At 42.4% G+C, this 58,002-nt stretch overlaps 3 protein-coding genes and 1 long non-coding RNA gene across 7 annotated transcripts; 2 read left to right on the top strand and 2 right to left on the bottom strand.

The window, feature by feature from the left end:
- Positions 1 to 1,970: 1,970 nt before the first annotated feature.
- TMEM37 (transmembrane protein 37) lies at positions 1,971 to 11,675 on the bottom strand. Of its 2 annotated transcripts, none has more exons than XM_072984656.2 (2): positions 11,391 to 11,675; positions 1,971 to 6,242 (listed from the first exon to the last, which is right to left on the bottom strand). In XM_072984656.2, exons 1-2 carry the CDS (start codon positions 11,409 to 11,411, stop codon positions 5,664 to 5,666), a joined length of 600 nt encoding a protein of 199 aa, XP_072840757.1. In that variant the 5' UTR covers positions 11,412 to 11,675; the 3' UTR covers positions 1,971 to 5,663. The 2 variants fall into 2 exon arrangements, with proteins under 2 accessions (XP_072840757.1, XP_072840751.1); XM_072984650.2 differs by lacking the exon at positions 11,391 to 11,675 and adding an exon at positions 10,947 to 11,118.
- An 11,594-nt stretch (positions 11,676 to 23,269) lies between these two features.
- Positions 23,270 to 32,468, bottom strand: DBI (diazepam binding inhibitor, acyl-CoA binding protein). The gene is made up of 4 exons (XM_072984663.2): positions 31,970 to 32,468; positions 29,996 to 30,113; positions 24,989 to 25,051; positions 23,270 to 23,513 (listed from the first exon to the last, which is right to left on the bottom strand). Exons 1-4 carry the CDS (start codon positions 31,976 to 31,978, stop codon positions 23,437 to 23,439), a joined length of 267 nt encoding a protein of 88 aa, XP_072840764.1. The 5' UTR covers positions 31,979 to 32,468; the 3' UTR covers positions 23,270 to 23,436.
- Positions 32,469 to 33,123: 655 nt separating this feature from the next.
- C1H2orf76 (chromosome 1 C2orf76 homolog) lies at positions 33,124 to 50,829 on the top strand. 3 transcript variants are annotated; one of them, XM_072984616.2, is made up of 7 exons: positions 33,124 to 33,260; positions 40,565 to 40,715; positions 41,626 to 41,676; positions 45,389 to 45,426; positions 45,581 to 45,662; positions 49,802 to 49,909; positions 50,496 to 50,829. In XM_072984616.2, the coding sequence occupies exons 2-6, from the start codon at positions 40,583 to 40,585 to the stop codon at positions 49,867 to 49,869; spliced, it is 372 nt and encodes a 123-aa protein (XP_072840717.2). In that variant the 5' UTR covers positions 33,124 to 33,260; positions 40,565 to 40,582; the 3' UTR covers positions 49,870 to 49,909; positions 50,496 to 50,829. The 3 variants fall into 3 exon arrangements, with proteins under 3 accessions (XP_072840717.2, XP_020635261.1, XP_078248810.1); XM_020779602.3 differs by lacking the exon at positions 49,802 to 49,909; XM_078392684.1 differs by lacking the exon at positions 49,802 to 49,909 and having other exon boundaries at positions 33,234 to 33,402.
- Positions 50,830 to 52,275: 1,446 nt separating this feature from the next.
- LOC144589013 (uncharacterized) lies at positions 52,276 to 53,630 on the top strand. Its single transcript, XR_013544852.1, has 2 exons — positions 52,276 to 52,406; positions 53,452 to 53,630. It is a non-coding gene; the product is annotated as an uncharacterized LOC144589013 (long non-coding RNA).
- Positions 53,631 to 58,002: the final 4,372 nt, after the last annotated feature.

Below are 58,002 nucleotides of genomic sequence, written 5' to 3'. Positions count from 1 at the left end.
AATCCAATAGGAAGCCAGCCAGTCCACCGGAATCTTATAGATATCTACGATATTCTCCTACAACAGCTAAATCCACACCTTGTCCATTCATATAGTAGAAACCTTCAGGAACCATATAACCTTGGTTCAATCAAAGCTGTAAGGTAGCAAAACAATTAATAAACCAGACATACCAGGAATACCTGAGAGCAGAAGACCATGTCAAAAAAGATGCCCTCCTAAAACTATTGATACATTAAAAAGAATACAAACGGTGGATACACCACATTAAAAAAAGAGCACACAGAACTATGGAGGATAGAAGCAGCAAAAGTCAAAAATCCACCCCTTTTCTGGAAACTAATTTCAGGCAGACTATCAGCGCCCAAACACCCACTATCCTCCTGTATCCCACCAGATAAATGGGTATCCCACTTTACAAGTATGTATGAGGATGTCATTGTACCCCCCCCATTCCACTAACAATTGGAAGCACTCCCAAATGGCCCCCGGTGACCCCAGGTGAAATAATAGCTCATATAGTTCAGCTAAAAATGGAAAAGCCCCAGGCCTTGACGGCATCCCACCAGAACTTCTAAAACAAAATAAGATATGGTGGGGTTCCTTCCTAGCACTTCTCTTTACACGTATCAGTGACACAGGCCATATCCTGGTATCATGGAAAACGGCCATAGTGGTCCCATTCTACAAGAAGGGCAGAAGGGAAGACTCAGCCAACTACAGGCCAATAAGCTTGCTGAACATTATAAGCAAACTATATGCAAGGCACCTCCTAGATAAACTCCTGGATTGGCTCGAAGTAGAAAATATCTTTGGGGCAGAACAAGCAGGCTTTTGGCCAGGGAGATCCACAATAGATCAATGCCTAATTATACAACATCTTATTGAGAAACACTCGGCCAAAGGAGTAACTTCAGTCGATGCCGCTTTTGTGGATTTTAAATCAGCATTTGACTCTATATCTAGAATACACCTCTGGAACAAATTAACAAATGTTTGTCTGTAGACAAAAGATGTTTAATATATTTAATATAAAAGATGTTTATAGTTAATCAGGGCCCTGAAGAAACATACCTGAGAGTCAGGTGCAGCAGACAAGGGCACCTCACGAAATCTGTGCAAACGCACAGAGGTGTTAGGCAAGGCTGCCTACCGGCACCAGCATTATTTATCTTTTATATAAATCATCTATCAAGCTGGCTTAACACTGCTGATCTCCATTCTCCTAAACTTGTAGATAGAACAGTGCCAGCTTTACTCTATGCTGATGATACAGTAATTCTATCTAGACCCCCCTGTAGGGTTGAGGGCACTTAAGAAGCTCGCCTCATACTGTGAAAACAAATACCTGACTATTAACTATCACAAGACCAAGATAGTTGCCTTTGAATGTACCGTAGACCCAAGATCCAGTCATGGCAAGTATCTGGGGGTAGTTCTACAGGCCTCAGGATCTAGGCTTCCGCATAGTAAATATGAGGCAGATCAGGGAGAAAGATCGGCAAATATTATACAGTAAAATTCCATCTCTCCCAAGAAGGGTCCTTTATACCAGCAGCCCTCAAACTCTACAAAGCAAAGGCTTTAGCTCAGCTGTTGTATGGCTCATTCATGGGGCCACCCGGCTCTCACTTTGCATCACAAGAAACAGTTCAATCTAAATTTCTAAGAACTATACTCCAGGTCCCGAGATGACGAGATGCGTGTCAAATGCAAGGATAAGGCTAGAAACAGGATGCCTCAAAGTAGGAGCCTGGATTAGGATCCAATCTATATATGTGTGGCTAAAGGGACAGTTAAACCCAAAAGGCCTATTTTCTTTGATATTTAACGATAATTATCAATCTAAGTGGGTCAAATCTGTCCAGGGTTACTTGGGAAAAATTGGCCTCTCGCCCCAGGCACTTATATCTTCTGGAATAGAGCGGGCAAAACAAATAGTCAAACAAAGAATAGAGGACAATGGAAAGTGAGAAATTATAAGGTTTTATACATATGTGACTGCTCTAAGTACTGTAAAGAAACTATTCTAATACAATACAGGTCCAATGGAAAATTAACTGTAAACGTATTTCAGTCTTGATTTACAATCAGTTTTACTTGTAGTGGATAAAAAAGCTTTAGGAGTGCCATCTTCAAAAGTGATAATGGATTCTTCAGAAATGTAGCAAAGTTGTTATTTTCTTCAGACTTAGATGGGGGCAACCAAACAATACTGATGATGACAGTCACCCTCTTTCCCCCTTTGACAGCTTGCCCCATGTGGGCAACTATTCAGCATTTCTGCAAAGCAACAACAAGCAACCGTTTGCCACCAAATCATAGCTTTGACAAATGGCTTTTAAAAAAATTAGGTCTGGATTTTTTGTTGTTGTTGTTTTTGGATGTGGGGAATGTTGTGTGAATTCCTATGACCTGAAATCATCTTTCTTGATGCTCCCTTTGGTGCCAGGCAAGAAACGGTGGCTTGCTTGTGATATATTTACTTGTTTGCTACATTTGCATTCTGCCTTTCCTGCTATCAGTTTCCTTCCAATGAGTCAATAAAAAAGGTCAAGATGGCAACAAGCCTCTCCTGTGCCCCATGTTATCATTTCTACAACCTTCCCAGATTGTTGCTGTACCAAGAAATGGTTATGAACTCATACAAAGTTACATGCACCTCTAGATTGGAGTGAGAAATGTGGTCAGCCCTGGTGGCCAAATTTTCACTCCCAGTGCCTCCCCGCAGGTGGCCAAGAAATGGCTGAAAAGTGCCCCAAATACGGATAAATAAAAAGTGCCCAGATGGTCATTGCCAGTGGGGGGAAAAACAATCCCCAGCTCCCAATTATTTTGCACCGGAGATGTATTAGCAAGTTCTGAAGTGTGCCTAATGACCTTGGGGGCCCTATGGGCTGCGCTTCGCTCACCCCAGTCAAGATACATTTACAAAACAATCCTAACGACTGATGTGTAAAGGCCAGTCCTGAAAATCCAAACAACAATTTCTCCAAGGATTCGTGAGTCTTTAATTCCAAACAGCAGCCTAAGAGCATACTGAGGGAATTTGAATCGATATTCCTAGTTTGGTTGGAAAGGATTTAATTTTCTGTGATTTTGATAAAGGGAAATAAAACTGGCAGTTGTTCTGAGCACAGCATTCACAATCTACATCTTGTCCTCTCTGGACTGCATAAATAAGCCAATCCCACTTTGGAAGATCATCTTAAGCCCAGCAGGAGGGCTGTTTTCCACCACTCTCATTAAACAGCGAAGGGCTGCTTAAAAATGTCATATTGGACAAATAGCTGGCTTCCCAGCAATGGTCTGCTGTGCTATTCAGTTTAGCCTTTCAACTTCCACTTGATGCAGTTTGATGGATTTAATCATTCCAATTGTCTTGCCATACAAGGACTGAACTCCTGTTCCTTAACATGTCGTTGTTTAGTCGTGTCCGACTCTCCGTGACCCTATGGACCAGAGCACGCCAGGCCCTCCTATCTTCCACTGCCTCCCAGAGTTCTGTCAATTTCATGTTGGTTGCTTCGCAGACACTGTCCAGCCATCTCATCCTCTGTCGTCCCCTTCTCCTCTTGCCTTCACACTTTCCTAACATCAAGGTCTTTTCCACGGAGTCTTCTCTTCTCATGAGATAGCCAAAGTACTGGAGCCTCAGCTTCAGGATCTGTCCTTCCAGTGAGCACTCAGGGTTGATTTCCTTTAGAATTGATAGGTTTGTTCTCCTTGCTGTTCAGGGGACTCTCAAGAGTCTCCTCCATCACCACAGTTCAAAGGCATCAATTCTTTGGCGGTCTGCTTTCTTTATGGTCCAGCTCTCACTTCCATACATCACGACAGGAAAAACCATAGCTTTGACTATTCGGACTTTTGTTGGCAAGGTGATGTCTCTGCTTTTTAAGATGCTGTCAAGGTTTGTCATTGCTTAGCACAGTGGGTCACAAATAGAGTAGACTCACTAAATCAGTGCAGAATCACCACACTGTAAGGTGTGGTGATTCAAACAGATCTACTGTACCGGTGACTTACTTTGGAGTGGTAAGTTGAAACTAATCAATGGTACTTGCAGACTAATTTAATAGGCCTACTCTAGTTGCAACTTACTACACTAAGCAACAGAATTTCAGCCATGGAATGAAGTTTTGGGGAAAAAATTAATAACAAAATTAATGATAACAATCCTAGTGACTATTATCTAGGGCAGAAATTACTGTGATTTGTATTTCCTTTTTGCAAGAAAATTAGGTACAGCATTAAATCCTGTTCTCTGTTAACAAGGGTGTTGGAGTGTTATAAACACAAAGACAGAGGTTCCAATGAAGTTCCTTTTAAACTCTTATGCACACCATCAAAGAGCAATTACACACTTGAATACTGCAGGTGTCATTTTTAGTGCAAAGATATCCGTGAAATGTTACGAGTGAACACTTAACATTAATTTAAGACTGTCACTCTGCATCTCACTGCAGTTAAAATCAGTCCAGCGGGTTTGTCACTCACCTTTGTTCATTTCCAGCATATGCTAGGGTTCCCATTTTTTCCTCACACTCCTCACATTTCAACTAGAAAACTCAGAGCGTGGAGAAGTTATTTTTCTCAAACTAGAACTCTCAGCCAACACTGGACGTGTTCACCAGAGAATTCTGGGAAATATAGTTTTTTTAAAACTACCTTTTTAAAGCACTGAGAAAAACCAAAGTATTATGATACAGGAAGAGACTTTAGGTGGAGTAGGAAAAGAGACCGGAAGCACATGGGAAGAAAATGTAATGTACGGGTGGGAAACTTGGGCTGTTCAGATTTTTAGACTACATCTCCCATAATCCTTTACCCACTGGCTATGCTGGATGGGGTTGATGGAAGTTGAGGGCCAGAACATCTTGAAAACAAGATGTAAGAAGTGGTCACACTAGTGGATGATCACAGAGACATGGGAAGCAGTGGAATGTAGGAGTCAATTTCCTTCTCAACTGGAACTAAACCACCACCACTATAAAAAGTTGGATTGCAAGCACACTTCAGAAAAGAGCTAGACATTCCATGGTGTATTACTGGTCTAACAAAATGTTTCCATGGCATATAAACATATACTGTCATGAAAGAAAATAAGGAGCAAAGTCCTACTAAGCATTTTAAGTAGGCCGTGGCAAAAGTAACTTTTTACTTGAAGGGAAAACTAGTTAGCACTGCCCAACCCCCTACATAGTGCAAATGCTTCTTCTGATCTTAACCACTGATGTGCAAAATTTTTTAAAGACGTTAAGATTTCAGGAAGCAAAAACACGTGCTGGACTCCCAGGCAGCTACAATTACAGGTACCTACACTCGATTGAAAGCAGTAGCATTTTTAGCATGGAGGCAACTTTAACTTGCCTCAATGAAACTGGAATCACAACTTTTACTGTCAATAGACTTGAGACCCTTAGGTCCATTAACTGAGCTTTCAGTTATGCTATTCCATGACTAGGCACAGCTGGATAATTTCAAAACCTAGTGAGTCAGTCTCCCACTCTCCAGCCTGTAGTGTCAAATCATTTTGACGGTATCCTCCAGAAGTGGCATGCAAATCTTTTATTTTAAAAAAAAGGGGGGGGGAGTCCTCTTCAAACACTGTTCGGGAGTGAGATACTCTTCAGTGTATTTGGCACAGGTGATATTCACCATCATGGTTCATTTTTTCTCATTCTGTTCCATGGATGTGTCAGGTGGTTGAGGTGAAGTCCACTAATCCCATTAAGAAAGAAAAGGAAGGCTGAAATGAACTCACACCAGTAGGTTAAGGTGAAGCCTGTGAAGGAGATGTAGTCCCTTAGAAGGATTAAGAAGCTTAACACTCCAGCAGATGAGAACAGAAAGGAGAGAAGAATAAGGATGGAGCCCATGGACCACTTCTTTCTTGAGTTGATGTCTTCGCAGACTTGCGAGACCATGAGGAGTTCCAGGCCAAAGATGGCGACCACAACAGCAAAAGACACCATGCTCCTTACAAAAGTCATTCCTACGTTGATCCCTGCGATGTTGGCCAAAGTGAGGTTGGTGGCGCATTTCAAGGCGCTGTTGTTGCCGATGGTGCAGAAGTGCCACAGTCCAAAGAGTTTTCCTTTGGCAAAAAGCCAGTGGCCGTCACACACGGCGATGGAGGACAGGACAACGGCGATGGCGACGCAGAGGATAATGAGGCTCCGAATAAACGTCTCGAAGAACGATCTCTTTGGTCTCCTCTGGGCAAGTAGCCACTGGGCCTTAAAGAGGAAATCACAAAAGGGACAAGGGTGGGGGGTGAGGAGAAGAGAGAGAAAGTTAAAACATGCGTTCTTTATTTCCAGGCAAGGGGGTCATTTGTTTTAAATCACAGTGAACAAACAGGGTTATCAATGATGTGGGTGACTTGAAAAGACTCTCATTTATAGCAAAAACCACTGAAGTCAATTAAATACACCCGGCAGGCAGTTTACTTACAGTTCAGTTCAAAAGTGCCTTGAGAAAGGGCAGTCAGTCAGTATTTATGTATCCCCTGAATGCTACTGAAGACATGAGACATCTTACCCAGAACAGTCTCCCTCCAATAATCCATTTTTGTGAACTTTCTTTATCTATTTGATGGATGTGCAAGATTGAGAAATAGAGCAAATCATCTGTAATAGTTCATGTCCAACCCAAAGAAATTTGAGTTTTTCTACTCCTAAATGTGATTGTCCTCTTTGTGTTTTAAAGGCAGGGTCTTGGCTGATAGCTCTTTGGTGGAGCACTGACATCCTATTTTCAGTTTTACTAAATTGTAGCTTCAGTTCTGCTAGAGAAGACCAGCTCTTGTCTGCCACTACAACCTCCCTCCTACTATCTGAAGCAATTTTAAGGGCATATGTATCTGTCTGAGAAGGAAGAAAGAGATGGGCACTTACTGTAACTCAGCAGTTCGGTGCAGTTCAGTGATCAGGACCTACAGGTGTTGCATGGCTGCTCCGGATTCCATGCCCCACCTCAGGAGATGGGGCAGGGAAGCCTGCAGTGCTACTTCTGATGGGGCGCCCCAGGAGGAGGCAGAGCAATGGAATCTGGGGGCCCTGCCCAACACCTGGGGGCCCAATTGCCGAACCACCTTACATAGTAAGTGCCCATCTCTAAAAAAAACCTCTGTTGCATGTGGGGCTTGCTGATTATTACAACTGCTACCACAGATGGCTAACCAATTGCCACTGCAACATGGTCTATTGATCCCAAAGCTGTACTTGGAAAAGCAAGTTTCACTATTACATTCAATTCATCACAACTCCCCTCAATTTTATGAATGTGGGATATTGTGATTCTGTACCCATGATTCAAAAAGCCAGGAGATGGCCCAAATTGGTGCACAATATTGTGCCCTCACTGCGGACGGGGAAAAAGGATGCTAAGCTTTACATAGCAAAGGGCAGTCTGAGTGTTGACAACACTAATGGCATCTGTGAAGATGGTCTCCAGGATATTCTCTTCTGCTTACTACTATTCACAAAGAGACACCAAGCAGGGGAAAATCCAAGAACCTGACTCCTTTTTCCATCAGTTAGCCACTTCTCACCCAAATACAAAGCCGTTTTAAAGCTGCTTTTCAACAAGAGTAAATGTGGGTACTTAATCAAGTCAAGCCTGAACTCTCATTAAAGCAAAAATGAGTAAACTGAGGCTGTCCTATCATGCACATATAACGAAAATACAGAACTAACCAGAACAGACAACATTGCTTGGAAAAGTGGTGTGTACGAGAGGCTGTAGAAAAGGGGGAAGATTTAACATGAAATGGGTTAACTCAACAAAGGAACTACAGCTCTTAGTTTGCAAAACATGAGCAGAACTTACTGAAAAAGATCACATTGCTAGGAAGAGGGTAGGGCAATAGGAAGAGAGAACAATGTTAACATGAGACATGTTTGGTTTGCAAAATGTGCGCAGAGCTGTCAATAATATGACATTTTGGAGGTCATTAACTCATATAGTCACCATACATGAGGTGACTTGATGGTACATAACATCTTTGGAATTTTTTCCTTAATTACCAGAGAATTGTATATTGTATATTGACCAGATGGGTGGAAGGATTGAAACACTGACAGCATATAAGTACCAAAGCTCTGATAAGATCAATTAAGAGCATCCCCAGCCACAAAGCAAAACAACAACAAACCCACCAGTAATTTCACAGCTTGACCTTCTTAATATTTGTTCTCTATTCTTTTTAAAAATATATGTAAAAAATATTTTTACAACCAGACACAGAATCCCTTTGTCAGTCACAAAGGCCTGTTTGGCCAGGAAGGCATTAAAAAGTTCTCCTTCTGAGAGTCAGCTAACTGGATTCTGAATGACAGGGTCAAAAGTTCAGATTGCCACAGAACTGGAGCTGATTTCCTCCTTGAAGACTGGTCTCAAAAATCCTGAGACAGCATTTGCTGAGAGCAATCAGGGCTGGGAGAAACATAACTGCTTTATGCTTTTTGTAATGCAGAAATACTCTGAATATGCCTAACAAAATTGTATGCAAATCCCCTGGAGATACATGGCAAAATGTCTCCCTTTCTGGAGGACTGTAACTCCATTACTTAAAGTTTTTTTTTAAACTCCTCAAAGAAACACTTTATTTTGACTGTTTCTGTGACCTTTCATTGGCTTCCAAATATCTCCTTTCCATGTTCACAAAGCTGCAACCATGGATTTACTCTGGAAGCTTTGTGCTGGCTAAGCCTGTCCCATACAGTTCATAACAAAGTCACTGCTCTACCATTTTGAAAGGCCTTTTTTGAAGATCAATATTTCAGCCCCCACAGCCTGGATTCCTTTTGATTTTTTAAGGTGGTGCCAAGAGGGTCACTGATGTCTGTGGGTATATGAATGTATCCTTATATATATATTTAAAAATAGTAACTTAAATCCTATTTAACAAAAAAATCACCAAATCTGGCACAGAGCAACATTGTACTTCTGTGCCAAATTTGGTGCTGATCTGAAGCCTGCTTTCAAAGTTATAATGTTTTGTTTGGGTTGCCCTTGTTTTTAGAATTGCCTTATAGAATATTGATTTGCTCTGACATTGTATTACAAGAGTGCAGTGATAATGATTAAAGATGAAGATGGTTGGGGAATGAGAAAGAGTACTGGGAATGGTAAAGGTGAGACAAAGGGAGGCTAGAGAGAAAGACTTCAGGAGTCAAAACAAGCTCCTGATATGGGTCAGTGTTTTGCTAGGGTGACAGATAAGAAGGCCAAAGGTAGAAGTGGTGTGATTTATCAACAGATAGATTTGAAGCTTTCTGGATCTGCTCTGCTTTTTAACTAGAATGCAGAACAGATCTAGTAAACAGATCCATCAAGACTCAAATGGAGAATAGTTAAATGTGGAGGCAAACCTGATACAAAATGGTGATTTGGAGGTGAAGCCAATTACTGGCTAACCCCCTTCCCTGAAAGCTCGCATAAATAAATACAGATCTATATCAGAGTAACAACTGATGTGCCTTCCAACACAAAACACCTGATATAGGACAGCAGAACTGCACAAAGGCTTGGTTAAAGGTAACCATATTTTTATAGGCAAGGAACACTGAAGAAACACACTTGATACGTTTGTGATTAATAAAGCAAAAGCAAAGTGTGTTGTTTATAGTACTTAAAGCTCTATCAGGGTGGTTTATAATTTAATTATGGAGGCTATACATCCCCCCCCGCTTAATATTCAGTTTATCAACCTCGGAAGGATGGGAGATTGAGTCAACCTCAAGCCAGCTCTCAGAAGCTGGGGTCAAACTCAAGTTGTTAGCAGAGTCTTGACTGCAGCACTGCAGTTTAACTAATGCACCACAAGGCCCCTTTAGTATTGAAAAGGTCAGCTATAGCAGATATTATTTAAAAAACAACATGCAGCTTTATCGCACTTTTTCAACAACTGCAAGTCCAAAATCCTTGGAGAGCCAAGAAATCAGAAGAAGACTGAAACTCAGAAGAGCAGCAGTTAAGGAATTAGAAAAGATAATCGAGTGTAAGGATGTGTCACTGGAGACCAGAACCAAGATCATCCACACTTTGGTATTTCCAGTCCCCATGTATGGCGGTGAAGGCTGGACAGTAAAGAAAGCTAAGACGAAAAGAACTCATTTATTTGAAATAGGGTGCCAGAGAGAGTTTTGCAAACACACTGGACCACCAAAAAGACGAACGAGTGGTTCGTAAAGCAAATCAAGCCTAAACTTTTCCCTGGAAGGCAAAAATATTGAAACTGAGGCAGTCCTACTTGGGCACAAACTGAAAAGACAAGAATCTTTCAAAAAGGTGGAAGGTAGCAGGAAAAGAGGAAGACCGAGTACAAGATGGATTAACTAAAGGATGCCACAAGCTTGAGCTTGAAAAAGTTGAGTAGGGCTGTTGAGGACAGGATTACCATAAATCAGAGGTGACTTGATGGCCCCTAAACCCACAACATCTGTCTGCAAGCCTTTGAAACACTGCCATGCTTCTCCCCTTCTTCAGGGTGCACAGTTCCGCAACCTCAAAGCATCCACTGGGAGCTTCCTCCCTCTACCTTTCCCTCTCCTCAACTGACCCCCCCCCTTGCACACACCCGTGGCTTATTTTGTTGTTCCATAGCTCTTGCACAAAAGCCTCACAAGAGCCACCCGGCGAGAGTCCATTTTGCTGAAACATCAGCAATAACATGCCAGCGAGGGCTGGAGTTGCTGCTCTTTGTAAACAAGCCCTTGCCTTCCAGGCGGAAAGAGAGGAACTGGAGCAGTTTCAGGAAAGGATCCGAAGCTCCGAAGTCAACAACAACAACAACAACCCCCCCACCCAGTTCAGCTTTCGGAGCACAAGCTCTCGGCCGATGTTGGGCTTAGAAAGGCAGTCCTCGGTACCCTGAAACCCTCCCTCCTCCAACACCAGACGGCACTTCGCGAAGGAAAGGGCGGGTGTTTTGTCACCGGTCTTTGGAGCCAAGGCAGACCCCGGCACTCGAAGGGGAAACCGGCTTCTGCCGGCATGGCCCGAGGGCCTCCTTGCCCTCCGCGGAGTCCCAGGCGAGCATCTTATTATTAACTGGAAACTCTTTGGGATCCAAAAAGAGCGCAGCCCCCTCGGCGCTGATCCTCTGCAGGCGGAAGCGCTCGCGTCTGCCCCTGTTTTAACAGGAGGAGGAGGCGCAGAGAGCGCAACAGGTGCCCGGGGAAAGTCGGCGAGGCGCGGCTCCGCCGGTAGGGCGACGGGCGGTCAACATGGCCAGGCGGCGCCCGGGAGCAGGGAGAACAAAGGACCCCCGGAGCTCGCCCACGCTCCCGCCGGCCGGCTCCAGCCCGAAAGGGGGCAGCCCGGCCACCCCTGCGCCTCCGGGACCAACACCGCCTCCCCCCCCCCCCCAAGGTTAGTACCTGCACTGCGATGGCCGTCATGCTCTGACTTGGGCGCCTGGCCGGGGAGGAGAAGCGCCGAGAGGAACTTGGGGCCGCTTTGTCTCCGGGCGGACCGGAAAGTCTCCTTATGGCCTTCCCCACGGGCCCGCGTCCGATCCCGAAGGGCGCCGGCAGGAGTGCTGGGGCGGCCGCAGGAGGAGCGCGCCTTCCGCCACCATCCTCGAAGGGCTGGGGAAGAGGAGGCTGGGCGAAGCCGGGCGGCTGATGCTGGCGGCGGCGGTTGCCCTTTGAGTTTTCCCTCTGGCTGAGTCAGCAGCCGCCGCCGCCGCCGCCGCACAGCTGGGGGGGCGGGGGGGGAGGAGGAGGAGGAGAGAGAGAGAGGCAGGCAGGCAGGCAGGCAGGCAGGCGAGAGCGGCTGGAGGGAGAGGGAGAGGGAGCAGGAGAGTGCCGCTGTGAGGTCCACAGCACTTATAGAGGCAGAGCACTGAGGCAGTTCCTTTGGGGGACTACAACGCCCAGAATCCCCTAGCCGGGAGCCAATGGCGGCTGGGAATTCTGGTAGCCTCCAATCAGTGACGTTTCCGAGTTCTGGCTCAACCGTTCAACTTGGAAAAAAAGTTGGGAGATTCGTGAAACAAGAAAGTGAGGGCGCTCCGGCTGGTGCAAACGAGAAAGTTCCGGTGGTGAGAATCATGCGGTTCTTTCCGGTCCTTAAAACGGAGCCGCAAGGAGGGGCTGGTGTTGTTTCCAGGCTATGAGCGTGAGGGCGTCTGACTTTTGCCGCTATAGCCCTCGTTATACGGTCCACCCCTCCCCTCCAGCTGCTTTTATCTGCGGGGCCGGAAACCTATGGATGTGTTTTTGAGTCACGGTTTAAGGCACGGAATCAGGTATTTGGGCAGAGGTTGAACATCTGTGCCTCCTCGGTCTGACCCCCGAGCATCCAAACTGAAGAAGATGACAATAACTCTTGTGCAAAGCGGCAGCCACAACGACCACCTCTCATGCAAAGTGGTTTGAGCCAGTGATTTAGAATCTTTTCTCAATAGTCCCTGATGTTGGTGTTTCTTGATGTGCTGACTTGTGAGTCAGAGTTGTACAGCTGGAAGGGAGGGACCCCAAGGGTTGTCAAGGTGAAACCCCCCCCCCCGCCACCACCACCACAGCAGGAAACCCACAGCTAACGCCATCCCTGGCAGATGGCCATCTAACCTCTCTGCAGACACCTCCACTGAAGGAGAGGTCACCACCTGCTCGTGTTGTCCTTCCATGGTTAAGAAAGCTCTTATCACCACCCTGTCCTTGCTAATGTTTAAGCAAAATCTCAATTCATGTAACTTGAAATGGTCCTGCTAGCAAATGAATGAGGCTGATCCACAGGCAGAATTTCCAGCGGTGATAATTTGCTTGCAAACCACAACAGAGGAGAGTTTTGAGCATTTGCAATGGCCCTTGTGAAATCTATTCAGCCAGTGTCCAGCACCAAGTTTCAGCATGTGTCGTAAGAGTCCGTTATAATTTATTTATTGTTTGATTGCTTACTATCCAAGAACTGTAAGCACCTCTACGAAAGACAAAACTGACAAACCCACCACAGCAGGTGCAAGTCTGACATCTGAAACAGTTAAGCTCTAAGGGAGTAAGATCCAGAGGTTACTGACTGGGATGTCAATGCCTGTGAAAAAAAGACATGTTCGTTTAAATGTGGACTGTTAAAATTTTGAAGCACAGGCACTCCTCATGACAGTCCAAGGTCAAGAATGCAGGGCAGGGCTTTTGTAAAGCTAATAGGTTATAACTGCCCACTCAGGGCGAAGGCACTCTGGAATCCTTGGTATCCATGCAAAAGGGCAGGAGGGGAAGGGGTTAAATAACTCAATCTGCCCTGCAAAATAGAACAATCTGTCTCGCCTTTTACCATTGGTGTCAAAAGCATAGGGCTCTTGATGCCTCTTGCATAATACAAGGGGAGTGTTTCAAAAGAGTGGTGCCCCCTAAAAGAGGCTCCATTTCCACGTTGCTAATAGGTGGCAGCTGGCAGGTTGTGAAACAACCATTTCGGATCCACTCTGAAGATATTGGTGGCCTGCTTGTGGATCTGCACAGGGGAAGGTGGCCTTTCAGGTAACTTAGTCCCAATTATTTTAGGGTGTCATTCATTTATAATAAAACCTGCAAGATGAGTCACTGCTAGAGTTAATAAGGCAGTTACTGCAGTTTTTCCAGACTCAACACTATGGCCTGGCCTCTGGGAGATGAGCAAAGCGATCCAGCTTTCTCCTCTGTGATTCCTATTCCCGCCACACAGCTTTTTATAGGGGGAAAAAAAACTGCCATGAGGACAGGACCAATTTAATGCCAAATACATACACCAGAAGAGCAGCAGGAATCTGTGGGACGGAGATGTGGGTAACTGATAGGGTGTGGTTTTTTTTTTCTATGCTGTCAAGTCATCTCCGACTCATGGCGACCCTATGAATGAGTGCTTTCCGAAAGGTCCTGTCCTCAGCCCTGCTCAGCTCTTGCAGACTTAAACCCATGGGCTCTTTTAGGGAGTCCATTAATCTCATATTTGGTCTTCCACTTTTCTCAGCATTGTTCTCTTTTCCAGGGAATCCTCATGATGTGTTCACGGTTGGATAGCCTTAGTTTCACCTCTCTGGGTTTGTTTTGCCTCCAGAGATGGTTCAGGCTTGATTTGATCTAGGATCCACTTGTTTGTCTTTCTGCCAGTCCTGGGTATCTGCAAAGCTCTCCTCCAGCACCGTATTTCAAGCTAATATTTTCCCCCCATCAGCTTTCTTTACTGTCCAGCTTTCACACCCATGCATGGTGGTTGGGAATACAAGAGTGTGGATAGCCTTGGTCTCCAGCAACAGATCCTTACCCTTGCTAATTGTTTCTAATTCCTTCATTACCCTTCCTCGTCCCAGTCTTCTTCTGATTTCTTTGCTGCAATTTTCACTTGGATCGATGCTTGAACTCAGGTATACAAAATTCCTAACCATTTCAAGTTGTTCATTGTTAATATTAAAGTTATGTAGTTCTTCCATAGTCATTATTTTTGTCTTCTTCTTGTTCAATTGAAATCTTGCTTTGGCACTTTCTTCTTTCACTTTCCCTCACAGTCATTTCAAGTCATTGCTGCTTTCTGCCAGTAAAATGGTGTAATCTGCATATCTGAAACTATTGTTTCTTCCACTCATTTTCTGAATCCAGTCAGGCTTTCTATATGATATCTTCTGTGCACAGGCTGAACAAATAAGGGGATAAAATGCACCCTTTGTCTATAGGAAATGGATGTTTACGTAGCCAAAAATCCAGAGAAGAGTTTTTGGCTGGGTACTTGATCTTCGCCTAACAGAAAGCTGAACTTTGCAAACTCTTATCCTCAGACTGATTCCAGCAGTGCTGATTTGTATTCTTTGGACTTTTGTTAGATATAGGGACGGAAATAGATAGGACAGGATGGGAGATACCCCATCCTCTGACCAAAGTGACTGGTCAAAAGTCAATGACTTCAGGTTTGTCTGATCTGCCGTTTAGTTAAAAAAATGTACAGGAGCTTTTGGGATAGAATTCAAGCTAAAACCCAGAAAAGAGTCTCTGCCATTGTGAACCCAGAGTCAACAACTACTCCTGTTTTGACATTGAAATTAGCTAGACATGCATCCAATAAGTCTTTAATGGATCAGATTCCTAAAAATAACAGTGAAAAAGTGATGTTTAAATATATGCGGAGCAGACCTTAAGAAGCCTTAATTTCTGGACAACAACTCCTAAAGGCACATCTTTTGACCCAAAGTGACTGGTCAAAATCTGATGATTCATACCTGTTGGGGAAATTCTTTGAGTTGTAGTAAAAAGAAGAAATAATATTTCAAAGCTCTGCTTCATAGTTACCGGATACTCAGGGCTAACCCAAGGTATGAGGCAGAACAGCAAAGGACCACCAATACCCAAAGCTAACAAACATACAGTACTTGGCATCTGGGACAGAAAATCCCACAGGTGCCTCTTCTCATCCTTGGTAGAAAGCATAAAAGAGCAACATCTTAAGCCAAGTTAAGAATTTGCTACCCTTTCATGACACCTCAGATCTGCTGCACAAGGCAGCTGCCTCATTCTGGCTGAAATCCATAATAGGTCACAACTAGAGTAGGCCTACTGAATCAACAGAATTTAAATAGGTGTTGACTCATCTAAGCTCCACTGATTCAATGGACTGACTCTAGCTGCATCTTACTCCTGGATTTCAGCCTCCGCCTTATGGTAGGCCTGGCCGTGCTGACATGTATTTTGTTAACTCAGGAGCCACTATTGACAGAAATGGCTTTTTGCAGGGAAGCAAAAGCAACATGGCTTGCCTGCTCTAATTTTGTTGGAAAATCTGAGAGTCCTTTGGGACCAACAAGCCAACAGAAAGCCAGCAGTGTGTAGTCGTTGCAACTGATGTGGGAAGACCCAGGGAGATGGGTATTGAATCCCGCTTGGCTACAGAGCTTCTTGAGTGACCTTGAGCTGCCTTGCTCTCTCTGCTCTCCTCCCTGATAAGACTGCTGAAGGAGAACATGAGTAGATGACACACCATGGGAGTTAACCGTGGTGAGATAATGTTTTATTAACTTCAGCCTAAGCTGCTTTTTTAAAAAAGATACCTGATTACAAAGGTAAGCTTTCCTAAAGTGAAAGCATTACAGCAGAGAAAACATCAAGAAGTAACTCTGGGTGACAATTTCTTTTATTCCTAGGCCCTCCTGTTGGAGCCCAGCAGGGAGAGACCACGGCATATAGACATCCCACTTCAGATTTTGTTTTCCTGCAACGTAGGTTCTGCTCATAAATCTGGAAACAATAACAATCTAGCTCTGCTTTAGAGATCAGAAACTGGATGTTTGGCACAAGCTTCCATTATCTATTGTCTACCTCAGTGGTCCCCAACCTTGGGCCTCCAGATGTTCTTGGACTTCAACTCCCAGAAATCCTGGCCAGAAGAGGTGGTGGTGTAGGCTTCTGGGAGTTGTAGTCCAAGAACAGCTGGAGGCCCAAGGTTGGGGACCACTGGTCTACCTCATTGGAAGAGAGGTAGGAGGTAGAGGTAGAAGGAGTGGCCCTCCTTCTACAGTCTTTCTTTCCCTGTTTACAGTGGGAGGATTGTTATTATTAGTTTGTGTGTTTTAATGTGTCTTTACTGTTTAGTTTTCTAGTGTTGTAATTGCGGTTTTGGTTAATTTTTTATTTGTTTTTTAAAATAACTTGTGAGCTTCCTTGGGTCCCTTAACTGGGAGAATGGCGGCATAAAAATGTACATCAGATCCAAGGTAAATCCAGTGGCATATTAGAAGGATGGGCATTTACATTCTTGCTCACTGATCATGTCCAAGCAAAGTAGGTAAGGCTACACAAAGCGCACTACTTTATGTGAACTGCTTGTAACTAACACGTGTTTTGAAATTAAATCCATCATGGGCAATGTGAAGGCTCCTAGTAGCCTCCTGTTTTCCAGCAACTGAGAAGCTGTGTGCCTGGACATGAGGGACGCAGCTTTGAGTTTATGAAAGGACACTTCTTCAGGGTCTAAGATGGACCAGTTACATTTTGTAAACTTTCCAGTTCTCAGTGATTCTGTAGGGTACATCCAAGTGAAATCTAATACCACTGTATCATCTGATGACTAATTTCTTTGTCTGCTGTATTCCTTCCTCATTATATCCTGAAACTACATGCAGACAACAAGGGCTTCAGATCAGTCTTTCCCCAGCGCCAGCCTCCTCTCATTACCTTTAAAAACTTGTCTGATGAGCAGAGTATACTCTTGACAGTGTGTGTAGATTTTTGTGTACACCTCTTTCTACATTTGTGGTTGGCCTATAAAGGTGTCACCTCAATATGGAACGTGTTTTGTGTCAACTTGGCTATCACTTGTGTTACAGTGGACCCTCGACTTACAGACGGCTCAACTTACAGACTTTTTGAATTACAGACTTCTCTGGCTGCAAAATTTAGATTCGACTTGCAGCCAGAGAATCGACTTACAGACCAGAAAAAAACCAAAATGGAATAAAAATAGAATAAAAACCACTGGTTATGGGATTAATCGGTTTTCAGTGCATTGTAGGTCAATGGAGATTCGACTTACAGACTTTTTGACTTGCAGCCACCATTCCAATACGGATTAATTCCTTAAGTAGAGGGTCCACTGTATTTCTCACATTTTTTCGATACTTTTAAAAATAGTATTGAGAAGGGAGTGGTATGCAACTTTAAAAATCCTTGCCAAAATGTCTTAAAATTATTTGAAACAGTTATTTGAGAATTAAAGAAGCCAATTACACTAACCAAGTACTAATGTTACCCCGACTCATTATATTACTTTTGAGATACAACTTTGAAACACTCTCAATACAAAAAAAAAGTATCTCACGCCTAGTAATTATGTAACATGTAATATTTTACTCAAAACTTTGGAATGCTGGGTTCCCATATGCAGATAACCTTTTGGTTTCCTTCAATGCTCCCAGAACTATGCTGCACTGGGGCATTGTGGGAAACTGAAAGGGTAGATAGATACAGCAACTGCACTACATGAAATGCTAGGCCAAAGGGAGTAAAAGATAAGCAACAGCTAGAACTCAACAGCTGCCCATGTTTGTTCTGTAGCTAGCCCCTGCCGAACTTGCCAGCAAAAGACCCAAAGCTATCAATATGCTGATACATGGCTTCCATCTTATACATAAAAGCACCACCTTTCCTGACAAAACAATTATGCAGTACAAACAGTTCTGCTTCACTCATTTGTGAATTTAAAAAAAATAAACATTCTCACCTCATAAACCACTGACATCTTTGTGTGCCTATTACCAGCTGTCTCCAAGGAATACCTGTAGTCAGAAAACATTTGTTTTCAGAATGGTTTGCCCATTTTTCAGTAAACTGAAATGACAGCTCAATTGCAGGCCTGCTTACTCAAATGAAAAGAGCACGGCTTTTTAATGGACCTTTTTTCCTAGTAAGTGCTTTCAGAACAGCACCCATATTTTCCTTTTGTAGTACAGTACTTACAATTATTTTTGTTTATCTTTTCTCCCGACACTGCCACCCAGAGATAATTTTATTAGGTTTGATTATACTATAAGTGTGCGTGTGTGTGTGTTTGGGTACACATTTAACACACATGAACTTCCTAAACTGTGACACATGTCAAACTCTACTAACCCAGCTTACATTTTGATGAAACGTTTTCTTGATCATAGCTGTAGACTTTAGGAAAAACAAGTTGAGGTTAATCCCAGTTAAGGAACCTATCTACTTTTATTTATGGTTGGGTATGTGTCAAGAAAATACATTAAGCCACAGCATGAATCACTTGTGCTTTCCTTTCTTTATCCCTGAAGTTTTTATTTAAATAGCAACTCTGTGCACACTTATGTGGCAATAAATCTCATGGAAAACAATAGGGCTTTGTTTCAAGTTGCCATGCATAGGACTGCAGTTTGGGCCACACCATGTCCTTGCGTTAGTTCCTTCTGATTTGTTTTACGTTTTCATTGGCCTTTAGCATGATACCCTCTCTGTTTATTTTGTGAAATCTGTGGCAGATCTTTTGTTTTATTATTGTGGTAGATTGATTTTTCTTATCCTATTACCTATTCTGTGAATTGTTCTTCCTTGTAAACGATGGCTGATGTACTTTCTCCAGGGAGCTTGTGGCTCACGTTGCATTTCCACATTTGAAAACTGAAATGGTTGTGGACCTAATAACCTTGCTTTAATTTATTTTGCTTCTACACAACCCTGATTTAATCCAAGCTGGAATGAATTTTGGCTACTTTACTATACTGGCAACACAGATTGTCTATTTCCTATTTCCTATTTCCTATTTTTTTGCTCATGTTGCGATGAGGAAAACTCCCATTTCAAACCTCCACTGCCTTGTGGCTATATCCGCTCATGGAAAAGGCTTCAGGAGTTAACCTTGAGGCAAAATCCAGAGCTGGAGTCCCGAAGGCAGTTCATGTTGTTCTGCCAACTCCTGCGAAGTTGCTGGAATCAGTTGTATTAGCTCTTGCCTTTCCATTGGACTATTTCAGCAATGTGGAGAGGGGGGATCTGCTGCTTGGGTAACAGCCTATCCTCCATATTACTTTACCCAGGCTTCATGCTCTGGAGACACTCCTCGATTCAGAGCATGTTACCATAGTGTCTCGAGACTGAAGGATGCCTATGAGTATATTAAAGGTCTTAGATAATAAAGTTTGATCTTGCACCCTGTGGTTTTATTGTTGCTAGATGGACTACGAGAAAAGTTTATCCCCAAACTAATAAAAAGGGCTTCTCTTGTGCATGCACATCTTAATTGGTCAAGTGGTTACTGCTTTGAGTTGTAGCGTGTGAAGCTGAATTAAAAAACACCCTTTATCAGTCTCGGCAGCATTGTTGCTGTCAAAGTCCAAACTCTGCCCTGCAAACACAGCAATCAAGGTCTTTATGAGTATGATTAAGGAAGGAGAACTCCCTAATCACAGATCCCTAGAAAAGTACTCTGAACAGCTTGTTCATACAGATTGACATCAGATCCAGCAAAAGACATAAAATCCTATGCCTTGCACAAATAGCATCCCAGGTTCCATCCCCATCACGCCTGTGAGGTAGGGAATATTTGACCCATCAAATCCTTTACTCCCAGAAATCCAAATCAACACTGCTGACAGGAATGGATTAAGGGAGATATGGTCCAAAATGTCTTGAGGGACTCAGGTGCTGCAGCCCTAGTGTCCTGGGAAAGGCATGGCAGAGAGTTCCTTCAACCAGAGTGGAAAATACTAGCCTCGGTGGACCACTCCAGGCAACAAAGCCCAAAGAATAATGTCAGTGAAAAAGCTCCATCATTTTCTTCCACATAGCTTTGTGCTTAGCAGATCCCACGTATTCAGTACAATTTACATCTGTAACTTTCCCATCATTACAGCTCTTCTGTGAGGTAGGCCAGTGCTGTTGCCCTCCTATATCAATGCTGGGGAAAGAGAAAGGGTTGCCATCTAGCTATGGGACTGAGATAATACTTGCAGCTATGCTGTAGAATAGGTTTTGAACTTTGCTCATCACAACATGAGCAAATAAGATTAAGGCACAGTTAAGGTTTCACATTTTATCCGTGCAGAGTACAGCTTCGATTTGGCACAGATAAAACATGGGTTTTCAGGATCTAAAGGGGCAAAGATTAAGTAACTCGATCTTAAAGCCATACAAGGAATCTGCTGAAGAGCTGGACTGAAAGCAGCTCATTTCATTTTGGTTCGCTTCAAACCACTGAAGCGCTTGCCTGCTTTGGATGAAGCAGTAAGTCAAAACAGGATGTCGAGTAGAAGCTTCTCTGTGCAAAACAAGGCAAGTCAGCCAACACATTGTGAAACAATATGACAATCAAACTCAAGAGATTGCGTGGGAAGGAGGTGGGGGGAACACAAATGTTTACTGGGTTTAGTTACATTCCAGGGCAAGTTTGTTTTCAGGGCAGTGCATCTTATCCATCCAGCTTTCAGAACTGGCCCTGTCTCCTCACATGGAGCATTCGTACAGTATATTGTTGTGGGTACTATAAAAAATATGACTAGGCAGCAATAAACCTTGAGATGTGATCAGTCATCCTTTTGGGGCTATAGTTCACAAAGTACTCCAGGCCCCTGGCTGGCTAGGGTATTCTGGGAGTTGCAGTTCTGGAAATAATGTTTACACTCATCTCTGGATAAAACTATTCCAACGGTGAGAGGAAAGGCAGTGGAAGACCCTTTCAAAAAGAATAATTTCAGACACAGAATCTCCCCACCCTCTGGTCTGAGTAGATAGGTCAAATTTCCAAAAAATGACCAATGTTCAAGCATTCAGCCTAGAACTCTTCTACAGGAGTCACCTAGATTTATCCTTTCTGAAGCTCTTGGTAACCCCCTCTGGGAGAAAGGCCACAGAGGCCGTTGCTGGACAGATGAATACAAGGGGCTTTGCGAAGACAGGCAGGCACAGAGAATGAGCATCAAGCGTGGCCCTGTCAGGAATACTCTTGGTAGTGGCAAGTTTGACAAGAAAACTTATTTGGCTTTTTCAAAATACTGTGAAGAGAGTTAGTGCTATCTAAAATAAAAGAAGGGCTTAATTTCCACTTTGTGGCAATAGGCTACAGTGGGCAATGGGAAGATCCCCGTTTCCCATATTTTCAGAGGAGATTTTCTCTTCCCAAGCTAGCAATCTGTCAAAGCAAATGAAATATTTGGGTGTGTGGAGTGGTTTTTCTTTTATTTTAATGTTAAAAATGACTTCATCTGAAATGGAAAAATGTGTACTAGCTTTCCATCTACAGTATAGGGAGGCAGAAAAACTGGGAAATTTTCAGCAGAAAAAAAGAGCAAAATTTCTACCCATGTCTTCTGAGGCAGGTCGTCTTTGTAGCTATATTCTGGTTCATTTAAATTATGATTTGTTGCACAAATAAGGCTAAAATAATGCACACCAGCCATTTATTCACACAGCTGTAAAAGGCAGGACCAGGACCAAGCATTTTTGAATGGTCAACCCATGATAAGTCTCAACTACAACAAATGAGAACAGTCCCATACGCAGCTTTAATCTCACAGCAATGCTACCCAGAATCCACACTCATTCATCTTCAACATTTAGTATAGTAAGATCGTGGAAGCCTACATTTATATTGGTATATTGAGACCAGGGGATGACAGCCTTCCAAGAAAATGAAAGTGGCCTTGGTTATACTGAAGGTCTCTCAATCCCAGTACTTTAAACTTCTTATGTAAGGTGTCCAACTACCTTACTTGCTCTCTAGACTTCTGAGCTTCAAAATCCCTCTGGTTTCCTCGAAACAGTGAGTGAAACAGATCTATTGGACTGAACCAATAACTTTGGGTTTCAGAAAAATGAATGCTCATTTTAGAAAGCAGAGATCCTCCTTATTTTTCTCTTTGATGCAATACTAAAAAAAGACATGTGGACAGCCCTTTGTAAAGCTTAGTAGCTGCAGTTAAGATGTTCAAGGTCCACTGAGCTTTCATTTCTGCATTGAAAGCTAGCTGGCTCCCTCTGGTGATGAAGAGGACTTTTGCAACATAGTACACAACATGACCCAATTCTCCAGAAACAGGTGTCCACAGAAGGGTTGTAAAGCAACTTACCCATCAATCCTCAACCGTTGGCTTTGTTTGCTGGGACTTATGCGAGAGGCAATACAAAACATCTGGAGCAGTTTGGATTGCCTACTCTACCTTAGGAACCCACACAAGACAACACAAAGCGAGGACCAAGTGACAAGCTCTGATTTTAAGGAAACAGCTGTGACTGAACAGAGCATGTTTCATCACTTGTACACAGGCAGTTGCTGTTGCTTCCCTGAAGCCTGCTAAATCTCACACCTTTAAGGCTGCCTAAGGAACACTGCATTTAGTCCAAGAGGCTACTGGCAAGTAGATAAAATTCCTTCACTAGGAGCTAAGTGCACAAAACTACCTAATTACTGGGTTTGTATAATGATCAAACAGGCACCTTGCAATCTTGCATCACATTTTTTTGCATATGGTTCAGACCGATCTCCCTTGATATTTCTGTCAATCAAGAGGCAGCAACAAACCTCAATAAATGTCTCTGGTTGGGCTGTGGTTAATGAGGCTACCTCCACCGGGCTCTACGCACAACCCACATTCAACCTCCATTTGTTCAAAGGATTGCAGTGCAATCCCCTCAGTCTCTACAGCTGAGTCAGACAGAAGACAGTTGGCCAGAGTGGCTTCCTAGCAGGCAAAAGAGACTCTCTGTAAGGGAAGACCCACAGTAACTGAGATGGCAAGTGGATGGGAGGAATTTGTTAAAACTCGCTTAAAGGAATACAGGCCAAATTTATGAACTTGATTGTTTTATTTTATAAACCATTAGAAGTAGATTTACACAGCTCTTCATTCCAAAGTGGCACCAACTGCTTGGCGCGGCCATGCTGTGCAATACATAATTTCACTATACACAGTATTAGTAAGGCGTGTTTCCATTAAGGCATGCGGGTGGGGCTTTACTGCATCCCATATTTCTCCTTCAGTTCTTGTACTTTTGCTATATATGCTTTCATTGCATCTTCTTTACCCATTCCTAAAACAGAGAGAGAGAGATTAACCAGATGAACAAAAATACAATAAAGGGGATGCATTACATTTCTATGCCTCCATCTTAACATACAGCATGTAAGGTGCATAGGCCTCATGAAGGCAAGCTATCACATCACCTACACAAGGGCTCCTTGGTGATCGTGTTCTGCATAAATGTGGGTGAGTTTATCTTTTAGCAGTGGCATGCCACAGAAATGATAATTCAGGCTGAAAGATGCATTTCATAGTCTAGTTAGATTCTAAAGCTAGGTAACTAGCAAAAGCTTCAATTCTCTATGAACTTGTTAAATGGAGAAGAAAAGGCAGCCAACAGCCATGATTTGCAAGAGTAATTTACAGCTACATTTCTGTGGGTTGACCTTAATGCTTCTTTCTAGTTAGCTGGCTTTAGAGTTGCCATCTTTGTGAACAGAACTCTGGCTATTTCCAGAGTAGAGAGAATTAATCTGCTGCAGAAAACTTTTTAAACACTGAGGTCCTGTTTCCCCTTCCCCAGTTACCTCCACGTGGGGCTTTGTTGGCACAAGGGTTCAACGGGAGTCTCAAAAGAGCATGGGACAGGTAGTCTCGCTGCCTATAAGACTCTATAAAGTGAGCCTCACAAAGAACTATCCATCCCATGCTCCCTTCAGACTCCAAAGAACCTTTGCACCACTCCCAGGTACCACGAGCCCCCCCACCCCGTTTCTTTCTTTTGGAAGGGTCAACAGATAGGGGACGGAGCCCTGCACGGAGATGAAAAAAAGCTCTTGTTCAAATTACTGTTCTTGAGCAGCAGCTCCCAAGGTTCTGCTTGTGGGCAAGCTTCATGAATTCTGAAGTTGCAGCCCAACATAAAGGGAAGCCGCATGTCTAATGCACATTCTGTGCTGGTCACATTTTTTGTGGATATGGAAGGTGGCTGGTGCCTCTCCAACATGGCAGTGCTGCCTCTCAGACTCTTTAGTGGGTGCTTGTGGGCTTTGAGCAGTTTTTTGCCCCTAGTCTCTGGGGAATGTGGAGATGCTGGGGGGGGGGCACATTTTGCCCATCCCTGCTCTAGGGGTTGACTGAAGCAGCTTCCCAGTAGTTCCAGGTAACCGCAGGTTTTTATTTTTTGGTTTGTACACATGATCTTCTTAAAACCCCCTTTTCAAGTATCAGTTTCTTGCTAGGTGGGATCAGCAGCAAGCCAGCAGCAGAAACAATATCCCAATAATTTTTTTGTCTAGACAGCAACACTAAAGGCTATGAACAAGTTAGCTTATTATAATTTTAGATAACTTCTGGAGATCTTCTCCCTTGTGTAACTGAAGCATGTGCAGAGGTCAATTGCATTTAATACTGGCAATATATATAGCCTGCCAAAGGGTATACAGGATGAAATCCCTTCTACTTGCAGCCCAAGCCTTGGTTAAGTCACCCCACTCTATGCCTCTGATCACAGCTGCCATTTCATCAATCTTTGCCAAGATTTACCTTTTAAAGAATTCCAGGCATCCCATTTGGCTTTGCCTTTGAAGTCAAGCATTCCAGGACGTTCTGAAACACAACATTTCAAACAGAGTTTTTAGGCACACACACTGTTTTTTATCCTATACCAGCAGTTGCATTAAAGCATTATCACAAACAAAGCTAAGCTGCATTCGCTTGCAAGGTGGAATCCTATTTAAAACATTTTTTTAAAAAGCAAATTCAGTATTAAAAAGAGGCACACTAATATTAGAAATCAAGCTGTCCATTGGGATTTTAGATGTTTCTGGAACAGATATGCATGTTCATTGTGACACTGGAAGCAGTATGAGTCTATATATCCCTTGGCTGTAAAAGCATATTAAATGAAAAATATAACCTTGAGCCAATAGCATGTTTGAATTTTGTCAAGCGTGCATATTATCTGTGATAGCAGAAGCTTTAGGTTGCATCAAGGTAGATAAGATCTCACTATCTAATGAAGACCTTATTCTGGCTATTCTTATTAAACTTAGCATCCTGGTTGAAAAATTACGTCATTTTATAGCAAGTAATGAAAATCTGCTACTGATGATGTTGTTTCTTGGTCTTCCTCTGCAAAGACATTTTAGTCTTAAGACTGCCTAGTCAATGTGGCACTTTTGTTCCTTGCTCAAGAGTATGCTGATTAGTTAAACATTTGTTTTGTTAATTATTGTTCCAGAAAAGTGACATGTGAAATAATTTTTATATATAAAATGGAAGGCAACTCAGCTCATTCCAAATCAGAGTAAAATCTAGTACTATCTAAGAGGACTCAGCAATGGTTCATCTAGCACACACCCTCCTGAAAAAAAGATACCAAATTTCATGTGCTTTTGGTCCAAGGAAGTAGCTCTCTGCTGCAAGTTAGCCAGGTTGTGATGTCAAAGATGTGCAACTTACACCTTTTCTGATAGATTGGACAGTTACAAGTTATTTATACTATTGCTGTTATGAGGCATTGTAACATACAGCCCTGCTCTCACCTGTCCGTCACAGCTGGGCAGTGGAACATCAGCCAATGAGGGGACGGAGGGTGGTGCAGAAGGGGGAGGAGCTGGAATATATATAGGGGTGTGTGATGTGTGAGAGATGGATAGATGGATTGAGAGTTAGTGATGAGCATGTTTGGAGGCCTGTGAGCCAAAATAGTCAGAGAGGAAAAGTCTGTGTGATTTAACGAATGAGAAACAGTGATTTACAACTTGATTATCTACCTGTGATTTACTAATTTTATTTTATTATATCAATAAACAAGTTTTGTTTTGGAAGAAACACTTGTCCTTTTTAAATATTGAATAATCTTTGGTGGCAGCAGTTGAAGAAAAGTAGTGAGCACTCCTGGAGGCCTGAGTTGGCAGAGGCTTCAGAGTGGCCCGCTACAGGCATCAAGTCACTTCTGACATATGATGCTCACAGGGATTCTGAAGGAGGTGAGATGACCTTAGATCACAAGTCAGGGTAAGCCTGTTTAAATCAATGGAAGGTACAGACGAGTTGACTCACCAAATTCTCAGTGATTCAATGGGCCTACTGTAGTATGATTCACAATGCTAAGCAACATATTTTGACCAGTGTTTAAAAGTAACATTGGTGGTCATTACCTCTGCCAAAGGCACAAGTTTACTTTCAATATAGGTCTATCTTTCAGATGTTCAAGGCCCTTGGATTCTCAGTAATTCCTGGGAACATCTTGCAAGAACACATGACAATCTCATCCTAAAATGGGACTGAACAAAGAGCCCACAATGACCTTACCGACTCTCAGTCAAATCATGTCCACCTTTGCTAGGTTCTAGTGACTAGGCCACTAAGGACAGATCGCTTTTCCATGGCAACCTGCCCAATCACAACTTCTTTTTTGGGGGAAGGAGGTAACATTTGGTGCAACTTGTTCTTCTGGAGAATGGCAAACTGTACTTTCCCGCTCTTTCAGAGGCCTCTGGGAAAAAGGCCAAAATGTGTCAATACTGCTTCTTGATCTACTTCCCACGCCTCAGCTTTTGGGCTGGGGGGGGGAGGGAAAGGCTACAGGGCCATGGGCTGTGGCTTACAGAACTTGAGCATTTCAAAGTAATTGGCATTCAACATGTGTAAGAAGACTGGCCATATGATCATGAAAGAAAACAAGCTGCTTCTAAAGAACAGTGAGTGACCTTTAGCGCTAGTTGGCAGTGCCACCTGTGAGAAAAGTGAGGTGACTGTCCTTAGCCTGCCACCACAGATGCCAGCCTGTAGATCGGCCAAGAGAGTCAGATTGCCTTCCTCCTCTCAATATCTCAAACAGTATCAGCATTGTTGGGAAGTAAACTGACAGGGAAGGCCATTATTACTTAGTACAACGACATTATACAACTTCTTTGCCCCTTTTCGGTAAAAGTTGCAGAAAAAGCAAAACTAAGACTTTCTACCTCACTTTATGTACGATTTGTGCACTTTCAGAAAGGAGGTCAGTTCCCCGATAGTCTCTGAATCAGTAAGCGTGTTAGTAGATCAGATGGCGCCTGACATTGTTAAACAAAATAACAAAGACTTGCCCCATGTATATGCATTTGTTTTCATGATTACTACAAGAAGGGTGTTTGCATAATGCTCTGTATGAGCACAAAGCCAAATGCCTGTTTGTTTCTAAAATTATACAACACGCATCTTTTTCTCTCAGCCCCCAAAGACATTTCTGGGGCCCTTTCACACAGATACTTATGGCACATCCTTACTTAACCAATTTTTACATACTCCTGCAAGAATGTTCAAAAAACCCTTCCTTGCCAACATGATATGACATAAAATACAGATTCTGGAGTAGAAATCAATTGGCTGGACACAACAATTTATAAGTACTCCATCTCTCCTTTGCCAGGGCATCAGGAAGATTGCCTTCCTCTTGAGATACGAAATCCAAGCATAATGCTCAAGGCTAGGCTCAAGCGCTGAACTAGTAAGGCACTAGACTGCTATCTCATCTCCAGCAACTGAAAGCAGAAACTAAGTGAAGCTTTCAACATGTGTTTCGCAAATATTGATGAATGCTGAGGAGTGTACTAAGGTAGCAACACACCTACAGAAGCAGACTCGCACAGGTGTTCTGTGCTGAATACTGTCTTTACTGGATCACTCAAAAGTTACATACTCCCCATATCCCATATAACTAGAAAGATACTATAACAGCATACTATACCGTTCCCAGAAAAAAAACAAGGAGTTGGCTATAATCCTGAAGTGCAGTGACTCTGTCCAACAGGAAGCTCCACTGTAAGGGAGACCACTCTCTTGTTTACATCACTACCAGTTCAAAAGCTGCAGCCATAATTCCAGCAGCCACTATACCCTTTCGTGAATGCTAGATTAAAGGCCTTTATCAAACCCCACCCTCAAACAACTCTCTTACCAAGTGAGGTTTAAGATTATTACCATACAAAGCTACATGCAACTCAGGACAAACACCTGCTTCAATATCAACAGCCGAGTGGCCTGTAGTCTGTGCCAAGGCCTACAGATATCTATTCAGAGGCAACACAGAGGTAGACCTTCTCTTTGCGAGACCCACCTGGTGGAATGCATTCACCTTGGGAAGTATGCCAATAAGGAGTTTTACTACTGCTCCCTACTAAGTTCCTATGACCAAGTGCACATTTGAACCCCGGTCTCCCGAGTCCTAGTCTGATACTCTATTTCCTACATCAAACTGCCCCTCCCATCATATTACAGTGGCGTATTCTTGTTGGGTTATTTCCTCATTTTATGGTGTGCTGCAAATTGATATTTGCAGTTTTTTTTAAAAAAGCAAATCTGAGTCAGATTCTCTCTTAGCTCCTTCTTCACATTTTAAATCTATAAAATTTTCTGAAAGTTGCCCCAAGCTTTCTGATAGCAAGTTGGACCAGAATCTTTAGTTAGGCAACTCCCTGAACTAGAGTGGCATTTCCAAATTTCCCAATGTGATGGAGGCCTTCCAAGAATGAGACAATATTGACTCCTGCTGTGCTTTACTGTAGAATATTTCTGCAAGCAGTACTCCAAGACAAACCACCCTTGGACTTTCTATCATTTTAGGAGGATCAGTCCAATTTTTTTAAGACTATGAAGAATCCTAAAAATAGGTCCAGTGGTAACATTCCACCTGTGGAACAGACCCCGCTGATAGGTCAAATTCCCCTTCCTTACACTTTCTGAAAAGCTGATGGCTGGGTGTGGGGTAAGGGAAATTTCTTGTGCTTGCAGATGTCTGCCAACAGAGCACACTATCTACGACCAATGTCCTCTGCATTTCCTTACAGGTTGCTTTCGATGGATGCAAGGCACTGTATCTCTCTAAATGATGGTGCAACAGACAGAACCACGGATCTCACAGTGATGAGATTTGAAAAATGGAGGGACACATTTTCACAGGCACAGTTCTACTCTTCTCCTTTGGTTTGTATTCCTGCATTAAGCAGGGGGTTGGACTAGATGGCCTTGTAGACCCCTTCCAACTTCATGTTTCTATGATTATAACTGCCTCATGGGTTATTTTTAAAGAAACAATTTAGACACACTTTGTGTATTTTCAAAGGCTTGTGGATGTTTGCATACATCCCAGACAAGAAAGTTTAGCTGAAGCTTCATGCTCTGTTTATATGTAGTACTAAGTAACACTTTTATTATTATGATATGAGACCTTGGTTATGGTCATCAATGGCAACCTTCAAACAAGTTGCTTTCAAGTAAACAAGATGCTCACAGACTTAAGGGACTTTGACCTATAGGCAAAGCCTCCTTAGGCATGAAAGAGCTCCGTATTGAGAATACTGTACATGCTCACATTAGTCCACGCTGTAGACAAAAATTCCATACACCATGAAACCTATCAGCAAAGAGGATCACAAATGTGAACTTCCTGCACATGGTTCTTGAAACAACTCAGAAAGCTAGGCTAGCCTGAAAGATTCAAGAGTTCTCCCATTGTTTCTTGTCCAACAAGTATCTTCCAAATTTAAGCCTATTCTGTCATACCTGTATTTACATCACCAACTGTAGCCTGTTTGTAGTGGCTGTAGATCTCCAGCATTTCTTGATCTGTTGGTTTTGACTTCAGATTCTTAACTTCCTCCGCAGCTTTTTCAAATTCTGCCTATTTCAATCAGGAGATGAAAAAATGCCTTATACACTCATTGTTTCATCACTTTATAGCCCCATGCTATACAATGAAAGGATTGTCTCATGCTTGTCTTCATGTTGAAGCAAGGCCCACCAAGGTCAACTAGCTTTCCCAGCACACACGCTTAGGATTGCAGCCTTACCAAATAGGCATGGGAATTTAATTGAGCAAACAGAATGGCAATCAGACACTTGATAATCATCCTACACTGGGAGCGTTGTGAAATGAGTTACCTTTTCAACACTTGGCAGGAGAAACACTGAGAATTGCTTTCAGGGTTGAATTGCTACACAATTACTTTGAATAAGACTAGTTTCTACAAGCCACACTGACAAATTGTGTAAGAATTATATGCATTCAGATATCACGTATCAAACTGCTGATGCAGGTGCAGTGAACAGCAATTAGGAGTGGACATCATCTTTCATCATGTAGCAACACTGTATATTTTTACTTATAACACTCACTGACTTTTAAAGAAAGAGTCTGCTAGCCTTGGGAGATACTGGGAACTGCAATCTCAAAACAAACATTTTTTGGGCACCACATATGTTCTTTGTTGCATACACTGAATAATATGTTGAAATTTTTTTTCATACAAGGATCCCAGAGGCCAATATAAACTTCTTTTTAATCGGACACCTTCATGGAGCAGCTCAGGCCTCTGAACAAACCTAAACCACAGCTTTGAGCATTCAATCAACTTGATTCTGATTCATGGCAAACCTTTCCAAGGTTTTCTAGGCACAGGGTATATTATTCAGAAAGGGCTTACCACTGCTTAGTGCTCATTAAAACTGCACGATTGGGTTTAGACAGCCAGAGCTCAGCTTAAATGGTTCTTACAAACAGGGATTACTCTGATCCTTGGGATACATGAGTAGTCTATGAAACCCAGACTCAAAAGCATGCCTTCTTTTAGAAAAGGAGTTTTAATACATCCGTTGAAAGTTACAGAGACACCAGCAGCCAAATAAAGGGGAGGGGGAATAATATCTCAATTTTAGTGCCTACTAATCATATTACTACAATATAATTCTGGGGAAGTGGGGTGAGGTGGGGTGGGGGAGAGAAACTATGCTAGTCTACAGTAGCAAACCAGGAAGTTTTTATTTGGCATCGTTTCCTTGTCGATTATACTCTATATGCATGAGATGAAATGGGATAACCTCCACAAAAAGTTTATACCAAATTCAAAACCGAGAGGCGTTCCAAAGTGTAAAGCCACACGGGTCGCAGCCCATCACGGAAGGCAGTCCACAAAAAGGTGATGCCCAGTAAAACTTGCATTTTCGAAAAAGCGCCGCTTGGACACCATTTCACCTCTGATCACGTTATGAATGAAGGAAGCTTCCGCAAATTCCACAAGGCCCACGACGGGGACAAGCCAACATTTCGCAACAAAGCGGCCGCCCGCTCTTCTCGCCCCGGAGAGAAGGAAGAGGACTCGGACCGCCTCGCCTAGGCGGGGGCCCGGCCGGCAGCTGCCCCGAAGGGAAGGCTCGGGCAGCGGGAGAGCAGCTCCATTCAGTCTCCCTGCCCTGCCAGCCAGGAGAATGTGTGCAATATATATATATATATATATATATATATATATATATATATATATATATATATATATATATATATATATATATATATATATATATATATATATATATATATATATATATATATATATATATATAATAAGTTATATACTATATATATAATTTTAAACATGCTTTCTCTTAAAACCCCAACGAAAAAGGTTCTAGGTTTGGCAGCCAGGCAGCCTTCCTCCCACCCCCCACCCAGTGCATCAGAAGCCTCCCCCCAGCCGGGATTACCTGGGTCATGATGGCGGGAGCGAAGCGTCTTCCTCAAAGCGGTGCAACAAAAAGAACTCGATCTACTCCGGCAATTCCCCCCATCCCCCCCCCCCACAGCGGCAGTATTTCACGCATCAGGCCAGCTCCTACCCACCAATCGCCAAAGAGGGGCGGAGACTCATGGCTCTGCTGTCAGTCAGGGATGGCAGAGCCGGTAGAGTTATAACAGAAAGAGCTGAAATAGACACTACTTCCGCATCCCCTTGCCAACAAAGGTCCGCATAGTCAAAGCTATGTTTTTTTTTCCTGTAGCGATGTATGGAAGTGAGAGCTGGACCATAAAGAAAGCAGACCGCCGAAGAATTGATGCCTTTGAATTGTGGTGCTGGAGGAGGCTCTTGAGAGTCCCCTGGACTGCAAGGAGAAGAAACCTATCATTTCTAAAGGAAATCAACCCTGAGTGCTCACTGGAAGGACAGATCCTGAAGCTGAGGCTCCAATCCTTTGGCCATCTCATGAGAAGAAAAGACTCCTTGGAAAAGACTCTGATGTTGGGAAAGTGTGAAGGCAGGAGGAGAAGGGGATGACAGAGGACGAGATGGCTGGACAGTGTCATCAGAGCTACCAACATGAATTTGACTAAACTCTGGGAGGCAGTGGAAGCCAGGAGGGCCTGGCATGCTCTGGTCCATGGGGTCACGAAGAGTCAGACACGGCTTAACGACTAAACAACAAACTTCCGCTTATGGAAGCTCCCTTTGGACACCTGTGGAGAAATGATAGAAACAGACTAGATCTTTACCAAGTTGCTTTGAAAAAAGATGATGTCGCTGATATTAAAAGCAATAAATACAGGCTGTATGGGAGGGGAAAGGTGTGGAGGATGCCTGAGTATCTCATTGCTGCTACTCAAGTTTCGGATTGAAATTGTATTCTAAAACTAGGTTTCTACTTGATCTGTAATAAGTCTGTAAATCACGAGTAGGCGGGCTTTAATATCATGTGGCCAATCGGAAGACTTTTGTAGCGAGACGTCTCCCAGCACGTGATACCAAGGCGGGACTCCTGACGCAACGACGGAGCATTCTATTGCGCTTGCCTTTATAGTAACAAAACTGAGAGACCTGTAACTCTTTCCCCCCCGCAAATAGGTTAAACTTCCGGGCTTCTTTCGGCCAGCCTATTGTGGGCCTTCCCGGGACGGGCAACACAGTGGCGGCAGAAGAATCCGGAGAAAAGCCAGTGTTGCGACGGGGTTGTGATCGGGCAGCGGCCCTTCCCCGAGCGGAGCTGCCGCCCAAGCGAGGAGGTGATCCTCTCTCCCCCCACCCACCAATTCGCATTTATTTTCGAATAGAAACGTGAGCTGGGCGGTGGAGGGGGGGGAGCGAGTAAAGGTGGAGGTGGGGATGCCGGGCCAGTCGCGGCTCCTGAGCCTCCTCGCTCTCACGGTACGGAGGCAGGGATAACATTGCAATGAAATAGATGTGTTGTTGTTACTATTATTTTTAAGTTTGGCAGCCTAAGTAATTGCCTCCTTTGACCGAATCGGGCTAGTTAATATCTTCCTCCGCTGCTTTGCTTTTTGTTTTTATTGCTGCTTCTGGTTTTAAAATTGAACTGGGTGTCCAGTCTTGCTTTCTCCACGGTTTTCTTTGCAATCCTGAACACACGTTTGCTGTCCGGCCTCAACGGGGCATCCCGTTTATAGCCACTGGAATGGGGTGTAGTGGATATAGAGGGATGGATGGAGACTCTGGAGAATACGGTTCAAATCCCCCGCGGCCCGGGAAACTCACTGGAGGACAGGAACTACGTAGTAAAAACCACTCCTTAAATATTTCTCTTCTCTCAAAAGCCATACTAGGGACGCTATAGGTGGTTCCAACTTGACGGGGAGTTGTTTTACCAGTACCAGCAGTCCCTCCACCACCCCCTTGTTTTTTTGGGGGGGGAGGGTCAAGCAGGGATTTGAACCCAGGTCTCCTATGTCCTGGTCTGCTACCAATGGTTCTCAACCTTGGGTCCCCAGATGCTTCAGGACTAAAACTCCCAGAAGCCTTCACCACTAGTTGTGTTGCCCAGGATTTCTGGGAGTTGTAGTCCAAGAACATGCGGGGACCCAAGGTTGAGAACCACTGTGCTATAGCACACTGTCTTGGTGTCCACAAAAGCTTGCTTTGAAATATAATAGTTTTTAAGGTGCCACATGTTTTTAATCTGGTTTTGTTTCTTTGGATTTTGCCTGGGATGCTTGCACAGACAAACAGGGCTGCCTCCTCCCAAATTACTGTCTTGGCAGTGTAGCAGAGTAGATAAAATAGGCTACTAGGTAAGAAATCCTGGCAGTTTGGGCAGAATGAGACGTAGTTGTGAATAAATAGCACCTGTATGTTCCAAATAAAACAGAAAATCTACAGGACATGTGTATTAGAGACCTGTACATGGCTACTCAGAAGCAAGTATCATGCCATTAATTGGAACTTCCTTTCAGCTTTGCAGGCAACCTACCATCTGTGTACTAGAAAGAGCGTTGTGGCATTCTAAAAACTAGTATGTTTTGATAAAGCAAAATGTTTCCGTGGCTACAGGCCGATTTGTCAGATACATCTGCGGAAGTGTGACCTGTATTCCTGAAAAGCTCAAACAGTAATAAAATTAATTGCTGCAAAACTTTTTTCGTTTTGTTGCTGTAACTGGCTAAGAAGAAAATACTAAATTCTGGATCATAACTGAGTTGAAACTGAAATTGTCCTCCTTTGGGTGTATCATGAGAAGTCAGGGTTCTCTGGAGAAGACAATAATGCTGGGAAAGTTTGAAGGCAGCAAGAAAAGAAGACGACCGACTATGAGGTGGACAGGCTTCCTAAAGGAATCCACAGACTTTACTTTGCAGGAGTTGAGCAGGCATTAGGGGACAGGGCATTTTGGAGATCAAAGGATAGCTGTCAGTCTGGGGAAACTTGAGGACACATAACTCGGAGTTTTAGCAATCTATGCTGCCTTTAAGAGGTTTTGTCTGGGAGGGACTTTTTAGGCTGGGGTGACTGTCAATCAATTCAGCACTAGCAGATTGTTCCCTCTCTGCCTCTGATTTTGAAGAGAGCCACGCCTCTCTGCCGGAGTCTTTCCCCTATAAGTTAGCTATATTTTCAATCTAGTCAGTAATTCAGTTAGTGTTTAGAGTTTGTTGTGTAGTGCAGTATGTATAGTCAGTAAGCAGACTATGATTCAGTTGTTCTGTTCATGTAACCTGCCATTTTTTCCTACAATGTGCTGTTTTCAACTTGTTCAGAACAGAGTAAACTGAAAGTTTCATTCTTTTTCTTAACGATATCTCAGACTGAGTTATTGATACTGTGTCAGTTGATGAGACAAAAACAAACAAACAAACAAACAAAAAACCTGGTTGTCTACTTTGGAGAGACGTCAGCCTAATTCTGCTCTGTAAGTTTCTGCATTTTCTGCTGTACAGCCAGAGTATTTTTAGTAAAAAATTCACACAGTGCCAACAACAACAGGATCATAAGAGTTGTGCAGGATTTGTTTGCTGGGATAATTCTGGAAGTTGTTGCCCAAGAAAAACAAATCTGTACACCTCTAATCATAAGGATTTAAGTTTTGATTGGAGGCCCTACATTTTTATCTCTGTGGTGGATAGCAAGAGAAGTGGGAAACCAGGAAGGTACCAAAGAGCAGTGGCGGGTGCAACTTACCGCTAAAGCAAAAGATTTGCAGCCAATGAAATGTGCAACCCCCGCCTGTTGGGGGTGGGGAATTTTAAGAGTCTTTCTGGAATATGCCTGAAACAGGCAATCATCGATGACGGGCTGGACAGGTAGAAGTAAAAAAGGGTCTTTTTGCATCAGGGATCCATGTGGGTGGAGGTGAGTTGGCTGCCTTGTGATCATGTGACTTTCGCGGGCAGGAGTATTTGGGTTTGGGTGCTGAGGAGCTGGAAGTGGCAATCTGCGTAGTTGAGGAAAGCGAAGTCTTCCTCTAGTGCAGAGCTGTCAAACTCAACTTCTCCTTGGGCTGCATTGGCATTATGGTTGCCCTCAAAGGGCTGGTTGTATCTGTAATGTATCTACTCTTTATCATATTAAATATAATCCTCCTCATTCAATTACTGTAGCACTTTCTGGCTCTTCACTGCTTGGAATGCTGGGATTAAAAGTCCCATTGGGTGGATTTCCAGCATCCTTGTGGAGCATTATGGGTGACCGAGTAAGCGCGTATTGTATACTACACAGTAGCAGGCAACACTGTGAGGGCCACATGAAATGGCCCAGCGGGCCGGATTCGGCCCGTGGGCCTTGAGTTTGACACATGTGCTGTAGTAGGTCAGAGAGGAATCTGAATGATCACCTTAGTGGTAATGAGCAAAGCAAAGGGAGTGCACTGGAATGAGAGTGAAGGACCTTGGATTGGGTTGTGTGGTTGTGACACGATAGTCAATACATATCCAGCATTTGGGACAAAAGCAATATGTGAGAAAGCATGATATAAAGTGCCCCCCCCCACTGCTTTGTGATATGTGCAGTTTTGAGACTTTCTAGCAAATAACAAAACCTAAAAGAATGCATTGCGGGGGGGGGGGGAATCCCATAGCAAAAGAAAATAGGCAAAAATAGTCATGAGTTCTAGAGTGCTTGGGAGAAGAGGAAAGTCTTGCTTGATGCCGAGGGGGTGGCAGTCGGGGTGCCAGGTCAGCCTCCTGAGGGAAGGTGTTGCATAAAGGGGGCCACAACTGAGGAGGCTTTTCCTTTGGCAGGGACACGTGGGGGAAGACCACGGGGGGGGGACACAAAACCTACCTTGCTCATAAATTTATTACATGTTTTAATCCCAGTTAATGCTTTGGCTTAAGTAATACTTTACATGCAAAACAAGATCATGTGCAAATAGCAATTTGCATTTGTTTTATTTGTCATTCATCAGTTGAAGCATACACTGGGTTCCAACCAGCTTTTTCCGACTGAAGATGTTTCTGATGAATGATTAAAACTTCCCTTATGATTTTATACGTCTGTTTGAATGTGATATTATTCTTGGATTCACTCCTAGATTTGTTAAGAACGATGGATTAGATTAGTGCTGAGAGGTAAACATTAGGGATAGGCATTTAATAAAGCAAGGATCTGATAGTGTGAGTGCCTTTAAAATTTCCCATGACGTTTGATATGCATCCTATTTCAGTCTCATCCAGTTGTTAGTTTTAAAAGGCATACTTGATAATTCGTTAAAAGACATATAATTACTTCTGCATTGCTCATTGTAAAGTTCTGTCAGTGGTGAAGAATTTAGAATTTAGGTGTTAAGGTAAAAGTGGATACTCTGTTTCTAGGTACCTAAGAATGAAGGTTGGGATTTGAGAAAAAGATCATTTATACTGCACTAAGAATGCACAGGTGTTCAATATAAGTGCAAATTTGGTGGACAGTTACTGTTAAAATGGAAAGCGTAGTTTTTTGTTTTTGTATTGATTTATGCAGGGCAATCTTGTATATATTTGTTTTAAACATATTTGTGACAACCCCAGACCTACTGGGATATGCCACAGTTTCACTAAGCTGCCACCAACCATTCCCCGTAAGGAGTCACACAGACCAGGAATGGATTTTTAACAAACAAAGGAATAAGGTTTATTTAAATAACACACAGGGAAAAATAAAATGATCAAGTGAATAAGATACAGTAACGTGGCTTAGTCTCAATCATACATACACCAGTTTGGTTCACACAGAACACCTTTAAACAAAGCACAGACCCTGAACCTATCAGTTCTGGCTAACCATACAGACACCTGAACCTATCAGGTTGGTACTCTGACACACAGTAGTACCCTGTCTGACACACAGACTCCCACACCAGCTTCTTCTTCCCAGCTCTCCTTCCAGCTCTCTTTACTTCTCCACACAAACTCCACATATATATACAGTACAGCCCCTCCTCCTGATGTCCCGCCTTCCACTCCCCATAGGATGGAACTTTCCCTCCAAACCCATGACAGACAGGTAACATCAGTGCTGTATGTAACAATATTTTCTAACTTTAACTGACCAGTGGTATCCATGGGTGGTGGAGATGGTTCTCCTACCTGAGGTGGGAAGAGAAACATAACCTTCAGGAGAGAAAGGGCGAAGTCAGGAGACGGGGACAGCAAACACCAGAGCCTTTTGGGGCGATTTTGGGACGATTCCAAAGAAGTAGCAGCAGTATGTTGTAAAAATTAAAGGGCGGGGGGAAGGGAAAAAGACAAGATGACAAAATAATGTGGCACTTTAAGGACTTTAAAGATTTGTCTCACCCTAAAGCTGACATTGAAACAAATCTATTAGTCTTTAAAGTGTCACACTGTTTTGTTCTTGGGTTTCTCCCCCCCCCCCTTTTTGTCTCCTTAATTTTGCCAACCTGTTTTGTGAAATCATTTCTCTAGTGGCAGGACAGAAGGAAGGGAGCCACACAACATTGTAGCATTTTATAGGGGTCTATTTCAATGTGAGCTTTTATGGATGAGAGTTTGCTTCCTCAGACTCTAGAGTGGAGGCTACATGGCTGTTAATTTTTACAGGTGAGGCTACAGACAATAGTCAAAGTGGCTGTGGTGTGTCTCCATAAGTGTGAGACCCACACAGCTATGTCTTAGCTGTGACCTTCTTGGCTGTCTGTCTGTGAGCAGCAGCGTGGCAATCAGAAACAAACCTCTCCTTTAATTTTGGATTTTAACCTAACCCTTTCCTCTCCTGCTGCTCAGAAAACAGGAAAAGGATGAATAATATGTTCTAGCTTGCTGTGATGCTGATAATTATCAGTCTTAGCCCCCAGGAGCCAGTCCTGTTTTTTAGAACAGGTGAAAACACATATTGGTATAATTTGGTGCATCAATTTACCTGGCAGTGAACCACACTATTCTCTGTAGGATTTATGTCTCAGTTGCCAGGTGTTGGATTGTGCTGTCGACATTAATTCTAGTTGACACTTGGTCCACAGTTTTCTTGATCATTCTCTGCTATCAAGTCCCTTGACGGGAGAAACGTGGCATAGAAATAAAACAAAATTCTAAAAAATAAGTAAGAGAAAATGAAACTGTTTAAATCATATCTGTACAGATTTTTGTTTTTGGACTGCAGATCCCAAATTTCCCTAACCTTTAATTTAAACAATCCTGGTAATATGTTTATTTTTTGTATATCTAGCTTAGTTTTCCTTTGAGCTTGTTTATGAACTACTGTACAGTATTTGCTCTGCCCAATTGATCGGCTTTTTAAATCCCCCCCAGCTCAGTGGGGATTTCAGCTGTGTGCCCTTAGACTCTGCTGTCCTCTACATCTGCTTGCCCACTGCATTATGTGAAATCTTCCTGTGAGTCACACTTTCTGATCCTTTACAAGAAGCACCCTTGAACCTTTATTTTTTTTCCTCTGGGAAAGATCCTTCCCATCTTGGTAACTAGGGAACTATCTGGGAAACCCTACTTTAGTATATCCTGGATTGTTGGTGGTTGGGGGTGGGAGGAAACTTAGGATCACATTTTCTGAAAAAGGAAAAGCGTTCAAGGGATGTTGACCAAGAGATTTGACTAAATAAAAATGTGGGCCAAATTAAAACTTCTGTGAACTTCACAGGCTTGTTAGAATCTTGATTCGCAAACTGGGAAGAGGTAGAAGGCGCAAGGCTGACAGATGCAGCAGTATTTTTCACACAATCTTTGTTTCATTTCTGGTATTGCTAAGATAAATTCTATTTCTGTTGATGTTTTGTGATGGATGTCATCATTATTTCTCATTATTTTAAATGTAATTTTTTTAAAAAAAAGATTGGGTTTATCTTTAATTTTAAGTTATAAACTTTTGTTTTTTAACAAAAGAATGATGGTAACGGAAAAGTGGAGAGGTGTGAGGGTTTTTTTAAAAATCCAAAGGGGGAATGATGCTGAAACATATGGCAACCACTTATTTGTTATATGCCCCCAAGTTGCTTCTGACTTATGGCTTACTCTAATGCAGTTTTAATTAGAGTATCCTAATTTATCATCTGGCTTCATTTTAATGGTACGTAACCCACAGCTCTGTACTTTTTTCAACATCTTTTCTCTATATTCTATAATCCTTTTGTTGTTGTTTAGTCATTAAGTCGTGTCCGATTCTTCGTGACCCCATGGACGAGAGCACGCCAAGCCCTCCTGTCTTCCACTGCCTCCCAGAGTTGGGTCAAATTCATGTTGGCAGCTTCAGTGACACTGTCCAACCATCTTGTCCTCTGTCGTCCCCTTCTCTTCTTCCCTTCACACTTTCCCAACATCAGGGTCTTTTCCCAGGGAGTCTTCTCTTCTCATGAGATGGCCAAAGTATTGGAGCCTCAGCTTCAAGATCTGTCCTTCCAGTGAGCACTTGGGGTTGATTTCCTTTCAAATGGATAGGTTTGATCCTTTTAATTGGCCCCTAATTCTAAAAATAAAGGTTTGTGTATTAAATGTATGTTTTAAAAGGCAAGTGCTTATTTGTATGACACTCTCCTTTGTACCCAACATAGAACCTTAAGGTTTTATTTGTCAGAACGAATTTCCTTCAGAAACCTAATTTGATGCTGCATTACATTTTCGCTCTCCAGGTAATTTGTACCTAACTCATGTCATCAGGAGACGTGACTATAACTGTCCGTCTAGTTCGGTCATTTGAGCACCGTAACTTCAGACCTGTTGTGTACCATGGTGTTAGCCTGGATCAAACTGTAAAAGAATTCATTGGATTTGTGAAGAATGGTAAGGCACTTTGGCTGAAGAACCAGTGACTCATGTTGGCTTGGTATATTAAGGGCCACTGGGTTGGAGAAAGACTTGGAGGAACTATTCTGCGTTGACAGACCCCAGGGGACAGGCTATAGCACAGTGATGGAGTGCTACCTGTGTACATGAAAGGTATCTTGAGGCAGGGCAGGGAAAGAAACTGGGGATGCTACTGCCAGCCTGATATATTGTACTGGGCTGTGTGGACCAATGATTTGACTCTGAGCTTAGAAAAGCTTTTTGGTGCAACCCCCAGAATTCTACAGCCAGTGTAACTGTTGGCCATGCTATGTGGGGGATTATGAAACCACTGTTTAGGTTTGTCAGATTAGTGGGGTTCAGGGACCAGGCTGATACCTTAGCCATCGCCACATTTAATTTTCCTGGGCTCACCCACTCCAGAATCAATAGGGTAGTGTGGCTGAGTGGTGAGAGTGGGACTCCCCAAACCCAATGGTTCATCACAGATACCATGGCACATTGTATGTGATTTTAACCTCTGGTCCTGTCTTTCTTAATCCAGTAGCCTTGAGCTGCTTTGCGCTGCAGCTTCTGTGACTTGCTGCTAACATTGCGAGCAGTTATGGATTAGGAGATTAAACCCCGAACATCTGTCTGAAAGCAGGCTGGGCAGAGTTGCTTTACTCACCAAATGTATTAGGGGCCCTAATGGCACGACATGTCTTATTCAGGTTTACTTGAGAGTAGGTTTCAGTGTTTTGCATGACTTAAGAGGGCTAGTCTCTCTTGGGAGGAAGCACCACTGGATCCTGTGGAACCTCTTGAGTAAATGTGCAGGGATTAGCATTGCTGGTGGTCAGAAAAATATCAGATTTGGTATTGATGTTAAGTATCTCCCTCCCCCCTCCCAATTTCTTTTCTTTAGATGTGACTTTAAGGACAGGACTTCCTCCTCCTTTTAAAAAATACAGATACGGTATGTGTCTTTCCTTATTCCTTGCCTGTATGTTGATATTTATTTTGCTTTAAGTACAGAGTAAAGAACTAACACAGGGAGGAATTGTCTCATAAATGTCTGTTGAAAGAATGTGAACTTCTTGAGTTAAAGTAAGAGCAGAGGAAGAGATTCGGAAGGAGTAACATTCATGCTGATGATGCCCCTTGCAGTCACAGAGTGCAGGGAGAGACTGATGTACATTAGTATTAATACAAGAACAAATTGTTTTTAATCTGCTACGCAGACATTGTTACTCATTTTCTTGTTTTATATAGTATTAATGTATACAGTGGCTTTATAGGGTGACGGTTGGGGGAAGAAGGCAGTTTCTTATTTATTTATTTAATTAATTAATTAATTAATTAATTAATTAATTAATTAATTAATATCCCGCCTATCTAGCCAACTCAGGACCACTCTAGGTGGCTTTTTAGGAGCTGTGTCAATTTGATGAAGGTCTCTAACAACTTGAGGTGTGAAATTATATCCCATTGTTAATGTTTGGATCGCATCTTCCCTCCACTTAGCTCAAGGTAATGGGCACGGTTCTCCTACCTCTCCATTATCTTCATGATCACAAATCTTGGTAGCTACCTCACAGGTAGCTACTGTGAGGTAGCTCAGCTGCCCCAGGGAGTTTTCATGGCTGAAAGGGGAATCAAATTTTGATCTCCCAGTTCTAATTCCAACCACAACAGTCTTGAGTTCTCGTGTTCAGTAAGGCTTTCATGCCTTGTAATCAGTAGATGCCTCGTATCCCAAAAGTTGTCCTGCAGTGAGATCAGCAGTAAGGAAGCTGGTTCACAGGGAAAAAGTGTGCCTGGCTTCTCTAAGACTGTGCATGAAAAGTTGTGCATGTCCCCAAAGGTGTGTGCTGGCCTTGTCTGTTAAGAACAGAAAGGCTATTCTGGACCAGACCTACCTACCCCTGCACTCTCTTTCTGAAGTGGCCAGTCAGATGCTGAGAAAGCAAAGTAGAATGCGAGTACAATAGCAGGGCCCCACTCATATTCTCCAGCAACTGGAGACATACCGCTACTGATTAATGTGGTCACTACATAGTGATATATATAGTATATACTATGCAGCCAGAGACAGTTGTATGCTTTGTTAATGTGTAATCACTGATCTCACTTTATAATTGGCAGCCATCATTCCATCTGGGGATAGCAAATTCCAGTTTAACTCTGTGCTATGTGAACTTCCTTTTGTTTCCAGAGAGGTAGCTGTGTTCATATGTAGGAACAAAACCAACAGTCCACCTCATCAGATAACATTGAATTCCAGTGTTATGAGAGGGAGGGGAAAACATCCTTTCTCTGTATCCTCTCTGGTCACCTTGTGCATAATTTCACATGTCTCTAGTATGTTTTCCACTAAACTGGCCTTTTTAAAGTTTAAAAAGTCCCAAGCATTGTAACCATTCCTCAGATATTATTTTTGTTACACTTTGGTCAGATAGATCAGTTTGGTGTACAATGTTCCTTTGTTTGAGATCTTAAAAATGAAGAATTGTCTTGGGATTCAATACAGTACTCCGCATTGTATGTTAGTAAAAGCCATCATTAGGAGACATAGGAGAATACAACAGGAAAGGTGGGAGTTGTAGGAACTGGAAACAATCCTGTTACAAAAGAGGATCACTGCTAAGTTTTGAAGGAGATCTGAGGAAATTAAATTGCCCTCATTTGAGTACCAATCAAATTTAGGTTTTCTAATTTCTTTAGGCTTTTACTGAAAATATAATGGCTTTCTCCCTCTCTCTTTCCCTGCCCCCGCTGCCATTCACTCCATCACTTACTTAAAAAGAAAAAGCTAGATTACTTTTGATTTTGATGAAGCTCTTCTGAGCTTTTTTTGCAGACGCTGTTTCCTACCCGGTCTGTCCCAGACAGATCGGGACTTTTAACTTGTTTCAGTGTATGGACTATGAAGGCCCTCCTAACCTGAGATCACATGATAGCCTGTAGGCTGACCTGGGCTGGTTTAAAAAGGTAGCAAATGTTAGGAAGTAGGAATATTTTGAAAGTCTGAGATGGGTTGACTGCTCTCTATGCTGCTTTTCAGTGGAGACTGGAAAAGGGGTTGGGAGGAAAGAAGTCCAGACACTTGAATTTTAGGTTGAACTCTACCTTGGTTATTAAAAAGCTGTACGCCTTGGAATTCAATTTAACATTAGTCTTGTCCATTATTCATTCTAGTGTTAATTGGCAGAGTTGTCTTTTGGGTATTAATTTTTTATCATCTTTCTTAACTGCCTTTTAAACTTGGCTCACACATTGAAATGCTGCTCGTGACCTGCAATCCTTTGAAATCATAGTTTCCTTCGTGCGTCTGCATTTCAATATCCAGCAGCTAATTGTGGGGTCAGGAAGGGTAGCCAAGTAGGAGATGGAAGCATGGAATGAGGGGCTTAGGAACTGGAAGAATTTACATAGTAAATAAGAAAGGGATGGCAACGAGTCTGGAGGTAAACAGGAAGGATCTTGAGCATGAATTTGATATAACGATATAAGATGTAAATCAAAGTGGAAGATTTAGTCAATTTGATTTGATGAGATACGCGAGCCAGCTATTACGGCCATGATGCACAGATGGTACAGTGTGGAGGGAAATCTACCAATGTCTGTGCTAACATCCTTTTACTGGCAAGCATTGGGAGAGCAGAATCTTCCATGTTTTCACGGTGCTGAACAGCCTGTTGTGCACATGGTTGTTCTTTCTCTGGTGGTCTCACTGTCCCCTTGGACCCACTGATGAATTGTTGCTTTGGGTGGGGTGATTTCCACCTTGTGCAACTGCAGATCACAACGATATTTACACTTCCAGGACATTGCATTTGGTCATCTTCAACAGGATTCTACTGAAAATGCTTTGGTAGATGGCCCTTCTGAATACAGTATAGAGGAAAACATACTTCAGAAGAAAGAGTATTTTAGAGCCTGTAGTGTTTAAGCGAAGCACCTTAATGATATTTCTATGTGATGTATTTTGACACTTGCTTGATATTTTGACTGTTATTCACCCTGAAGCATGAAAAAGAAAACATATTATTTATGGAGATATAAGAGGAGGGCTGTTGGCAAGCCTGAACCACAGATCCCACGCCATTCCAGTGGACAAAATGTGTTTCTTTTGTTCCCACACTGCCACCTTTTGTTAAAAAAAGCTTTTGTATACACCTTCCCTTGCCCCTTTGAAGCAGTATTTAAAACTCTCGTAATCTGATGTCTCTGCAGCAGAGGGAAACCTTCTCTTTTTCATTGGTAATATTAAGAGGCATCTCTGAACTGCCAAAATAATATTAAATAAACCTAAAGGTTCAGTTCTATGCAGAGTTCATTGGGACCTACTGAATTCAGTGGGATTTCCTTTTTTAATAAACGAAGATAAGATTATGGCTATGACTGGCAGAAGTATTGTTGCCTGGGGAGGGACTGGACTCCACGGTTACTCCAGAATTATCTACTTGCTTCTGGCCAGCAGAAGAAGATTGTGGTAGGAAACACAACAATAACTTTTGTGTTTAGGAAGATTTGGACATGCACATGACCTGAGAGGTGACAGAATCATGTGTCCAATATCAAGTTGAGACCTTTGGGTAGTGTGGGCGGCATATAAATTAAATAAATAAATAAATAAATAAAATAAACAAATAAATCAAATCTAAAACTAAATAATCTATTTTCAGACACAATGAAGATTATTCACCAGGCACACGGCTCTAAGGTACATTTTATGATTGCTCCCTCTAGATAGTTCTCAATTTAATCTGTTGCTGTTGGAAGAGGTCTGCCCTCTACTAGGATATCAAAGCAACCTTAATTTTGATTATCCTATATTTATCTTCTTTTCTCTCTCCCACCCACCTCTCGATTTCTAGACCAATGAACTTGTTGTGGGTTTAGAAGAAGATGATAAGCTCATTTTGGCAGAGGACAACACCTTGAAAGCAGCTGGTGTAGGTGGGTAGTGTGTTTGGATTTACTGAAGTCTCCGTTCATTGTGCTTGTAATTATCCTGAGAATGGCTGATTATGTTTGGATAGCTTGCTGAAAAGCAAATGCTATTCCTGATGTTCTGAGTGCAACTTGATAATTATTCAGGAGAAGTTAGGGTGGGGGAGCCTAATGTACATTCAAACCATTGGGCTTCAGGGCACCAGTCTCTCTCTCTCAGAATGCTAATGGAGGCATTTTTAAAAAAAGTGTGCTTAGAATTCTGCTGAGGGTAATTTTAAATGATTGACAGCTTGGTTATTAGTACCATGTCTGCTTAGTCTTTTCGGTAACATTTAAACCGATGTTTTGGTTGGAAATGTAAGCAGTGGAACTCCTGAGGAGTAATGAGTTGAATGTTTTACTAATAAGATACTTTAGATTTGGATTTTTAAAACATGGTTTGAATTTTGGAACCAGAGACAGGCAAGTGATGGGTTGCGCCTCACAAGAACTGGGAAGAATGTATTTAAGCCACAGCATGAAGAACTTCATCTGGAGGATTTTAACTGGATTGGAAGGGGGAGGGAGACACAAACCCAGAGGTAAAGATAAATGAAGGCTTATGTACAGTAAGAAGAACAGACTGAACAGCTCTAATGGGGCTCAATAATAATTTTCATTAAAATGTATGAAGGAAAGCAGGCAACAAATCATACAATCTCCATGTCTATATATGAATGCCAGGAGTACGGAAAACAAACAGTACTTGGAAATCTTAGTTCACGAGGTTAATATGACTTGATAGGGATGACTTAAACTTGGTGTGATGATTCCTGTAACTGGAATACAGCAATTGAAGAGTATAAGTGGTTCAGAAACAGTGGAGAGAATAGAAAGGAAGTTGCAGTATATGTTAAAAAGACACATTCCTGCACATAAATACAGGAAGATGATCTTGGTTGTCCCATTGAAAGCATCTGGATTAATACAACTGGGGTGAATAACAAAAGCAACTGATCACTCAATCAGGGAAAAAATGTGGATGAAACTTTTGAAAAATTTTAAAGAGGCACAGTGTAGGAGTAATGGGAGGTTTCAACTACAGTGGTGCCCCACTTGACGATGACCCCGCTTGATGACGAAATCGCTCGATGATGAGTTTTTTTGCAATCGCTATTGCAATCACAAAACGATGGTTCCAATGGGTTTTTTCGCTTTACGTTGATTAGGAGCCTGCTTCGCGAACCGTTTGTTCACTAAACAATGATTTTTTTGGTTCTGCAAAAGGGCTTCCCTCCACAAAATGGCTTCCCTCCCTTCGCAAAATGGCTGCTTTCCGGACCCCTGCTTCAGAAGACAGCGATTTTAAACAGCTCATCGGCAGTTCTCTATGGGTGATCTTCGCTGGACAATGAGTTATTTCCCCATTGGAATGCATTAACCGGTTTTCAATGCATTCCAATGGGTTTTTCCGCTTGATGACAATTTCGCTTAACAGCGATTTTCCTGGAATGGATTATTGTCGTCAATACCACTGTATCTTGGTATCTATTGGGAGGTAAATTTTACCAAATATGTCTCTTCCAAGAAATTCCTAGCTTGTGGTTGCTGATAATTGTCTCCTACAAAAATGAAAGAAGAAGCTAGAAAAGTGGCTATCCCCGACTTGATTCTAACCAATTGAGAGGAATTGGTGGAAGAAGTGGCAGTAAGGGGAACTCTGGGGCAAAGTGACTGGAGTTGTTGATTTCAAAGGAAACAAAAGCAGAGTGCAGCTGCATGTATACTCTGGATTTTAGGAAAGCCAATTTTAATAAACTCAGAACTATGATAAGTAAGGGCGGACACCCATCAGTCACAGTGACAGATAATCTCTCTCCCTTATCACAACAATACAACCACAACAAAAAACACGCTGATCACCATGATCACCCAATCTCCTGAAAAGGACAAAAAGCTGATTCCCACAGCTATAAATACTCAACTATCCCCAAAACTGCACCAGAGCACAGACAGAGTTCTGACTCCTATCCTCTGAAGATGCCAGCCACAGAGACTGGTGAAACGTTAAGAAGAAAAACCTCCAGAACACAGCCAGACAGCCCGAAAACCTACAGCAAACATTGTAGAACCACTATCTATTTTTTCTTGTGGAAGGATGGGTGAAGTGCCGGATGACTGGATAAGTGTTAAAGTTGTCCTTTTCTTCAGAAAGGGCAAAAAGAAGGAACCTGGGAACTAGACACCCAGCCAGCCTGACATCAACCCCAGGGAAAATTCTGGAGCAGATTATAAAGTGGTCACTCTACAAGCAGCTTAAAAACAACTAGAAGGCAACATGGATTTGTGGAAAACAAATTCTGTCAGACTGATCTTTTCTCATTTTTTTGATTGAGTAACCCCAATCAAATGGTAAATGGTGGGAATGCTATAGACTAGTATATCTTGACTTTACCAAAGCTTTTGCCCCATGATATTCTGATTAGGAAGCTAACTAGGTGCAGTCTGGATAGAACAACAGTCAGACGGATTGATTACAGAATTGTACTCAGAGAGTACTTACCAGTAGCTCCTTCTCAAACTTGGAGGAGGCAACAAGTGGCTGGCCTTCTGGTGAATTTTTTTTTCATACATAGGTAGACTACTAGCCTTCCAATGATAGATAACACAGGGTGACAGTGGGGCTGTACTTAAAAGCTTACTGGCCTGGTAGATCCTATCAGAGACTGTGCGCCTTTGGCAAAGCCTTAGAGAACCAAGGATCACCTCCACATTACAGTGACTTTGTGGAGGGATAAAATAATACTGAGACAGTAGCAATAGAATTGAAAAGAAGACAACCTTCAAAACTAACATTAAATCATTTCTCATTTATTTTATTTTGGGGGGAAAAAGAGAGAAAGTATTAGGAAAGAAAATTAGCAGAAGTATTCAACAGAAGGAACTGTTAATTTTTCAAGATATGTTAGCTGATGAGGCTTTATTAGTGTGGCCAGTATTAGTGATGATCAAAGGCGATGATGTAATTTTCAATCTCTGTGTTGCATTTTATGCCATCTCTACATATTTTCTGTGACTTGTAAGTATTTTTCAAAGTTTTTTATCTAAAAGCAATAAATGAGACTGGCTAATTAAAGTTAACTCTACAACCATTTTTGGCCAGTTCAGATAGGGAGAAATTATCCATTTCCCTTCCGTCCTTCCGTCCTTCCGTCCTTCCGTCCGTCCGTCCTTCCTTCCGTCCTTCCTTCCTTCCTTCCTTCCTTCCTTCCTTCCTTCCTTCCTTCCTTCCTTCCTTCCTTCCTTCAGCCTCAATGTGCTCTTCTCATGTCCATGCGACTGCAAGTGAGCACAGTACAGGGTGAACAAAAAGAGGTAAAGCAAATGGTGATATGTGGCATTTCTGGAAGACAGTGCCCCCCCTCCCCTGGCGTTTCCTCCTCAAGTACTTAATCTTCTAAATTTAAGCTCTGTTCAGTATTTTTTTCCTTTCCATTTTGAACTATTGATTATTGATGTTGTATATTGGTGTTATATTTAAATTGTTTTATTTTTAAATGCTGTTAGCCGCCCAGAGTGGTCAGTTGACCTGATGGGTGGGATATAAATACAATCAATCAATCAATCAATCAATCAATTAAAAAAATATCCAGGTGGGCTAAACAAGGGGATCCTAGATCAGTGGAGCTCTTCCCAGGTACCCAAAGTGCTCAAACCATTACAAGAGATTATATTTTAAAAGACATTTTTGAGTGTACTGAGTCTGCTGGTGATGTCCTCTTGTTGTTGCTGTAGTCCTCCCTTTTACTGCCTTCTAAAATACTTTGCCAGACCTTATCTGATCAATGAGGCTTAAATAGGCATCTCTTTCCTTCTTCATTTGTAGAATGTCTGCAGCATGTGAAGTATTGGTATTCCGTTTTCATTGTCCACAATTACTGCAGGTTTCCTAGTCAATATTCAAGAGTTCTCCTCTTCCTCCTCCTGCTCCCTTCTGCGCTCCAGCAGGCAGACTTCATTAACTTCTGGTTTAATTTTAAAAAGCTAGCGTGGAACTTAGTGGCTCTGCACTTCAAAAGAATCCCACGTCTTATAATTGTGATAGCTTTCCGTCAGCTGCCTCCCTGCTCTGAATTAGTAATGTTGCTGACTTATTGTTTTAGAAGAGGAAGTCCTTGACCTGCTCGGTGGAAAGAATTGTGACTGCTCTGAACCTCTGTGGGTCCTTTAGCTCCCCTCGGTCCCCTGTGAATAATTAGAGGCATTTGAAGGTATTGCTGGAGAAGCCAATTTGTGTCTTTCACTTTGCATATTGTTGAAGCCTCATGAATTAATCATTGGCAGGGCAGAAATTTAGCTTCTTCAGACACACGTTTTGATGGGTCATGAGGGAGAATGTAAAGTGATCTGTAAAATATTCTACTGATCCTCTAAGTATTAAATTATTATGGCTACAGGTTAATTTCAGGGGAAAATCCCCCTCCCTCTCGGAACAGAATGAGGATCTTGTTGTTTCTGTGTACTGTATTCTGAAGAGAAAGAGCTATTCTGTATCCCTGTGGAATGGCATCCAAATCATTTTGTAGCCCTGAGCTTTAAAAATGCTTTTTAACAAGGGCGCTCTTCCATGCCCCCCACCTCAACTGTACTGTGCAGCTGGGGGTGCAGGACTAAACTCATTCTTGCTATTTAGATCTCATAAAAACAAACAGGCTCGTAACTCGCAATAGCCTTAAACCACAGTGCAGTCAGCACCATCTGTGATCCTAATTAATGTTAATATAATGTTCTGCGGCTTGAAAATTCATGTTCTCCCCCCTCACCCCACCCAATAATGTTTAATCTCTTTCCTTTCAGCAAATGAAACGGAGCTAGCATTTTTCTGCATGGATGATTACAGAAAATATAAAGCAAATCCTGTTACCGCTTGGTGAAGACTTTGAAACTTGTGAGGAACATATTTTCTTTCTGTCCCCCCTTTTTTGTGGGGGAGGAGAGAGATTTCCTATTTAAACCCTAATGGTGTGTATCATGTATAATATAGTTTTTAAACAGGAACCTAAAGTACACAAGGGGTAGGGGATAAAAGCTCATTCAATTCCTTTTCAACTGAAAAAACATGAAATGTCAACACTTGTCTCTGTAAAACATTATTTAATGTGATTTATGAATAAAGGGTTAAGAATGCTTATATTGGGTATGGCAGAATTTACATATAACTGCACTGTATTTTTCATAGAAACTTGATGTCAGTGGTTATGAAGCTAGGCTTAAGAGCTAAGATCCAGAACCCCATGCATTTTCCCCCCCAGAAGGCCTGCTTCTGTACTGTGGCTGGTCCTTTAATAGCTCTTCTTCCAATATCCTTTTCCCTGTAAAGAAAAAGAATGAAAACTCATGAAGAGCAAGAGTGGTTGATCTGTGAGCACTGACTCACGCTATATCTTCTCTATTCTGCTTGAATGTACCTGTGGGCTCGCTAAATGCTTTCAGAGCATTAAAAAAAATCAGTGTTTATCAGAATTGTAAGAGAAACCTTGTTCTGAGAAGTTAAGGAAGTGACATTTGATAAGTGTGTGTGTGTGTGAATAAAATACAAGTTTTCTTACTTTTTGCTGTATGTACAGCAGAATGTTGACTAAGTGGCCCTTTACCTTGGTGGATGTAGAACAATATGGGAAACCCATGATCTTCAGCAGCTTCTGGGGTGGTAAGAGTCTTAGCACGCTCTTTCTTGCCTGGATTTCTGACTGATTGCCACCAACAGGGAAACGCCCCCTCCCTGTACCAGGATGGAAATGAGCAGCTCTCCAACATGATGATATTTTGCCATTTTGTTAGTGACCATCTCTATCCATGCTCTGATAAATTTGTGTGTTGCAGTAAGTGATGTTTTGGTGCTAAGAATAGCAGCTTGGGCATCAGAATACATCTGTTTGGATCGTGAAAGAATGAATCTCTGTTCAACACGGATGCTCTAAGAATTCAAAGCCTAGAGTGTCTGCCTAGTCTTGTTCTTGAAATGTGGGGAGGCACAGTTGTGGCTCAGACCATTTTTGTAAGTTGATGGCACTTGTGTCTTTGTTGACTTGCACTGTCTTATCTTGCATTAACTTTTTTAAAAAGGTTATTACAATTGTTTCGCTTGGTGCCTGGTATTTCTACAGTGTCCAGTTGTACTCGTCTGTGTCAAAGAATTGGAAATAAAACAACTCCTTGACAGGAGAGTTAATGCTGCTATTGTTTGACAAATTCTACAGTGCAGTAGTAGGGGCACTTTGTTGAGCTGAACAAAGCAGTTTCTTTTATTCCTGCTTCCTTATTAGGGCTTTCTGAAGTAGCATTCACAGTGTTTTCAGTAGCTCTTATTCGGAGTTGGCTGTTGTCTTTTCACAGGGATACTGAAAGGCACTAACGTGAACTATGTCATGTGAGATTTGTTCACCAAATTTAACCCCCTAACCCACCCCTAGTCTGAATAATCTTCCTTGTCGTACATCTCTCTCTCTCTCTCTCTCTCTCTCTCTCTCTCTCTCTCTCTCTCTCTCTCTCTCTCTCTCTCTCTCTCACACACACACACACACACACACACACACACACACACACACACACACACACACACACACACACACACACACACACACACACACACACACACACACACACACACACACGAGTGAGACAGCGAGCAAGAGAGACAGCCATACAGACTACATATGTTCCAGGGCTTTGAGCAAGAGGAAGGAGTAAGAAGATCAGACGCCCCAAGTAGGTCTTTCCTAATTTCTGACTTTGGGAGATTACTTCTAGAAGTAGAGCTCAGTGGTTTGGGCATCAAATCTCAACTGTGGTTCTCTGACAGGAGCCAGACTTGATGATCCATAGGGTCCCTTCCAGCTCTGCAGTTCTAAGATGACGATGATGAACTTCTTCTGGTTCTGTCTCAGCCAGGCAAAGTATTGGAATTTTAAAAGATTCATACTGCTTAGATCTAAACATTTTGACTAGTATCCTGGTGGCTTTTTAAAACCATGTGTGAAGAAATCAGAGCTAATATGCAGCGTACTGGTCATGTGCCTGGTTCTGCATCCAGCCCTTGTTGGTTAGCAGTGACTGCTTCTATGAGTTCCCTTTTGTGCCTGGGAAAAAGTGATGCTTATTGGCCAGAGAATATAATCCCATGGAAAGGCATGGCTCCTTGGGTTCCTTCAGATGCTTACATGAGATTCTAAAGATGGAAGTCACTCATTCATTGATGCTTGATAATGAAGTGAACATCTGAAGTAGAGAGAGATGTATCTCCTCATCATACTGCATGTTGGTGATGGTGAATGTGTGGCCTTCCGGATATTGTTGGACTGAGATATCCTCCATTTCCTCACTATAGGCTACAGCTGATGGGGTTGTAGTCCAACATCTGAAGCTACACATTTCTCCCATGCCTGGTCCATGTTGTGCAGTTCAGATTAGGATATATATTTAACACTGGATTAGGTCCAAAGAGAGGTCTCAAAGGTTGTAGCACTTCGGAAGTGAATGTTTTTTTTTCCCCTCACAAAACCTGCTACCAAAATATACAATTTGATCCCTTTTAAAATGCAATTAAGTTAAGGACTGCAGCCCTTGGATAGATAGCCATGTTTTTATGGGTGTATGAGATTTTTAAAAAAGATTTGTTTGAAAGGTCATACTGGATGCGAGCTTTGCAGATACCCGGGACTGCCAGAAAGACGAACAAGTGGGTCCTAGATCAAATCATGCCTGGACTATCTCTGGAGGCAAAAATGTTGAAATTGAAGCCATCCTACTTTAGGAACATCAAGAGAAGACAGGATTCTCTGGAAAAGACAGTGCTGGAAAGGCGGAACGCAGCAGGAAAAGGAGGAGACCAAAAACAAGATAGATTGACGCCCTAAAGGAAGCCATAGGCTCCAGTTTGCAAGAGGTGAGCAGGGCAGTTGAGGACCGGATACTGTGGAGATTGCTGATTCATAGGGGCATTGTAAGTTGAATGTGACTTGATGACACGACCCAAAAAACAAAACAAAAACAAAAACATGGAAAGTGACTTCTATGGCAGGCAGAATTCAATCTTTAATGCACTTTGGCTTCAAAGTATAAAAATACTTCTGATTTCTAGAATACATGCTGAAGTGAAACTAATCGGCTATAGGAGAAATGGTCAGGATAGCTGAAAGAAGCATAGCTTTAGCAAGAATCAACTTATGGTTAGTAGTAAAACAGGGTAGATAGCGGAGCAAATACTGTCAGAAGGAAACGGCAGGGCCACCACAGAGAATGTTACTCCAGAACTCCTGGTGGTGGGGATGGAGGACTGCCTTTTAATCTTCACTACTGGATTTGTGGGGAAAAATGACATAGAAATAGTTTTAACAGAAAAGAAGAAAGTGTGATTAGGAAGCCACTTCAATTGAATACGACAGGTTCATAGATTTAATTCTTAGCTTTAGTTGCCTCAGGGACTTTCTGAAACAAGCAACCTCTCGAACTGAGTTGAGGGATGAATTGTGGGGTTGGAGCAGAAAAAGACAAAAGACTTGGGGTGAGGTTCTTTGCTCTTCTTTCTGTGATACTAATTGATTTTATTTGTTCATTTTATCTTGCTGCAAATAGGTGAATAGTGGGCAAAGGAATAAAGTGTTTTCAGATCACCTTCCTACCCAAGCCAGTCAGTCAGTCCCCAATCTATTCTGCCAACAACCTTACTCAGGCAGAGGGTCAAGGGAAATGCCAGTTCCATGGTTAGTTCTGCCAGTTGATTTGGAAGTAACAGAAAATATGCCTTTTTGCATAGCTTCCTCCCCCTCGGACTTCTAGCACGTCAACACACCCAATATTACTGTCTCATGGCTGCTTACTCTGAGTTGGTGCAAGTGTGCCATTTAGTTGATTGATGTTCCTCAGTGCTCAAAGTCACCCCAAAGCTGTTGGGTATGAGTAATGAGCACATAGCTTACCAAGAGGAGTTTCTGAAATTCCAATAAGCAGGTATGCTAGCTCAGTGTTGTAGATCAGACCCAGAGAGTGGGAGTTCAGTTCCCCATTGCACCTCCTTGAAAGCAGCCAGATGTGATGATCCATAAGGTCCCTTCCAGTTCTGCAGTTCAGAGGTTATTACCGTATTTTTCTGTGCATAAGACACCCCCATGTATAAGACACTCTCCACTTTTCTTACCCAAATTTTCTTTCTTTGCAAGAAAGTGGAGGGGGAAAGTAATTCCTGCTTCCCCCCTTCATTTTTCGTTGCAAGAAGCAGCTTTTCCCCTCCATGTTTTGCAAACAAAATGGAGAGGAAAATTGATTCCTGCTTTCCCTCTACATTTTCGTTGCAAACGTTTTGCAGTGAAAATGTAGGGGAAAGCAGGACGCTTTTCGTCTCCATTCTCTTTGCAAAACATGGAGGGGGGAAGCTGCTTTTTACAATGAAAGTGTAGGGGGAAAGCAGGAATCACTTTCCCCCTCCATTTTCTTTGCAAAACGTGAAGGGAGAAAGCAGGGATCAAAGCGCTTTGATCCCTACCCCCTTTACTTCTGTGTATAAAACAACCCTTAATTTTCCCTTTTATTATTTTAGGAAAATGTCATTTTATACACAGAAAAATACGGTATTTTTAAAAGCAGTAGGTTACTCAAGCAGTGCATGTGACGAGAAGCAAATCTGTCTGCAGCAAAGGCCACAAGGTGTCAGCACAGCCCGTCCTTTTTTCCTTGCATGAGGAGGGAAATAGGATGCCTTCAGGAATGACGGTCAGTGAACTGGCGTAACGTAAGATTCCTGGGTTCCGTAGCCAGCAGAGTATGAAAGCCTGAGGAGACAGATGGTTGGTGGATGGAGGTTTAAAACAAATAACACCAATGCACACTCCTAAATTTGTCTCAACAGAATAATCCTCTTTATGCATCAATGAGGTCTCTGCAGGATTTGGATTTGAAATCTTGATGTGAATGCAATTATCTTGTGTTTGAGCAATCAGGCTTGTGCAGTACAATTTGATCATTAAACATATTAAGCAGTAGTTGTCTCACATTTATTTGCTGGCAAGTCCCTTGGTACTGTTGCTTTCGAGTAAACATCCAGAGGATCAGCCTCTGGATTGAAGTCTGATTGAATCAATGTGGGCTTGCTTCTGAATCAGGAAGATGAGTGTTGGGTGCAACATGTACATTTACAAATCTATAAAATAACTTGTAAGCGAGGCTCTTGCATAACAGATGCAAACCTATCTGGGATATTTTGCATCCATCCTGTGGTAGATAACTTAATGGCATGGGGTCTTATAGTGTCAGATAGAGAATATAGCTCTCTAAATCCTACTTTGAATTAAGCACTGGCAAGATCCTTGCACTTATAAAACAGAAGTTTGCATAATGGAAATGAGTGGCGTTGCTAAAATTCCAGTGCAAATGCCTAGGGAGTATTAGAAGCTTTACCTGCAGAGGTTAAGCTTCGATACAGGAATATAAATGAACTCATTAAAAACCAACTGCCAAATAAGCTCATTAAAATTCTGCAGTCTTTGACTAGGAGATACCATCTTTGACACGTTGCAGTCTTTTTGAGGTAGTAGTGGCTAAAAAGAAAAGTGATGAACAGAGGAGAAGACCCCTTGCCTTTCGTCATCTTCTCGCTGCTCATGTATAAATGTAGTAGCTGCTTTAAAGATGCAATTCCAGTGACTCCTGTTGCTTTAATGTGGAGGGAATGGAGCAAAGAAGGAAATTGTTGTTCTTTAAAACACTCTCTGTCCCTGCCAAGAGTATTCTACATGTTTAGTGCCCCCCATCTTTCCGCTTCCTTTCCTCAGGAAAGAATATCTCCCCCCTTTTTTCTTTTTGAAAGAAATGCAGACGGAAGGAGATGGATGAAATCTCCAGAATATCATCTCTTCCTAGCTTTCATTCATTCACTTTCGTTCCAAATGAGTATACCTCAAAGTTTGCAGCATAGAATAAAATGCAACACAAGTTTAGAAATAACTTTTTACTAGCATATAAATGGGGGGCAGGGAAAGAGCAAAGGTTAGTGGACACCAGTGTTTCCATTTCACACATATATGCTGATTAGTTAATACATGGTGACAACAGGAAGACTAACACTTCTACTATGAAGGAGAATTGTAACTGGTTAAAACTCTCAAGGCACAAATTAGGTAACTGGTAAAAGACATTGATACAGTCTCTCTCTCTCTCTCTCTCTCTCTCTCTCTCTGTGTGTGTGTGTGTGTGTGTGTGTGTGTGTGTGTGTGTGTGTGTGTGTGTGTGTGTGTGTGTGTGTGTGTCACCATATATATAAACTTTGCAAGTTTGTACAGAATACAAACAGAAAAATAGACAATAAGCAAGCATCACATAAGTCTTCTCAATACAAATGAGTTTAAAATGCAGAATCTGTTTACAAAGGGTTGGTTTCCTATTGTAACAGCAAAAGGAGGTTGGGATAGTGCCCCTGTATGTTTTGCGGGGGCCGAAACGTCCAAGGTAGACCACTAGGGAGCCTGTTCAATGACAATTGCATTTAAAGCAGCTGGCATCAGACTGAGCTGATTTAAGTGTGCAGGTAACCATTACCTGAGCATCTTTTGGCATTATGGATACATGGTGAATTGGATGACACCTATTAACGGCTGTAGGGCTTTCTCATGAGAGCACTGTGCTTGAATCTGTTCTCTTCACTGGGACAATATACTGTAGTTGGTCTTTGATAAAGCTGCAGACTTTGGTGGGATGGATGTCAGTGGGCCTTCTAGGGTCAGGGAGCAATTTTTGCAGGGCCTTGCACAGTTCTCTTACTCTTCTCTCGATGCACAACTTTTCTTGGAAGTTCCTCCAACACTGCTGTCCATGCTTAGCCCTCCTTCCCAAGATCAGACAAAATTATGGGCAGCAAGCCTAAGTATTTGAATTTAATTTTTTTTTCAGAACTTACTCTGACCAAGTAACATACAGTAGTTGTATTGTTAATTACTTCTGACTGAAGAGCAGCTTTGCATTGGTTAAATGGCAGATAAAAGAACACAGAGATCATGAGCTTGGGAGATTGTAGTTAAAATCTCTTAAGTTTCTCTCCCTTCGTTGCTTTCTTGGAAACTACCTTATTGCTTAGGAACATATGGGCCAGTCACTGGGAAGTTTTCATTTCTTGGTTTATTCCTACAGGAGGGCAGGCTGGCCCCCCTCTTCTGCATGCAGACAAAAACCTTCCTCTTCAGGCAGGCTTTCCTTTAGTGACTGCCTCTCTGAGTGTTTTTTTTTTTAAAAAAAGGATTATTGTATCTTGTTGCTTATAAATGTGTTTTTAGATTGATTTGATTTACTGTTTTAAATATATACGTGTATACTTTTT

The sequence above is a fragment of the Pogona vitticeps genome, chromosome 1 (genome assembly GCF_051106095.1).
Source record: "Pogona vitticeps strain Pit_001003342236 chromosome 1, PviZW2.1, whole genome shotgun sequence".
Taxonomy (NCBI): domain Eukaryota; kingdom Metazoa; phylum Chordata; class Lepidosauria; order Squamata; family Agamidae; genus Pogona; species Pogona vitticeps.
This window is presented reverse-complemented; position numbering and strand designations above follow the sequence as displayed.

Bases quoted from the DNA above. Each gene is read 5' to 3' on its own strand.
- TMEM37 (XM_072984650.2), bottom strand. From the start codon at position 11,006: ATGCCGGCAGAAGCCGGTTTCCCCTTCGAGTGCCGGGGTCTGCCTTGG. The intron at 6,243-10,946 runs GTGACAAAACAC...TTCCTCTTTAAG, and splicing joins TGCCTTGGCTCCAAAGACCG to GCCCAGTGGCTACTTGCCCA.
- DBI (XM_072984663.2), bottom strand. The intron at 25,052-29,995 runs GTATGACAGAAT...GTTGTGTTTCAG, and splicing joins AGTTGGTGATGTAAATACAG to AACGTCCTGGAATGCTTGAC. The intron at 23,514-24,988 runs GTAAATCTTGGC...TCTCTGTTTTAG, and splicing joins TGCCTGGAATTCTTTAAAAG to GAATGGGTAAAGAAGATGCA.
- C1H2orf76 (XM_020779602.3), top strand. From the start codon at position 40,583: ATGTCATCAGGAGACGTGACTATAACTGTCCGTCTAGTTCGGTCATTT. The intron at 41,677-45,388 runs GTATGTGTCTTT...ATCTATTTTCAG, and splicing joins TTTTAAAAAATACAGATACG to ACACAATGAAGATTATTCAC. The intron at 45,427-45,580 runs GTACATTTTATG...CTCGATTTCTAG, and splicing joins ACCAGGCACACGGCTCTAAG to ACCAATGAACTTGTTGTGGG.